Genomic DNA, 53,638 nt, shown 5'->3' with positions numbered 1-53,638 from the left:
ACGCCCGCCTGATTCCAGGCGTCACCACCAACCCGGGGCCGCGAGGCTGGGATCAGGCACCCCACAGCCGCTTGCCCATGGCCGGGCTGCTCTTCCCTTCTACGCCCAAGCACAACCAGTCGCCGTGCTGCGCTTTCCGCCGACCTCCCAGAGCGTCCCGCTGTCGCCGGCGGACAGACCACGCGCGGGACTGCCGAGGAGCCAGACGCCTCCATCCCCTGCCAGGGCTCTGGACTCTCCAGGAGGCCACCCTCTTGCTGACATTCCCTGCCTTCCCCGGCTGTCCAGCTCCCAGGCTTCCAACACCTGAGGCCCGCTCAGGACCGGGTGTGCTCCAAGGCGTCAGGGCAGGGCCCACGGTCCTAGGGTCCCCTCTGGTCCTCCACCTTGCCGCGGAAAAATTATTTTGGATTCCTCGCCGCCCCTCCTGCAAGGGCCCCTCTTGCCACACACACCGAGAGCCGCCAGGGCTGCCCAGGGGCGAAGAGCCGGCCCAGCCCCGAGGGCCCTTTCTCTCACAATGCCCGCACCATCGTCGCTTGTCCCAAGGAAGATCCGCCCCGTGGCCAACAGAGCGGGAAGGCCCTACTTTGCCCCGCGTTGGCACTAGAGTCTCAGCCTGATCCCGGGAAGGAGGGGCTGACGGACACCCAGACGCACCCCCCCACCACCACGAGCAAACCCATCCCCCCACACACATGGACTCAAGCACGCGGGCACACACGCACACGGACACACAGACAGACACAGACAGCTTGAAGGACAGCAACTGAGAGACGGATGGAGAGATAGAAACAAAGGGAGAGAGAGACAGAGATAGAGGGAGAGAGAGACAGAGAGAGTGGGGAGAGACGGAGAGAAGGTGACAGAAGAGCGGGAGGTGGAGGGGTTAGAAGAGAAAGGGAGAGGGTGAGGGAGCTGGAGAGCGAGAGCGATTGAGCCTTGGAGAGGGAGGCTCTGCTCAGGTAGACAGGGCACCTTTGAGCAGGCCGGGGTGGGGTGGAGGGTGCTTGGGCCGGGCTAGAACAGGGGGTCATGGCCCGCCACCCGGGAAAACCAACGGAGCCCTGAGACGTGTTTTTTATTCTTGGATTGGTTGGTTGCTTCGGGGGTGCGTTTCATAGGGTCCTTCCTTTGTTTGCTTGTCTCTTTGGTGCGGTGGGCCCCGAGATTTGCAAAGCGTGCTCGTTTGTCTGGAGGGAGCCGTGGCGCCGAGCGTGTCCACGGGGCGAGGCCTGGGTCTCTTTCCTGTCCTCGGGACTGGAGTTTACACGAAGTCGGTGGTAATGAGAAACCGGGTGCACAGGGACGGATTTCCTCGTGGCTGGCGAAGACAATGTCCTTCCCCCAGGAAAAGCAGCCCTCGGGTTCTGGAGCGAAGGTCTTGGCTGGAGTCTGTGGGACCCGCTGCCCCTGCCCGCCCCTTTCCCCGGCTTGGACGGTTGCGGCGTCGCTGGATGAATGAATAGAATTGCCTAGGAGTCCAGGCAGCGTGAAGACACCCGGGACCTCAGGGAACCCGCGCCTGCGCACTCGGGGTCGGTCCTGTCCCACCCGGGATGGAGCCGGGCTCCAGGTGGGGCTGCTGCGAGTTGGAAGAGGTGGGATGCTGCTGCCTGGCGGTGCTGCAGTGGCTGACCTTCAGGAGGAGGTCCTGGGCTTCCGCTGGGGCGCGGGGGCGGCCAAGGGGGAGCAGAGGCGCGGGGGCAGGGGGGCGGTTGGGAAGCACGGGGACAAAAGGGGGAAAGGGAGGGAGGGGGAAGCCAAAAGCTTGTGGTACCCGCTATTACCAGGGGAACCCCATCCAAGTACTAACCAGGCCCGACACTGCTTAGCTTCAACAGATCAGAGGCGAGCGAGTGCGTTCAGGGTGGTGTGGCCTAGACGTCAGCAACCGCGCCTGGCTGCCCCAAGAGCCCGGCCCAGCCAAGCCCGCACGACTCCAGGCGTCACCGCCACCCGGGGGCCGCGGGTCTCGGATCCGAGACCCCCTGAGCCGCTCGCCCGTGCCCCCGAGCAGCTGTCTCCCTCTACGCCCGAGCACCGCCGGCCTCCCAGAGAGTCCCGCCGTCACCGGCGGCCAGGCCTGGCGCAGGACCAATGTGGCGGTGCCCTGCTGTTGCTGGGGGGCGCCGGAGGCCTCCGTCTCCTGCCCAGGCTTCCGGCTCTCGGGGCTGCCTCCCTTCCGCCCACGCTCCAGTCCTTCCCCGGGCTCCCGAGCTCCGGAGCTTCCACCACATCTGCCGGCTCAAGACGGGTGGTGCTCTTCCCGTAACTTTTTAATTTTTTGTTGTTTCTATTTATATTTGATTGTGCTATGTCTTGAAATGTTATTGTAGTTATTACTTTTGTTTGGATATTATTTAGTATTCCTACTTTGAATAAGAGTAGTTTGCACACCACACACCTATAGTGTTATAATATTGTTTTGTTTTGTATCCTATTAGCAGTGAGTATTTTTTTTTACCTTTACGTGATCATTTATTGCTCATTAATGTCCTTTTCTTCCTGATTGAAGTACTCCCTTTAGCATTCCTTTAGGACAGGTATGATATTCATAAAATACTTCAGCTTTTGCTTGTCTGGGAAAGTCAGTATTTCTTCTTTTTATTTGAAGAACATTTTCAATGTAGATGCTATTCTAAGGTAAAAGTTTTTTTCCTTTAGTACTTTAATTATTTATTGCTTCTCTCTCCTGGCCAGTAGGGTTTCCACTGTAAAGTCTGCTGACAGACGTGTTGGAGCTACCCGGTATGTTATTTATTTCTTTTCTCTTTCTTCCTTTAGAACTTTTCTTTATCTTTGACTTTTGGAAGATCTATTGAATGCTTTGAAGTAGTCTTTTTTGGGTTAAATCTGCTTAATGTTCTATAACATTTTCGTAGTTGCATATGGATATCTTTCTCTAGGTTTGGAAAGTTCTCTGTTATTATCCCTTTGAATAAATTTTTCTACCCCTGCCTCTTTCTCTACATCTTCTTTAAAACCAATAACTCTTAGATATGTCTTTGTGAGGCTATTTTCTAGATCCTCCCCTGCCTCTTTCTCTGCATCTTCTTTAAAACCAATAACTCTTAGATCTGTCTTTGTGGGGCTATTTTCTAGATCCTGACGGCATGATTTGTTTTTATTCTTTTTCTTTTGTCTCTTCTATGTATTTTCAAAGAGCCTGTCTTCAAGTTCACTATTTCTTCTGCTTGATCCATTCTACTATTACATGGCTCTAATACATTCTTCAGCATGCCAATTGCATTTTTCAGCTCAGAATTTTTTCTTAATTTGCTCTAACTATTTCAATCTCTTTGTTGAGTTTAGCTGATAAAATCTGGAATTTCTTTACTTTGTTGTCTTAAATTTCTTTTTTAAAAAAAATACAGCTATTTTGAATTCTCTGTCTGAAACGTCGCATATCTCTTTTTCTCCAGGATTTGTCCCCAGTGCATTATTTAGTTCACTTGGTGAGGTCATGTTTTCCCGGATGGTGTTGATGCTAGTAGATGTTCTTCAGTGCCTGGACATTAAAATCTTGGGCATGCAGCACCATATAAGAGGTTTAAAAAATAAAATTTAAAGAGAGAAAAGGTGAGTGTTTATTGTAGTCTTCACTGTCTGGGCTTATTTGTAGCTGTCTTTCTTAGGAAGGCTTTCACATATTTGAAAAGAGTTGGGTGTTGTGATCTAAGCCATACCTGCTTTATGGGGCACCTTATACCCAATAATGCTGTAATTCTTCCAGACTCAGAGAAATACCACCTTGACAGCCTTCAACAAGATCCAGGAGAATTTTCTGGATTACTAGCCAGAGACTCTTCTTCCCTACCCTTATTTTCTCTCAAAGATACAGAGTCTTTCTCTCTGTTCTAAGCCACCTAAAGCTGGGAGAAGAAAGACACAAGCACCCCTGGCCACCACCACTATGACTGCCCTGGATCAGACCTGAAGCTAGCACAGCACCGGGTCTTGCTGAAGTCCTGCTGCATGCACTTTCTGATGACTCCCTGTGTTCACTCAAGGCCTTTGGTCTCTACAATTAGCAGGTGGCAAAGCCAGCCAGGCCTGTGTTCTTTCCTTTAGGGCAGTGAGATCCCTCAGTCCCTGGCTGGGTCCAGAAGTGCCATTCAGAAGTCAGGGCTGTGGCCACCTTTTAATAGGGTTTTTTGTTTTTCTCTTGTAAATTTAAGTTCCTTGTATTGAATATTAGATCTTTATCAGATACATAGTTTGTAAATATTTTTTCCTCATTCTATAGGTTGTCTGTTCACTCTATTGATAATTTCTTTTGCTGAGCAGAAGCTTTTAAGTTTAATTAGATCCTACTTGTCAATAGCTGTATTTGTTGTTTTTGGTGTCTTTATCATGACATCTTTGCCTCTTTCTATGTCCAGGATGGTATTGCCTACGTTGTCTTCCAGGGCTTTTATAGTTTTGGGTTTTACATTTAAGTATTTAATACATCTTGAGTTGATTTTTGTGTATGGTATAAAGAGGTCCAACTTCAATTTTCTGCATATGGCTAGCCAGTTATCCCAGCAACATTTATTGAACAGGGAATCTTTTCCCCATTGCTTGTTTTTGCTAGCTTTGTCAAAGATTAGATACTTGTAGGTATGTGGTCTTATTTCTAACCTCTCTATTCTGTTCCACTGGTGTATGTGTCTGTTTTTGTACTAGTACCATGCTGTTTTGGTTACTATAGTGCCATAGTGTAGTTTGAAGTTGGGTAATGTGATGCCTCAAGCTTTGTTTGTTTTGCTTAGGATTGCCTTGGCTACTTAGGTTCTTTCTTGGTTCTATATGAATTTTTAAATAGCCTTTTTCTACTTCCGTGAAGCATGTCATTGGTAGTTTATTAGGAATAGCTCTGGGCAGTATGACCATTTAAATGATATTAATTCTTTCTCTCCATTAACATGGAATGATTTTTCATTTATTTGTGTCTTCTCTGACTTCTTTCAGCAGTGTTTTGTAATTTTCATTGTAGAGATTTTTCACCTCTCTGCTTAGCTGTATTTGTATGTATTTTATTCTTTTTGTGGAAATTGTGAATAAAATTGCCTCTCTGATTTGGCTCTTAGTTTGGCTCTTCTTGGTGTATAGGAATGCTAGCAAATTTTGTACATTGATTTTGTGTCCTGAAACTTTGTGGCAGTTGTTTATCAGCTTAAGGAGCTTTTGGGTCACAACTATACGGTTTAGACAGAGGATTATGTTGTCTGCAAACAGAGGTAGTTGGACTTCTCTTTCTATTTAAATATGCTTTATTTCTTTCTCTTGTCTGATTGCTCCAGAAAGGACTTCTAATACTATGTTGAATAGGAGTGGTGAGAGAGGGCATCCTTGTCTTGTGTGGGTTTCAAGGAGAATGCTTACAGATTTTGCCCATTTAGTATAATGTTGGCTGTGAGTTTGTCATAGGTGGCCTTTATTATTTTGAGGTATGTTCCTTTGATACCTCATTTATTGAGAATTTTTAACATGAAGCTTTGAATTTTACTGAAAGCCTTTTCTGCATCTGTTGAGACAATCACGTGGTTCTTATCTTTAGTTTTATTTATGTTATGAATCACATTTTATTGATTTGCCCATGATGGACCAACGTTCCATTCCAGGGAAGAAGCTTACTTCACTATAGTGAATTAGCCTTTTGATGTGTTGCTAGATTCAGTTTGCAAGTATTTTGTTGTGGATTATTGAATGGCTGTTCATCAAGGATACTGGCCTGAAGTTTTCTTTTTTTGTTGTGTCACTGCCAGACTTTGGTATCAGGATGATTCTGGCCTCATAGAACAAGTTGGGGAAGAGTCCCTCCTCCTCTATTTCTTGAAATAGTTTTAGTAGGACTGGTACTGGCTCTTCTTTGTACATCTGTTAAAATTTGTTAACCTATTAGGTCCTGTGCTTTTTTGGGGGGTTGGTAGGCTATTTATTATGGATTCAATTTTTGGAGCTCATAATTGGTCTGCTCAGAGACTGAATTTCTTCCTGGTTCAGTCTTGAGAGAGTATATGTGTCCAGGAATTTATTCATCTCTTCTAGGGTTTCTAGTTTGTGTGTATAGAGGTGTTCGTACTAGTTGCTGGTTGTTATTTTTATTTCTCTGGGGTCAGTGGTAACATTCCCTTCATCATTTCTAATTTTGTTTATTTGAATCTTCTCTCTTTTCTTCTTTATTAATCTAGCTAGTGCCCTATCTTAATTTTTTCAAAAAACCTTGATTAAATGATCTTTTGAACAGTTTTTCATGTCTCAATTTCTTTCAGTTCAGCTCTGATTTTAGTTATTTGTTGTCTTCTATAAGCTTTGTGGTTAAGTTCTTCTTGCCTCGCTAATTCTTTCAGTTGTGATGTTAGGTTGTTAATTTGAGATCTTTCTAACTTTTTGATATGGGCATTACTTCTTATGCCCTACTCCAACTTTTCTCCTTCTAGAAAACTCAGAACTATGCTTTCTAAACCAATTCAAACTTTCTCAGTGAATCAACCTGGTCTCCCTGAGGCAAAGTTAGCAATTTTCCATTACACATGGTTCTCTTTCTCTGTAAGAATATCTAATGCAACAATGCAAGTGTTTCTTTCCCTCCTGGATATGCGGGGAACTCCTTTTGGCTGAGACCAAGACTTAAAACCTTGTTCTTTCAACATTAATGAAGATCTATTTAGAAAGCCTCCATTTTTACAGAAAAGATACATAAACACTCATGAAAGTAAATATAAAATTATATGACATACAATTATATTGTGGAAAGACTGGATAAATTAGTGAACTAAGCTCTTAAGAAAAAAAGATGATGATATAAAATGATATAGAAGTAAAAAACCTGGGCTGGTATACCATAATTAATGTATCAGTAAAGTATGTACATTGTAGAAGTGGCAGGAAGACCACATAGAGAGTGAGACCTGACCAAAAGCTTTAAGGAAAGTTCTATACCTTTAAACGAGATTAAAGAGGACTCAGGAAAACATGGGCCACATGAGGAGAAGGACACATGTTCCAGACATGCCAAAGCTCAGAGCATCTACTACCTTCTCCAGGAGGAAAGGGGAGGAAAAGCAGCAGGCAGAAGACAGCATAGCCAGATCAGTACAGGGCACCCACGCCAAGCCAGGTGGGCTCCATCATACAGGTAGTGAGGAGCCACTGCCAGGTGGGCTTTATTCCTTAGTTTGTTTTGTTTCCTTTAGTAACTAAGACACATGACCAAAGTTGACCTTTGTAAGTGTTGTTGCAGCTGAACAAAAAGATGGATAAAACCAGTGTTTTAAAAATTATGTTGTATAGAGCACTAGCCCCGGTGAGATATTAGTGGAACACACAGGCACACACACGCACACACACTCACACTGAGCCCAGATTATTCTGGCAAATGCTGGGTTAAGCAAACTAAAAGAAACATCTTTAGTGCTGGACTTCTCAGAACCTGGAATGTGGCTGTATGACTCATAAAACAGCAAGGTTAAGACAGAGCATGTCATTTTTTTCCCCAGAAATGTTGAAACACTTTCCTTCCCTTGGCTTCAGTGTCACCTTCTTTCTTCTGGTTCTCCATCAACCTCTTAGGCTGCTCCTTCTTGATGTCCTTCTTGACAATCTGCTGCTGCTCAGCCATTCTCTTTTCATTCCCCATGGATTTCTCAAGTGTGTTTCTATTCCTGCAGATTAAACTTTCCTTGTTTTTCCTGATACCTCTCCTTGTCTGACCCTCCCCTGTTCTAAGGCAGGTGTTCCATCTGTGTGTGCTTTTGGCATCCTGGGATGCTCCCAGCATGTTCCCTGACACACTCCATCAGGTCTTCTCCCCAGACTCTGCAAAGGCAGCAGCCTTTCTCCACCGTTCCTTCAATGCTCAGCACATAACACAGAAGCTGACTCCGTAACATTTAGTTGGCCAACTGAGACTAAATGCATGTTCCTCTAGATCTTAAAAAGTTACAGAAACATAGCACAATAGTCAAAAAATTTCTCTTTAGTCAGGAGTTCTCTATATATGTACAACAGTTTGAAGTCACTATTAAGCAAAGTGAAAGAGAAACTATCACAGAATTCCCTAAGATAAATTATTTTGCTTTAATCTTCAATTCATCATGTGAGATAATCAAGACCATGTGTTATTGTAAATATTTCTAGCTTACAACACAGTTACCTGATTTTTATTGTTTGAAATAACCACAATATAAATCAGTTAATTAAAAATTGCATAAATAATCCTTTCAAATAAAATTCTGCCTAAATTTTACATTACTCAGGTGTTCAAATGATAATGAGCTCATAGGCTTTTCCAATACCTCAGTCAAAACATTGTACTGATTCCAGCTGTGGGAATAGTATCTGAAAGTTATTTTACAGATGGGGAAAAGGTACTTACGTGACATTGGCCTTTGCACTACTGTGCCCTTTTGGGTCAGGGAAAAGCTGTTCCCTTAAAATCCTAAAATCTCTTCTGTCAGGTCTGAAGGGTGGCTGGGAAACATAGTTTTTAAAATTTTAGCCACAGATGTATTATTCCTTGCTTAAAGCAGTGACTAGATAAAGGCCACTAGAAGAGCCTCCAATCTTTCTTTAGAAGCATGTGCCTGAGAACATCTTCCCGAAACACTCCCTTGTCTCTGCCCAAAATCACCTTAGGTAGGAAAGTCCAAACTCAGCAGCCTGAGAAGATCCAAGGGGATCATTGAGCTCTGAGTCTTAGAAGAGAGAGAGGTCTAAGACTTTTTGTGTATAAATTTATGGGTTCCAAGTGCAATTTTGCTGTAAGCATGGATGGCACAGTGGTGAAGTCAGAGCTTTTAGGGTATCCATCATCTGAATAATACACATTGTGCCCATTAAGTAATTTCTCACTGTTCACCCCTTTCATCCCCTCACCCTCCTGAGTCTCCATTATCATTCCACTCTCTACGTCAATATCTACACATCTTTTAGCACCCGCTTATGAGTGATAAAATACGATGTTTACTCTGTGTCTGGCTTGCTTCACTTACAACAATGGCCTCCAGTTCCATCCATGTGTCTGCAAAAGTTATGATTCTATTGTTTTTTTATGCCTGAATAGTATTTCATTGTGTATATTTTCTACATTTTCTTTCTCCAATCATTTGTTGATGGACATTTAGGTTGATTTTATATCTGTGCTACTGTGAATAGTGTTGCAGCAAATATACAAGTATAGTTATCTTTCTGATAGATTGATTTCTTTTCCTTTGCATAAATACTCAGTGGTGGGATTGCTGAATCAGACAGAGCCAATAGATGATCAGTAATGGTGGCCAATCATCAGCTAGAAACAAAGAACTTAGCAGGGCTTGAAAACACCAAAACTCTGAGACCACTGACCTTCAAAAACTTCAAGAGCCCTGAGTGAAAAGTCCAAACAAATTTATCTACCATTCAGAGATGCTTTATTGTCTGTCCTCTGTGCATCTCAGTAGTCTCTTTTTACCACACTGTCTATATACTGCATGAGCCATTTATATGAAACTATCTGACACTCCAAGGCATCTTATACTATATATTCAACCATGTATCCCTAGTACCTAGCACAGTCCTGGCATATAGTTTGCTACTAACTTTTGCAGAATGAAGGAATTATCTAGTATCCAGGTTCCAAGTTTTAAGGTGATTCTTCACTAAAAAAAAGTATTACAGTTCACAAGTAATCTACTTCCTTTTTTACAAATGGGATCGATTTTAATCTTATCACCTAAATAACATTAGTTTCATTTACTCCCATCTAAATATACTGTCCTAAGAGAGCAATAAGAAAGAGAGTTGAAGCTGGAGTTTGAAGAATTGTACATGGTCCTGTGATACCCTATCTTGTTTTAACCTGAGTGACTCTCTCCTAGTGGAGAGAGAGCCAGACAGACTCCATTTTAGTTTCATCATGTGCAGCACCCTTTACCTCCCAACCTTAAGGGCATAACTAGTGTAAACTGACTCAAAGCACGTCCAGGAATGCACTTACTGATAAGATATTGAGGCAAGCTGCACCAGCAGCTCCTGGGGACGTGCTCAGTGAATGTCACGCAAAACCCCTGCATTTCTCTCTTTGTGATAGTTTAAGTCCCTGCACTTGGAACTGTTTTTTTTTTTTTTTTGTAACTGCTTTTGTAACCAATTAATTTTTTAACTATTTGCCAGCTCTGCTTCTGTAAAAATTGTTTTAGCTAAACTCCCCCCTCCCCTATTTAGACCATGGTACAAAAACAAAACCAGCCTCTTCCTCAGGGCCAAGAGAATTTTGAGCGTTAGCTGCCTCTCGGTTGCTGACTAATAAAGGACTCCTTAATTTGTCTCAAAGTGTGACATTCCTCTGTAACTCACTTCGTTACAACAGTGCACACTGTGGCCTGAGGTGCATCACCCACCTGAGCTTCATCTGTTAGGTATGTCAGGGAAGATAAGCAGGGTGAGAGTGGCCTCATCCGAGGACCCCAGATCTCTGGCTTCCCCATCTGGCAAGTGCACCTCTGTGAACAAAGACTTCAGAGCCAGACGACAAGAACCAGGGAAACCTGGGCCCAGTGTGCATCAATGCAGAGCATCAAGCACGGTGTAACAGGTGCACAGTTGCCTATTCCTGTTCAGAGATGACTGCATCCCACACACTGTAAAACGAGGAAATGCAGAGAAGCAGATGTAACTGAAGAAGACAGCAGGAGCAACAAGGAGGGACAATCACGACCTAGGACGGTACCATGCCAGAGACGCCTGGACCCCACGCTAGGCTCAGTGCCTGTTATACTCTTGGGAGCCAGCACTTTCCCTCACCATCACATGACATACTTGGCATTATGTGTTGTTTAAAATATTGTCCTTAGTTTTCACCTTTCCTAGGAGACACAGGCAGACCCTGTGACACTACAGCTTCTGGCACACAGTAGGTGCATCACAAACATCTGCTGAGTTCACACACTCTTGCCTTCCCAAACCTTCTTGTCAAGTCTTCAGTGAAAAGGAATTGCTCACTGAGCAAGAATTAAACTTCTAGAGACTCCTGGATCCACTGAAGTTTGAGAAAAGATGAGTTTTGTTTACTGCCATATTCCTAGCTCATAGCATATTGTAGTCACTTAAAAAAGTTTGTTGAATAAGTGAGTGAAATGATTCATATGTCATACTTAGCTATATATTTTCTGAGTAAAATTGATAAATTTAATAGTTTAATTCTAGTATAATTTTACTTTACTTATTCAACGAACCTGACAATTCAACTAGGTGCCAGGCACACCACTGCTGAAGAAAAAGAGGTATAAGATACAATTTCTGTCTACAAGAAAGCCACAGTCTAAAAAGTAGAAACATATGAACAAATTTATGACAATAAATAGGCTAAATTCAAAATCAGAGCGGTTTATTTCTATTTTAAACAGCTCTAGTCAGGAAGTGTTGGAAAGTTCTAAACAGGAAATGTTCCAACACACCATCTAAGCATGAAGCAGGAGACACCCATAATTTGAGTTTGCTGCCATCAACCCCAACGGCAAGAATTCCAGTCCTGCTGCTGCAAAGTACGTGTCACTCTGATTTTATTACTGCTGTTTAACCCAGTTTTAGACTCTCTGGTTCTCACTTAATGTTCTAAAAAATATTAAAGAGAAAATATTATTATGGTGATGAGCCCATCCACTGCAGCCATCTCAACATCATACCAATTATAAGCCCTATCATTTAAAAAGAAAACTGTTTAACTTACTTATCCAAATATCAGTATTACATAAACATATTTGTCATCAGACTTTGGACTTACGGGTTAAATAGCATATAAATATGATTAGAGCCTTAAAGTTTACACTTCTCTGGTTTACTCAAATTTTTTTCAAAATAGCATATGCCTTTCTAAACAATTGTTAATGTATTTTTTAAAATGAACATTAAAATGTATATTTTCCAAAAGCAAAATACAGCTCCCATTGGTAAATGATGATATTGAGATACAACAGACAACTTCTCTTGGGAACCATTTAATCAGTGCTCACTTTTGCACTCTTTCCAGAAATGTCAATGGCTTTAAAATATAGAAGTATATTATACAACTAAACTTACACTTATTCAGTATTGTGCAATATTTAGTACTTGTTCTAGCTGTTTCTTGATGAATAGTAAGCCATTCCAAAACTTAACGAATTATTTATTAATATTGTTTATTATTATTTATTTAGAAATTTTAAATAACATTATTTCTCATGGTTTTGTGGGTTGATGGGCACTACAAAAGTTCTCTTTCGGAGACTTTCTTGCAGTTGCGGTTGGTTGGCTGCTGCTGAACTCGCCTGAAAGCTCAACTAGGCTAAAGAGCCTAGACGGGTCACTCATATGGGAACTAATATCATAATCCATAATGCCTGGACCAGAAGTCCTTGTTCTAAGAGTATCTTGTGGCATGCTAAAAATGTATGACTAACTAGGAAATTTAAAACTTTTTTGTTAGTGGTTTTAAGAGAGCTGACTAGCTCATTACCACAATTCACACAGATTAAGAATGGAGGTTACTCTGCGGAGTGGATTCATAGTGATCAGAAAAAAAAATCACAAAAGAGGAAAGGAGACAAAGAAGGGGAAATATACTGTCAATCCCTACAATTAAAGTGATTTTTCGAATGGTTTGATTTTGTATTTGCAAAGGAAAGGCAGCTTAATGTGATAGAATGAGAATCCCACTTCTATATTTTTTTTTTGAGAGAGTCTGGCTTTGTCGCCCAGGCCGGAGTGCAGTGCTGTGATCCTGGCTCACTGCAAGCTCTGCCTCCTGGGTTCACACCATTCTCCTGCCTCAGCCTCCCGAGTAGCTGGGACTACAGGCGCCTGCCACCATGCCTGGCTAATTTTTTGTAGTTTTTGTAGACACAGGGTTTCACCGTGTTAGCCAGGATGGTCTCGATCTCCTGACCTTGTGATCTGCCCACCCCGGCCTCCCAAAGTGCTGGGATTACAGGCCTGAGCCACTGTGCCCAGCTCATCTTCTTTTGAGAAGTGTCTGCTTATGTCCCTTGTCAATGTTTTAATGGAGTTGTTTTCCTAATGTCCAACATCACTAATCATCAGAGAAATGCAAGTCAATGTGAGATACCATCTCATATTAGTCAGAATGGCTACTATTAAAAAGTAAAAAAATAACAAATTCTGTTTAGACTTCAGAGGAAATGAAATGCTCATACACTGTTGGTGAGAATGTAAATTAGTTCAGCCACTGTGAAAAGCAGTTTGGAGATTTTTCAAAGAATTTAAAACAGAAGTACCATTCAACCAGCAATTCCATTACTGAGTATATATCCAAAAGAAAATTAAAAATTCTACAAAAAGAAACCCCACATGCACTTGTATATGTGTCATATTGCTATTCACAATAGGGAAGGCATAGAATTAACTTATGTGTGAATCAATAAATTGTATAGAAATATGTGCCACATATACACCATAAAATACTATGCACACATTAAAAAGAATACAATCATGTCCTGTGCAGTAACATGCATACATCTGGAGGCCATTATCCTAAGGAAATTAATACAGGAGAACAGAAAACCAAATACCACATGTTCTTGCCTATAAGTAGGATCTAAACATGGGGTACTCATGAATATAAAGATGACAACAACAGACACTGAGAACTACCAAATGAAGGAGGGAAGGAGGAGGGCAGAGGTTGAGAAACTATGGGTGCTATGCTTACTGCCTCAGTGATGGGATCAATTATATCCCACAATATATGCTCACTACCTTGGTGATGGGATCAATAATATCCCACATTGCTCAGCATCACACAATATATCCATGTAATAAACCTGCAAATATACTCCTTGAATCTAAAAAATTTAAGGCAGAGAAAGAGTAAGAGGGCAGAATAGAAGCCTATATTCTCATCCACCACACAAAAACACCAAATTTTCACAACTCCCTACATTCAAGAAGCACTGTCAAAGGGACCAAAAATTGGGTGAACAATCACAGTACCTGGTATTAACTTCATATCACTGAAACAGACATTGGAGAAGACAAAAAAATTAAAAGACGGTCTAGAAGCATGATGCCACCTCTTTTTCAACCACCAGTAGTGGCTACATTGTGCAGAGATAGTATGTTTGGGAGAGGGACCGCATAGTTTGTGAGGCTTTGCAATAAACTCAGTACTACCCTGTCACAATGAAAAGCAGAAACAGACCATACTCAGCTGACATCTGCCAATGGAGGGAGCATTTGTATTGGCCCCAGAAAGAGGAAAACCTCCCATCCTAGTGTTGGGAGCTTGAGTTTTTACAAGTCTTGCCATCATGTGTTCACGTGCTATTGGACTCTAAGAGAACTTAAGGGGCAGTCTAGGCCACAAGGACTTCAATTGTTAGGCAAGTCATATTCTGAGCTGGGCTCAGAGCCAGTGGAATGTGGAGGGTGGGGAGTATGGGGTCTACTGAGACAGCAGCCAAAGCAGCTAAGGGAGTGCTCACAACACCACTCCTCCACTCCCACCTAGCAGCAGCCACACAACACAGAGAAACCTGTGAATTTGGGAGAGGGAGCGCACAGTGATTAGAGGACTTTACATTAAACTCAGTGATGCCGTGTCAGTAAAGACCTGGCAGAATTCATCACCTGCTGACTAAAGAACCCCTGTACTCAGAATAAAAAACAGTGACAACCAGGTAATACACCATGGGCATTGGGCTCTGAGAAGCGCCAACTTCAGGTGTGACCCAGTACATTTCCAGCTGTGGTAGCTATGGTGAAAGACTTCTGTTTGAGAAAAGTAGGGGGGAAAGTAAAGGGAACTCTGCATTGCCCCTGATATACCAGCTCAACCACAGTGGGGTAGATCACCAAGCAGATTCTTAGAGTCCCTGAGTCCAGGCCTAGGGTCTTCTTGGTCAGCATTTCTGCACTTGCCCTGGGCCAAAGGTCAAGTCCCAGGCATTGCAGAATTTATCACAAGCTAACTAAAGAGTCCTTGGGCTTTAAGTGAGAAAGTGATGATGATTTGGTGGAAACCCCCATGGGCCAGTAGTGTTGGCAGTCATAGAAGAGGCCCTTCTGCCTGCAGACAGGGGAAGGAAGAGTAGAAAATACTTTGTCTTATTCCCTAAGTGCCAGGTTAGCTACAGTAAAATAGAAGACCAGCTAAATTTTGAAGATCCTTGCTTTAATCTCTGGCTCCCAGGTAGCATCTGTGGACTCACTCATGGCTAGAGGAACTTGCCACCCTATAGGCAGAGACACAAACGTGGCTGGTATTGCCAACTATTAATCACAGAGTCCTAGGGCTTTGAATAAACTTATATGGTAGCCAAGTAGTGGTTGCAGTGGGCCTTGGTTGAGACCAAGTTCTGTGCCTACTTCAGGTGTGAACCAGCACAGTCTCAGTGGTGGTGGCCACAGGAGTTCCTCTGTTACCCCAACCCCAGCTTCACATGTCTCAGCACAGAAAGAGAGACTGCTGATTTGCGAGAAAGTAAGGGAAGAGAACAAGAGTCTCTACTTGATAAATCAAGAGAATTTTTCTTGATGTTAATCCAAGGCCACCAAGGCAGTACCTCTATGTGTTTGCATAAACTACTGTGCTATTGGGTTTGGGACCCAAGTGTCTTTGAATACCTGGAAAGTATTCCCAAAGATAATGGGCACAAACAAGCCCAGGCTGTGAAGACTACAATAAAGACTGAATTCTTCAATGCCCAGATACAGATGAACATCTACATGTATCAGGGCCATCCAGGAAAACAAGACCTCACCAATAAAGTACCAGGGACAAATCCTGGAAAAACAGAGATGTGTGACCTTTCATACAGCAAATCCAAAATAACTGGTTGAGGTAATTCAAAGAAATGTATAATATAACACAGAGAAGGAATTCAAAATTCTATCAGATACATTTAACAATGAGATTGAAATAAAAAGAATAAAGCAGAAATTCTAAAGTTAAAATGCTACTGTCATACTGAAGAATGGATCAGAATTACTTAAAAGAATTGACCAAGGAGAAGATAGATTTAGTGAACTTGAAACCAGACTATTTAAAAATACAAAGTCAGAGGAGACAAAAAAGAATAAAAAATAAAGCATGCCTATAGAATTTAAAAAATAGCCTCAAAATAGCAAATATAAGAGTTATTGGCCTTAAAGAGGAGGTAGAAAAAAAGATGAGTTGAACATTTATTTAAATAAATAATATTAAATAATATTAAACAATTCCTCAATATTTGATATCAACATTCGAGTAACAGAAAGTTACAGAACATAAAGCAGATTTAACCCAAAGAAGACCAATGCAAGGCACTTAACTGAACTCCCAAAAGTTAAGGATAAAGAAATGATTCTAAAAGCATTGAGAGAAGAGAAACAAATAACATTCAGTGGAACTCCAATACATCTGACAGCAGACTTTTCAGGGGAAAATTTACAGGCTGTGAGATTCGCATGACATATTAAAAAACCTGAAGGAAAAAAAGACTTTTACTTTAGAATAATGTATCTGGCAAAAACGTCCTTTGAACTTGACAGAAAAATAAGAACTTTTTCCGACAAACAAAAACTGAGGGATTTCATTAACACCAGACCTGTCCTACAAGAAATGCTGAAGGGATATCTTAACCTAAAATAAAAAAAAGTGAGCAATAAGAAATCATCTGAAGGTACAGAACTCACTAGCAATAGCACATGGAAAAATACTGAATATTATAATACAGTAATTATGGGGTGCAAAAATCTCAAATAGAAAGAGTAAACAATAAACCAATAAAAATAATAACTACAACATATTTCCAAGACATAGACTGTAAAATAGGGAAGAGAAACAACAAAAAGTTTAAAAGAATGGCAGTACAGAGTTATTAGTTGTTTTGATTTTTTATTATGCTTTAAGTTATAGGGTACATGTGCACAACATGCAGGTTTGTTACATATGTATACATGTGCCATGTTGGTGTGCTACACCCATTAACTCGTCATTTAGCATTCGGTATATCTCCTAATGCTATCCCTCCCCCATCTCCCCACCCCACGGCAGGCCCCGGTGTGTGATGTTCCCCTTCCTCTGTCCATGTGTTCTCATTGTTCAATTCCCACCTGTGAGTGAGGACAAGCAGTGTTTGGTTTTTTTGTCTTTGTGATAGTTTGCTGAGAATGATGGTTTCCAGCTTTCTCCATGTCCCTATAAAGGACACAAACTCATCATTTTTTATGGCTGCATAGAATTCCATGGTGTATATGTGCCACATTTTCTTAATCCAGTCTATCATTGCTGGACATTTGGGTTGGTTCCAAGTCTTTGATATTGTGAATAGCGCTGCGATAAACATACATGTGCATGTGTCTTTATAGCAGCATGTTTTGTAATCCTTTGGGTATATACCCAGTAATGGGATGGCTGGGTCAAATGGTATTTCTAGTTCTAGATCCCTGAGGAATCGCCACACTGACTTCCACAATGGTTGAACTAGTTTACAGTCCCACCAACAGTGTAGAAGTGTTCCTATTTCTCCACATCCTCTCCAGCACCTGTTGTTTCCTGACATTTTAATGATCACCATTCTAACTGGTGTGAGATGGTATCTCATTGTGGTTTTGATTTGCATTTCTCTGATGACCAGTGATGATGAGCATTTTTTCATGTGGCTTTTGGCTGCATAAATATCTTCTTTTGAGAAGTGTCTGTTCATATCCTTCACCCACTTGTTGATGGGGTTGTTTGGATTTTTCTTGTAAATTTGTTTGGGTTAATTGTAGATTCTGGATATTAGCCCTTTGTCAGATGAGTAGATTGGAAAATTTTTCCCCCATTCTGTAGGTTGCCTATTCACTCTGATGGTAGTTTCTTTTGCTGTGCAGAAGCTCTTTAGTTCAATTAGATCCCATTTGTCAACTTTGGCTTTTGTTGCCATTTGCTTTTGGTGTTTTAGACATGAAGTCCTTGCCGATGCCTATGTCCTGAATGGTATTGCCTAGGTTTTCTTCTAGGGTTTTTATGGTTTTAGATCTAACATTTAAGTCTTTAATCCATATTAAATTAATTTTTGTATAAGGTGTAAGGAAGGGATCCAGTTTCAGCTTTCTACATATGGCTAGCCAGTTTTCCCAGCATCATTTATTAAATAGGGAATCCTTTCCCCATTTCTTGTTTTTCTCAGGTTTGTCAAAGATCTGATAGTTGTAGGTATGCAGCATTACTTCTGAGGGCTCTGTCCTGTTCCATTGGTCTATATCTCTGTTTTAGTACAAGTACCATGCTGTTTTTGTTACCATAGCCTTGTAGTATAGTTTGAAGTCAGGTAGCGTGATGCCTCCAGCTTTGTTCTTTTGGCTTAGGATTGACTTGGTGATGTGGGCTCTTTTTTGGTTCCATATGAACTTTAAAGTAGTTTTTTCCAATTCTGTGAAGAAAGTCATTGGTAGCTTGATGGGGATGGCATTAAATCTATCAATTACCTTCGGCAGTATGGCCATTTTCATGATATTGATTCTTAAGGGCTCTGATTTCCAAAGCAAATTTGATGGGTGGGGTGCATGCAAGGCCTAGGAAGCTGGCTCCCTCCCTAATACTCTGTGCTCTGCCCAGTTTCTGTGACCTAGAACCAGTCTTTGGCTTTTCTTGGGCCTCAGTCTTCCTCTTGTAAAATGAGGAGTTGAACACAAAACTGTATAAGCACATGTTCAATGAGGACATGGTGTCATGCTCTACACCAGATGGAATATTGGGATGGGGTCAGTTTGGGCAGACTTAGGTGTCCATGGATGCTCAGGCCTCCAGACATGGCCAATGCAGGTAAGCATAGAGTACGGCACAGCCAGGTTTTTTTTGCAGGGCCAGTTCATGAAACAATGCACCACAGGCTGTGCTCTTGAGGCTGGTCCCACAAAATTTTCCCACTTTCAACCAGCAACTGTCTGGTGCATTTCACATCCTGTGAAGCCCAAGTCCACCCCCTTTACAGTGAGGGGCACAGGGCACTGGACCTGTAAAATGTCTTTTGTCTTTTTTTTTTTCAACCGCATGGATGTTTCTTTTTTCTCTTTTTCTGTTTTGTTTTTTAACTAATTTTTAAGAGGTCTTTACAGGTCAGCTGTGGTGCCTCACACCTGTAATTTCAGTACTTTGAGAGGCTGAAGAGGGTGGATCATTTGATGTCCGGAGTTCAAGACCAACCTGACCAGCATGGTGAAACCCCGTCTCTACTAAAAATACAAAAAAATTAGCCAGAGATGGTGGCACATGCCTGTACTCCCAGCTACTAAGGAGGCCTAGGCAGAAGAACTGCTGTAACTTGGGATGCAGAGGTTGCAGCGAGCTGAGATTGCACCACTGCACTCCAAACTGGGTGACAGAGCGAGACTCTGTATAAAAAAAAGATATACAGAGAGAGCTCTTTGTAAAGTGGATATGTGAGCCCCTTTGTAATTTCATAAGTTGCAAATATTTATTCCAATTTTGGAACTTCTTTTCTTATTGTGGGGTTCTCCTTAGTTTGGTTTGGATGTTATTAGTGTTTTGTTTTGCTTTGTTTCTATGTAACTTCTCCCCAAATTGACTTATAGATTTCTATTTTAACAATACAATATTTTGGCAGAAATACTGTGGAAACTGTTTAATCAGTTTTAAAAATTTAAATACATATAAGAAAATCAAAGAACTGTAAAAATTGTCCTGAAGAATAACAAACTTCGTGAGCTTACAATGGCATATATTCAGACTTAGATTAAAGCTATAGTAATAAAAGCTAGGTATGGTAGTAATGCAAAAATAGGCACAAAGAAAACCAGAAAAACTCGAGAGTCCAACTCAGACCCACACATTTGGACATTTTGTATATTACAAAAGAGGCACAGAAGAGCAGTGGAGAGAAGACAGTCATCTCAGCAAATAGCCTTGGGTCAACTGGTTATTTATGTGAGAAGCAAATACTCCTATCTTACATTATTAACAAATTCCAATGACAAGTGGATTTTAAATTTTAAGGTGAAAGTTGAAAACAATATTTCTAGTAGATAACATAGATAAATATGTTCATGACCTTGGCACAGGCCAAGATTTCTTAGGACACAAAGTGCATTAACCATCAAGATAAAACTATGACAAATTGGATCTTATTAGAATTAAAACCTTCTCTTCATAAAAATAAAACCTTCAGGAGAGTAGAAAGGCAAGAACAAAGTGCAAGTCAACATTTGCCATATATTTGCGTGGCAAAAGCCTTATATCTAGATTATTTAACTAAATCCCATCAATTAATACACAAAGATGCAATACATTGAACAAAATTGGCAAACGCGTGACTAGGGGTTCCACATACAGAATCAAAGGGCCAACAACTAGATAAACATATTCACATCCTTATGCATCAGAAAAATGCATATTACAAATATAATTTAATACCACTATGCAATAGTTAACATTTTTGAAAACTGATAAAATTAAGTACTAGTGATGATGTCAAGCAACTGGAACTTTCTTATACCGTTCTGTGTGTAAACTGTTATAACTGTATTCAAAACCGCTTGGGCAGTATCTCCTAACTTACACGGTGTAGGTAAGCACACTCTAGGACTCAGCAACTCCACTATTAGGTATATACACCCAATAGAAATGCCAGCATAGTTTGCAATGCAGGAAAGCACTCAAAACAGCATTATTTGGTACTTTTCCAAACTGAAAACAAATATGCATCAACAATAAAATAAATAAAACAGCTACATTTTCCTTTATAAGGGGACAATATACAGGCATAAAATTACAGGCATATTAAAATGTACAAAAATCTCTCAAATACAATTTAATTAGATTTAAAAGTCCTAGCCAGAGCAATCAGATAACAGAAAAGGCATCCAAATAGGAAAAAAAGAAGTTGAATTCTCTCCCTCTATTTGCAGTATGAGTCTCTACATAGCGAATGCTAAAGCCTCTGCAAAACTCCTTCTGGAGAAAACCTGAAAAGCCTCCAGGAAGGGATAAGCAATAAAGTTTTAGGACACAAAACCAATGTACAAAAATCGGTAGCATTTCTATGCAATACTAACATGGAATTCCTGAACATCTTCTATTTTTATTGCATTTTCAATTTATTCCCTCAGTTACCTATTTTTTTATTTTTTTCAGTTAAACTAATTTATTCTTCTGTATAATTTCACCTTGTTAATAAACCCCAGGGCCAAAGACTGAGAATAAAGTACTTGTCTGCATCCTGTTTCCTCATTTTGAAAACTAGTCTAGATGAAACCTATACTTGTCTTAGGGAGTATTTCCATTCTCAGCAGGGATGCCTGCCAGAAAGAGAGAGCTCCTGAGAAGGAGCCAGGTGCCCCATACATATGGGGAATTCTCAGCCATGTTAGGTGACCACCACAAGCATTTTCACTCTGGTTAGACAGCACTCTGGATGGTTGTATGGGAAAAGAGCCAAACTCTAAGGCAGTGAAATACGACATTGCAAAGATTTATGCATTTTCCCAGGGAGGATTTATTGTGTTAAATTATGTGCAAAACACTGCCCAAAGGGCAATTAAAGTGAAAATTATTAAGGCATTACCTTTACTTCGGGAAACTCAACACTAGTCAGATTCTCTGAACCCCAAAACTTAACAAGAACCTACTAAAAGCTTGTTCAGAGTGGAGAGAGGGTGGGGGCAGGAAGGTAAGTTTAAAAATCAGGATGGGTGGATGAGATAATTACCCCTGGTAATGCACTGGAAGTATGGATGGGTTTGGAATGGGTGAAGACAAAATAGTCTCAGCAGAGGGTGCAGATAAAAAAAGGGCAGATACCCAGGAGGCTTATGCAGGAAGAGGAATGAGTTTGCTGAACTGGGGAGAATGATAGTAAAAAGTAGAGGATAATAGGGCTCTGTGGTCATCAGGGACTATGGGGTGGATTAGTTGGAGGTTACAGAATCATTGAGGTACTTTTGAACAGTAGGGTGTGTAAATAAGAGCTATATTTTGGAATAATTATGTAGCAACGGTGGTTAAGAGCAATAGAAACTCAAAGTATTACATAAATATGCTTTGTTCTTATTATCCCACACAAGCCTTTAGCCTTTCCTCTTAAATTGAGAAAGGAGTGGTTTTGTAAGATGTTTTTAAATTCCCACAGGCAACCTTTACTCTGTGCTGCCTTTTAGTATAGGTTTGTTTTAACTAAATCAAAGAAGTTTGAATACATTTTCTTGCTCACAGTGGTTTAGTGCAACCTCTCATACCTTCTACTAGTTTTCAGAACATTTAATGTGATGCTCCTGACAGCCCAAAAGTATTCCCTTTGGCAGAAAGAAAACAGCATTGATGGAAATAATTCACTGAGTGTCAATACTCCATGGAGGGGTGCTCCGCTTGCTAAGGCTCCCTCCTCTGTGCTAGGCCTTCTACACCATGAATGTCCTGCTGCAGCTGGAGCTGGAGCTTGGAAGGAGTTCTGTGGGTCTTCTCAGCACACAATAGGTGCCCAATTAGCATGGCCAGAATCATGCTGCTCCCTCTCACCATTTCTTTCTCCATTTGTCCCTTGTTGGGAATGGAGAGCCTTACAACTGAGTTCAGCTCAGGGTTGAAGTTCAAATTTCAGCTGATACTTGGTGCATGTTGACTTTTTTGAGAAGAACTTGGGAGAATAAAACATTAAAAAGGGCCTGGCCAGGGATGGTGGCTCATACCTGTATTCCTGGCATATTGATAGGCTGAGGAGATAGAATTGCTTGAGAACAGGAATTTGATAACACCCCTGTCAACATAATGAGACCCCGTTTATACAAAAAACTTTAAACATTAAAAAAGTCTGGCCAGGTGTGATGGTTCCCAGCTGTAGTCCCAGCTATGTGGGAGTTCGAGGCAGAGGATCACTTGAGCCCAGGGGTTCTAGGATGCAAGTGAGCTATGATCATGCTACTGCACTCCAACCTGTACAACCATGCAAGATGTTTCAAAAATAAAATCTTTTATTATTCTTCACCACTATAATCTCTCCAGAACTTGTGCAGTATGTGGCAGAAAGAACCAAACTCCCCCAAGAGTTTGGTTCTTGCTTCAGATTTCGTTTACTGCTGCTTGGCTGCCCCCTTATGTCCTCATTTTGTATAAAATAAGAACCCCCACATCAAGTGGAGGTTCTCCCCTGCAGAGGGTCTCACCAAGGCCCCAGGACTGGCACTTTAGATGGAGGCTTGCCTTTCAACCTCTGAATAATAAAAGACACTAAAATTGAGAAAAGATTTCCAGACACCAGCTTCTTGAAAGGAGCATCCAGTCAGAAGACAAGATGTGGTCATTGGTGAAGGTGACCCAGGCTGAGTGGGGAAGTCCACCAACACATCTGAAGACTGAGCTAGGAGAGGGTTTCCCTGATGTCCACTCCTTCTGCCCTCCATACATTCCTCTACTTTTCCCACACTTCCCTCTACATCCTCCAAATTTTCTAACCTCCCAGGGTTTTTTGCCAGGGAATCTAATGAAGTAAAAGCTTTAATATTGGTTGGATTTTAAAAATAATTTTATTGATTCTTAAAATGTACTGACACGAAATTAGAATATCAATTCTTGAAATGTTTAAAAAGTAAATTGAGTTTAATTAACACTTAATTAACTCATTTGATTCCTAATTAAAATAATTTTTTTTGGAAATAAGGTCTTGCTCTGTCACCCAGGCTGGAGTGCAGTGGCGAGATCTTAGGTTATTGCAACCTCTAGCTCCTAGGGTCAAGCGATTCTCACGCGTCAGTCTCCCAAGTAGCTGGGACTACAAGTAGACACCACCAACTGGCTAATTTTTGTTGTTTTAGTGGATAGGGGGTTTTGCTATGGTGCCCATACTGCTCTCAAACTCCTGGTCTCAAATGATTTACCTGCTTCGGCCTCCCATAGTGCTGGGATTACAGGCATGAGTCGCCATACCTAGCCTTAAAATTTAAAAAATTATAGGTAAATTTAAAGTATTCAGAAATAGCCAGAATTAACAATTGAATACTCTGAATCTTTTTCTCATGCATAAGCCTTTCTAATCTTTCTATTTAAACTTAGGATTTGACTCGCTTCTAGTGTTTTAAAACCTGCTTTTTTCCTTCAAGGAAATGCAGACCATCTCACAGGCCAATAGACATCATGGACTTTCTGATGCTTAGTGGCTGCCTGGTTGCTTATCTATGACCGCCCATAATGTACTTAAGTAACACCCTCTTGATGATGGCGTTAAGTTGTTGAAATTGCCTTCTCCTTTCTGAAGCACTACGTGGAAAAAATTAGGTCTTAAAAGAAACACACAGACCTATAGCACACCCTTCCTTTGAACTTCTCAACTGCTTATTTAAAGAGATGCTTATTCCTAAGGTCCTACCTACATTGCACTCTCTGTAGAACTATTGGAAACTATAAAAGTACAAGAGAATCAATGAGGCAATTCAATTTCTCACAGGATCCTGATTCCTACAGGAAAACACCTCACTTTGATGAGCTGAGAGAAGAAGGCTTCAGACGATCAAATTACTCCGAGCTACAGGAGGACATTCAAACGAAAGGCAAAGAAGTTGAAAACTTTGAAAAAAATTTAGAAGAATGTATAACTAGAATAACCAATAGAGAGAAGTGCTTCAAGGAGCTGATGGAGCTGAAAACAAGGCTCAAGAACTACGTGAAGAATGTAGAAGCCTCAGGAGCCGATGCAATCAACTGGAAGAAAGGGTATCAGTGATGGAAGATGAAATGAATAAAATGAGGCGAGAAGGGAAGTTTAGAGAAAAAAGAAGAAAAAGAAACGAGCAAACCCTCCAAGAAATATGGGACTATGTGAAAACACCAAATCTATGTCTGATTGGTGTACCTGAAAGTGACGGGGAGAATGGAACCAAATTGGAAAACACTCTGCAGGATATTATCCAAGAGAACTTCCCCAATCTAGCAAGGCAGGCCAACATTCAGATTCAGGAAATACAGAGAACGCCACAAAGATACTCCTCGAGAAGAGCAACTCCAAGACACATAATTGTCAGATTCACCAAAGTTGAAATGAAGGAAAAAATGTTAAGGGCAGCCAGAGAGAAAGGTCCGGTTACCCACAAAGGGAAGCCCATCAGACTAACAGCGGATCTCTCTGCAGAAACTCTACAAGCCAGAAGAGAGTGGGGGCCAATATTCAACATTCTTAAAGAAAAGAATTTTCAACCCAGAATTTCATATCCAGCCAAACTAAGCTTCATAAGTGAAGGAGAAATAAAATACTTTACAGACAAGCAAATGCTGAGAGATTTTGTCACCACCAGGCCTGCCCTAAAAGAGCTCCTGAAGGAAGTGCTAAACGTGGAAAGGAACAACCGGTACCAGCCGCTGCAAAATCATGCCAAAATGTAAAGACCATTGAGACTAGGAAGAAACTGCATCAACTAATGAGCAAAATAACCAGCTAACATCAGAATGACAGGATCAAATTCACACATAATATTAACTTTAAATGTAAATGGACTAAATGCTCCAATTAAAAGACACAGACTGGCAAATTGGATAAAGAGTCAAGACCCATCAGCGTGCTGTATTCTGGAAACCCATCTCACATGCAGAGACACACATAGGCTCAAAATAAAAGGATGGAGGAAGATCTAGCAAGCAAATTGAAAACAAAAAAAGGCAGGGGTTGCAATCCTAGTCTCTGATAAAACAGACTTTAAACCAACAAAGATCAAAAGAGACAAAGAAGGCCATTACATAATGGTAAAGGGATCAATTCAACAAGAAGAGCTAACTATCTTAAATATATATGCACCCAATACAGGAGCATCCAGATTCATAAAGCAAGTCCTGAGTGACCTACAAAGAGACTTAGACTCCCACACATTAATAATGGGAGACTTTAACACCCCACTGTCAACATTACACAGATCAACGAGACAGAAAGTCAACAAGGATACCCAGGAATTGAACTCAGCTCTGCACCAAGCAGACCTAATAGACATCTAGAGAACTCTCCACCCCACATCAACAGAACATACATTTTTTTCAGCACCACACCACACCTATTCCAAAATTGACCACCTACTTGGCAGTAAAGCTCTCAGCAAATGTAAAAGAACAGAAATTATAACAAACTGTCTCTCAGACCACAGTGCAATCAAACTAGAACTCAGGATTAAGAATCTCACTCAAAACCACTCAACTATATGGAAACTGAACAACCTGCTCCTGAATGACTACTGGGTACATAACGAAATGAAGGCAGAAATAAAGATGTTCTTTGAAACCAACGAGAACAAAGACACAACATACCAGAATCTGTGGGACGCATTCAAAGCAGTGTGTAGAGGGAAATTCATAGCACTACATGCCCACAAGAGAAAGCAGGAAAGATCCAAAATTGACACCCTAACATCACAATTAAAAGAACTAGAAAAGCAAGAGCAAACACATTCAAAAGCTAACAGAAGGCAAGAAATAACTAAAATCAGAGCAGAACTGAAGGAAATAGAGACACAAAAAACCCTTCAAAAAATTAAGGAATCCAGGACCTGGTTTTTTGAAAGGATCAACAAAATTGATACACCGCTAGCAAGACTAATAAAGAAAAAAAGAGAGAAGAATCAAATAGATGCAATAAAAAATGATAAAGGGGATATCAGCACCAATCCCACAGAAATACAAACTACCATCAGAGAATACTACAAACACCTGTACGCAAATAAACTAGAAAATCTAGAAGAAATGGATAAATTCCTTGACACATACACTCTCCCAAGACTAAACCAGGAAGAAGTTGAATCTCTGAATAGACCAATAACAGGATCTGAAATTGTGGCAATAATCAATAGCTTACCAACCAAAAAGAGTCCAAGACCAGATGGATTCACAGCTGAATTCTATAAGAGGTACAAGGAGGAAGTGGTACCATTCCTTCTGAAACTATTCCAATCAACAGAAAAAGAGGGAATCCTCTCTAACTCATTTTATGAGGCCAGCATCATCCTGACACCAAAGCCGGGCAGAGACACAACCAAAAAGAGAATTTTAGACCAATATCCTTGATGAACATTGATGCAAAAATCTTCAAAAAATACTGGCAAACTGAATCCAGCAGCACATCAAAAAGCTTATCCACCATGATCAAGTGGGCTTCATCCCTGGGATGCAAGGCTGGTTCAACATATGCAAATCAATGAATGTAATCTAGCATATAAACAGAACCAATGACAAAAAAACCACATGATTATCTCAAAAGATGCAGAAAAGGCATTTGACAAAATTCAACAACTCTTCATGCTAAAAACTTTAGGTATTGATGGGACTTATTTCAAAATAATAAGAGCTATCTATGACAAGCCCACAACCGATATCATAATGGGCAAAAACTGGAAGCACTCCCTTTGAAAACTGGCACAAGACAGGGATGCCCTCTCTCACCACTCCTATTCAACATAGTGTTGGAAGTTCTGGCCAGGGCAATTAGGCAGGAGAAGGAAATAAAGGGTATTCAATTAGGAAAAGAAGAAGTCAAATTGTCCTGGTTTGCAGACGACATGATTGTATATCTAGAAAACCCCATTGTCTCAGCCCAAAATCTCCTTAAGCTGATAAACAACTTCAGCAAAATCTCAGGATACAAAATCAATGTACAAAAATCACAAGCATTCTTATACACCAACAACAAACAGAGAGCCAAGTCATGAGTGAACTCCCATTCACAATTGCTTCAAAGAGAATAAAATACCTAGGAAACCAACTTATGAGGGATGTGAAGGACCTCTTCAAGGAGAACTACAAACCACTGCTCAAGGAAATAAAAGAGGATACAAACAAATGGAAGAACATTCCATGCTCATGGGTAGGAAGAATCAATATCGTGAAAATGGCCATACTGCCCAAGGTAATTTACAGATTCAATGCCATCCCCATCAAGCTACCAATGACTTTCTTCACAGAATTGGAAAAAACTACTTTAAAGTTCATATGGAACCAAAAAAGAGCCCGCATTGCCAAGTCAATCCCAAGCCAAAAGAACAAAGCTGGAGGCATCACACTACCTGACTTCAAACTATACTACAAGGCTACAGTAACCAAAACAGCATGGTGCTGGTACCAAAAGAGAAATATAAATCAATGGAACAGAACAGAGCCCTCCGAAATGATGCCACATATCTACAACTATCTGATCTTTGACAAACCTGAGAAAAACAAGCAATGGGGAAAGGATTCCCTATTTAATAAACGGTGCAGGGAAAACTGGCTAGCCATATGCAGAAAGCTGAAACTGGATCCCTTCCTTACACCTTATACAAAAATGAATTCAAGATGGATTAACGACTTAAACATTAGGCCTAAAACCATAAAAACCCTAGAAGAAAACCTAGGCATTACCATTTAGGACACAGGCATGGGCAAGGATTTCATGTCTAAAACACCAAAAGCGATGGCAACATAAGCCAAAATTGACAAATGGGATCTGACTGAACTAAAGAGCTTCTGCACAGCAAAAGAAACTTCCATCAGAGTGAACAGGCAACCTATAAAATGGGAGAAAATTTTTGCAACCTACTCATCTGACAAAGGGCTAATATCCAGAATCTACAATGAACCCAAATAAATTTACAAGAAAAAAACAACCCCATCAAAAAGTGGGCAAAGGACATGAACAGACACTTCTCAAAAGAAGACATTTATGCAGCCAAAAAACACATGAAAAAATGCTCACCATCACTGGCCATCAGAAAAATGCAAATCAAAACCACAATGAGATAACATCTCATACCAGTTAGAATGGCAATCGTTAAAAAGTCAGGAAAAAACAGGTGCTGGAGAGGATGTGGAGAAATAGGAACACTTCTACACTGTTGGTGGGACTGTAAACTAGTTCAACCATTGTGGAAGTCGGTGTGGCGATTCCTCAGGGATCTAGAACTAGAAATACCATTTGACCCAGCCATCCCATTACTGGGTATATACCCAAATGACTATAAATCATGCTGCTATAAAGACATATGCACACGTATGTTTATTGCTGCATTATTCACAATAGCAAAGACTTGGAACCAACCCAAATGTCCAACAATGATAAACTGGATTAAGAAAATGTGTCACATATACACCATGGAATACTATGCAGCCGTAAAAAATGATGAGTTCATATCCTTTGTAGGGACATGGATGAAATTGGAAATCATCATTCTCAGTAAACTATCGCAAGGACAAAAAACCAAACACCGCATATTCTCACTCATAGGTGGGAATTGAACAATGAGAACCCATGGACACAGGAAGGGGAACATCACACTCTGGGGACTGTTGTGGGGTGGGGGGAGGGGGGAGGGATAGCACTGGGAGATATACCTAATGCTAGATGACGAGTTAGTGGGTGCTGCGCACCAGCATGGCACATGTATACATATGTAACTAACCTGCACATTGTGCACATGTACCCTAAAACTTAAAGTACATAAAAAAAAGAAACACCTCAATTCTTATAATTTGGCATATTTCCTCTGAGTCATTTTTCTGCACATTTTAAATTTTGAGTTCTAATGTATAGGTTTGGTTATACCTTTTAATGTATGCCTTTAATTAGTATGTTTAATGGTATATCTTCTCATAAGCACTTCTCCATGTCATAAAAAAATTATTTGTACATTCCATTTTTAATACATATCTGTAGCTCCAAAGAAGACGCATACCTTGTTTACTCTTCTAATCCCCTATTGTTGGAAAAATTTGTTTTTCCAATTCTTTGAGATAATAAACTGGTTAGGGTTAGTATTTTGGTCCTCATTTAAATTTTCTAAGTGTTGCCTTTCTGTAAGTGGCTAAGTGACTGTTACAAGGAGAAGAGCCCTCCTGCAGGGGTGTGCCCTAGGGTTGGGGCCTCCCTGCAAAGTGCCTCCCTTGTGGCAGGTCCCCATGTCTTTCTAACATCAGCATAGTCAGACTGAGGGTGCTTGGAATTCTGCAGCTGTGACCCCTCTCGAATCTTCCTTGAATTCAGGTGCAACTAATCTCCACCATTGTGGATACCAGGAAGTAGGCTGTAGAGCATTCTGTGACCCTGAAGAATGACACCATGTCCTTGATAAGGAAGGTGGAAATTCCTGAAGAATAAATAATGTTTTCTCAACAGCAGAAGTAGATGAAGAGTCTATTCAACGTCTGGGTCATGGAAAACCCTGTTTTCTACAGGTAGATGCTGGCTTCCAGGCAAACCCACACGCTAGGTGTATGACAGAGGCCTCAGAAACACAGAGGAGCTCATGCAAGATGCGTGCCAGGTAGCAATGAAGCCTCAAGAACTCCCACTGGAACAGAAGATAGTAACTTACACTGCAGAATTGTTTGCATCTCTCTGCCCATCCCGTAGCTACTGAGTGCAACTATGCAACTCAATTGCATGCAAATATAAATACAGCTACAACTATGAAAAGAGCTGAGATTGTAAATCACAGATATGGACAACTATGAATATAGATGAGATGAAAAACCACAAGCCTTCTAAAGGGTGTGCAACATGTAACAACAGCTTTCATTAACTCATGTCTAGGTACCAATTAAATAGTAGCAGAAATGTTTTATGTCCACATTCCAAACAAAACCTGTTATCATTCATCATCAGTTCATCTAGTCCTATTTTACTAATATTTGTTTTACTCTATCTTGTAAGCACATATGCTTCTCTGCTAGAATTAGAGAAATAACTTAGTCCACTGATAGTGCCTCAAAGTTATGTAAGTCATTCTATCAGAAGCCTGTTTACAAGAGTACTTGGTGCAGTTATTTCTGTGGGTCTCTGAGACAGTATTATTTTGTTGAAGACAAAGCCCTGTCACCTGGAGCTGATTTGCAAGCACTTTTAGAAAAATAGCAGAGTACTAACAAAATAATATACTAATGAAAAAGCCATGCCTACAAGGATATAGTTGGTTGATATCACTATAATGTTATTTTACATAATGCAAACAACACTAACACTTTGACAAACAGAATTATATTATGCACAGTGAAGGCAATGGAAAGTTTTTTAAAAACTTTAAATAATTTCTGGATTGTTTATGTTAATAACAATTATGTAAAAAATTTAACCTAGGGGAAACTAAGCATGTCTGATTATTTAATATAAAAAAATGCAAAATAGGCAAATTTCCATTTACGACAATAGGACATAAACACTTCATTCTGATACACATATCAAACAGAAAATGTAAGTAAGCAATAGAAAAAAAAAGACTTGTGTATGTTGATTATTTATGTGTATATTACTATGCAAAATTATATTATTTTTAGTAACTTAGATTATGTAAATCTGCATTATATTTTATGCAGCTGCAAGTATTAACACATTTTTTAATGTACAGCTTAGATAATAGTTGATGATTACAATTTATTAATATTAGCTACTTACAACAAATGGTTATTCAAAAAGAAATTCTAAAAATAATTTTGTATTACCTTTGAAAATTTTAAACTCTTTTCTATGGAAGTTTTTAAATTACAGATAATAAAATAGAAAGTTTATAAGAAAAGAAACGCTATTGAGAAATAGTTGGAGTTTGATTCTTTAATTTTTCTGAATATTAGTACTTGGAGCTTCACTGTTAATAATTCCAATAGGCTACACAAATTTTCTCTTCAGTAAAATGGCAAAACAGAAGGCATTCAATTTTTAAATATATGATGCAACTTTATTACCATTTTTTCTGTATAAATGACACAAAATTTAGACAAATATAAACAGAATTTCTTCCTTGAAATTTCAAGAGCTAAGCTGGGAAGAGCTAAACTGCTTGATATCAGAGTTTTAAATTAAAGCAAGAGACCCACATCAAAGTAATAGTTGAGCCTTTTTGTATTCCTTTCTGTGATTGTGGTAAGCAACAGGCAACATCAGATCAAGCACCGACTCCTCATTGTTCCATTTTTCCCTCGTGGAAAAGCACCAGGAAAGGGTCAGATGGATCAGCAGAAACATGGGGCACTGTCTCACTGGATATCAGAATTTCTGGCAAAAATTTAGATAATCTTATCTTTTCAACCTCAAAAAACCATATATGCTGAGAAACTTCAAAGGCATGTACCTTCACAAATAATTTTTCAGGAAAGAACTAAAAAAGCACAGCTGTAGAATAAAAATTACACTGGAAGTTGATGCTACCTGTAGGAATTGCTGATAATGGAAGTACAGGTTGTTAGAATTGAACATGTCTGATTGGTGAATATAATGTCACAGCAGCATAGATGCAGGAGTATTTGGATCTGATGATGCTATCTAAAGCTAGAATCCTTACATTTTCAAAAGTTTAGAAAAAATAGGTTAGAGTAGTTAGTGGAGGTGATATTTCTCCTTTTTGGTTGATTTGGGAATTAACAACAATCCTCATATTAGTTTCTGGTTCATATGTACGCCCTGTGTTTTAATCAGGACAATTTAGGTAAATACATTGACTTAATCATTTTCAGGTGTCTGTAAAGGGAGCATTGTTCACATTACAGATAACTTTTCACAGAAAAAAATACCTCAACCCAGAATCTTCAATGACCCCATCATTTGAGGTCAGTCATTTACAATAAAATGAAATCTACTATTCTATTTAAAATATACAAAGTAAAAGTCGTCAAGACCAAAGTTATTCAGAAACAAAACAATAATCAAAACAAGGCTGAACCATTAGATCTTAATAAATCCCCAAATTGTATATATAGTGTAGAAATAATATAAGTAGTTATAATGTTTAAATATATTAGAGGAAAAATTTAAAGGTAAGATCAAAATATATTATCAAAGTAATTACATAAAAATTTTAAATGTACAGCATAGAATAAATAGAAAAATTACATAAATGAAAGAAATTATGAATTAGATGGTAGGATGAAGTGAATATTTAGAAGTCCCAATAGGGATAAAACAAATACACAATATGAAAAATTAAAATACATAAAAATCCAGAACAAGGGAAGTTGTTTAAGTACAAGTTTAAATAAATAAAATGGAGTGAATGTCAAATAGGGAATAAAAATATATGATTATTAAAATAATTAATTATAACAGCTTAAAGGCATTCTTATCAAAAGAAAAACAATAGTTAAAAGCATAATACCAAAATAGAGAAAATCACATAAAGCCAACTAAGATAAAATTCAAATTAATTATAAAGCAATGAAAACAAACCTATTTCTCAATATGTGAATAAGATCAATAATCCAATTGACTATGGTCTTCAAAGTTCTGAGGGAAAATCCTGTAAATTTAAAATTACATATATTTCAAAGTTATTTTCAGGATGGAGAACAAAATGTAACTTAATACACAAATACAATGTAAACTGAGTAAATTTACCTCACTAAAATGCATTTAAAATTTTCTGAAAATTTAGTTTATGAAGGAAAATACTCTTCCTGAGAACAAAAATTGAGATAAAATAAATGTGAAAACATCCAAATACATCTAAACTATATTAACACTGTGTCAAATTACACACAATGTGTGATAGATCCATATGAAGCGCATTTATGGAAGAATAAAAGAAAATGTTATCCCAAGGGTATATTAAATAGAAGAGTAAATTTGGTAATAGATGATTAACTTATTTTATATCAGTATAATGTGTATTTAAGAGATTTCTGTCACTAAGTTCTTAAATATTGAGTAAAAATCCTATATACTGTTTGAACAATACTGACTATTATTTTCTCAGCAAAGATCAGCACTGAAAGACTGACTCCTGCATAGCCACTGACCACAGCTTCTGGAACAACAAGAGCATTGAATCATTAACCCTGAATATGGCCAATGAGCATGAGATGAGGAAATCTACCCAGTTCATCACCACAAAGCAACTCACCAGCAGCTGGATGGTCTGGGAAGCTTATTTCTCTGGAGAGACTCTTAGAGAGTGGCTCCTGCTATAGAGATGCTGAGACTGCCTTTTGTGCCTGGAGGAGAGAATTACCATGTGTGATTTGAAAGCCTCAGTGTTCCTGCAGAAGAGACATTTCTAAATGCTGCTAGTGTGAAAAACAAGCTTATGTTCACATAGCCCCTGGGAAAAGTTAAACAGTAATAAACATGAAAAATAATTCTTGCCCAGATTACATTTGATTTAGCTTTAGTGGGGTAGAGCCAGTCACTACTAATACAGAAGTTGAGAATCCATGAGAGGAAGACAAAACATCGTGTATAACGGAAATGGGTGAGTTTGAAATTCAACAACCAGTAGGTTCTGGGATTAATGGCAATGGCTTGTAGTATGCTCAAAGAGCAGGTGGTGCATGTGAAGAACCTGATCAATATCATGTTAAGGCAGAGAGGAGGCTTTTATCTGAGGCCACTCTAGAGAACATCTTCCCAATCTATGTCTGTAGAGAACAAGTTTGTCATGGTAGGAGCATCCCTATTTAGATGAAGGCCAAGTTACTGATGCTCTGGTCACAGGACCTGGGCCTGCAACCCAAAAAGCAGGCAAAAATCCAGAAGACAGGAAGGAAGATGACAAGAGATTCCAATGCTATGGAAAAAAAGCACTTTTATGGCACTATTATTTGAAGATGTGCTCTTTGTCAGAAAAGTAAATGCATATCTGGAAAAATGAACAGGAGAACAAAGTCTCTTCTTAGAAAATCTCTGTGATTATGTCAACCAAGACCACCATTCTCCCCAGTACCGACCATCACGGTTAACTCAATCAAAAGGCCCTGAGTCATCCCTAGCAACTCCATGGGCACCAACCCCCACAGCCTGCTCCTTCTCTTCACTTCTCATAAACATCAAATCTGCAATGATGCCACTGAAGCCCCCTCTTTTGTGCTTTTATTGTCTTCACATTTCCTGAATAATTGTAAGTGCCATGTGTCCTGGAAGTTTTTAGTTTACTTGTATATCTTCTCTTAAACTCCACAAGATCATGAACACTGACTTATGAACATTTGTATCTGCACACTTGGTACAGTGTTAGGTTAATGTTTTTCAAAAAGCTGAATGACTGGAGATAAGTAGACAATCCATTGGTCAGGTTTTTTCACTCTATGAATTAATATGAGGTGGATGGAAGTTATAACGTGTAATTGACCAAACTTTCTTCATCAAACGTTTTAATAAGAGCAGTAATCTATTTATGAGGATAGAGCACTCCTGACCTAAACACATCCCGAAAGACCACATCTCCCAATACTGCTGCTTTGGGGATTAATTTTCAACATAAATTATTAAGGGAAAAAAAACATGAAAACCATGCCTCATGTCTATTTCTTCCACACAAAATAGAATCATTCCATCTACTAGCTTCTATAATTATTAGCTCACTCCAGAATCAACTTTAAAATCTAACTTCAAAGTACTGCTCAAACTTCATATGGGTGAAACTCAAGGTATAATTCATTCTAATGCAAGTTTTTCTTTAGCTGTGAATCCATGAAATCTAACATGTTATGTGGTTTTCAAATACAACGGTGGGAAAGGCAAAGGACAGACATTGCTATTTCAAAAGGGAGAAATAGGAAAGAAGAAATAAATATCAAGTCCTAAGTGTGTTATTTAAAAAAAAAAAAAGAAAGGCAGGCCATGTGCGGTGTCTCATACCTGTAATCCCAGCAGTTTGGGAGGCCAAGGCAGGTGGATCACTTGAGGTCAAGAGTTCAAGATCCACCTGGCAATATAGTGAAACACCATCTCTACTAAAAAAAAAAAAAAAAGTCCAAAATTAGCCAAGCCTGGTGGCATTCACCTTTGGTCCCAGCTACTTGGGAGGCTGAGGGAAGAGAATCACTCTAGCCCAGGAGGCAGAGTTTGCAATGAGCTGAGATCGCAACACTGCACTCTAGTCTGGGCAACAGAGTGAGAATCCATCTCAAAATAAATAAATAAATCAGTGTAATATACTGTAACAGTAAAATGAATAAGCACGTGATTATTTCAATTGATGCAGAAAAAACATTGATGAAATACAACACCCTTCTATAATAAAAATACTCAATAAACTAGGCATAGAAGGGAACTTCTGCAACATGACAATGGGATTTACAAAAAACCAACAGTTAATATCATGATCAGTGATGAAACACTGAAAGCTGTTTTCCTAACATCTAGAACAAGACAAGGATGGTGCATTTGCCACTTGTATTCAATGTAGCACTGGCAGTTCTAGCCAGAGCAATTAGGCAAGACAAAGAAATAAAAGGCATCTAAATTAGAAATAAAAAATGGAAGTAAAATTGTATCTACACATGATCTTATGTGTATAAAGCTCCAAACAAGACACAAAACCGATTATAACTAATAAAAGAGGCAGGATGCAAAACAAACATAAGCAAATGAGCTATATTTCTATATAGTCGTAAAGAACTATGAAAACTTTTTAAAAGTTCCATTTATAATAGCATCAAAGAATAAGTTATTCAGGCATAAATCTAACCATGGTGGTATACACAAAACTTTGCTGAAAAAACTAAAGAGAGGGGAAATAACTGGAAAGACATTGTGTGTTCACGGGTTGTAAGACAATATTGTTAAGATGACAATACCATATAAAGTAATCTACAGATTCAATGCAATGCCATCAAAATCCCAAGGCATTTTTGCAGAAACAAAGAAACTCATTCTAAAATTCATACAAAAATTCAAATCTTCTGACAGACAAAATGGTCTTGAAAAAGAATATTGGAAAACTCACATTTTTCAGTTTCACAGCCTACTACAAATCTACAGTAATCAAGAGAGTGTGGTACTGGCATAAGACCAATAGAGTTTTAGACCAATAGAATAGAACAGATTTGAGATCCTACAAATTAGTCCTTACGTATATGGTCAATGACTGTTCAACAAAGTGGCCAAGTCTAGTCAAAGAGGAAGGAACAGTCTCTTCAACAGCCGGATGTCAGTGCACAAGAGAGAAGTTAGACCCCTACCTTGCAGTATATACAAAAATTAATTCTAAATTAATAAAAGACTTAAATGTAAGGACTAAAAATATGTAACTCTTAAAAGAAAACACAAGGTAAACCTTTATGAGCTTTGAGTTTTAAGTGCATTTTGAAATATGACAGAAAAGCACAGATAAAAGAAAATACACAAAAATTAGATTTAATCAAAATAAAAACCCTTTATGCATCAAAGGATACTATCAACGGAGTGAAAAGACAACCCATGGTATGTGAGAAAATATGTATCTGATAAAATCAAAGTATGTATCTGATAAAAGCTTAATATCCCACAACTCAACAACAGAATTTCTAACATCCCAATTAAAAGATAGGCAAAGGAGTTGAATAGACATTTCTCCAAAGAAGATACACAAATGTCTAAGAAGGACAAGAGAAGATGCTAAACAACGTTATTCATTAATAAAATGCAAGACAAAACCCAAATGAGATGCCACTTTGCATCCACCAGTAAGGCTTTCATAACAACGACACAGAAAATAAATGTGGCTAAGGAGGTGGAGAAATTGGAGCCCTCATGAACTGGCTGCTAGAAAGAGAAAATGATGCACTTGCTGCAGAAAACAATTTGGTGGTTCCTCACAGAATGAGCCTTGGGTGAAAAACGAAATCAAGAAGGAAATGTAAAATGTAAAAAGTTTCTTCGAATTGGATGACACAACCTATCAAGACCTCTGGGATACAGCAAAGGCAGTGCTAAAAGGAAAGTTTGTGGCCCTAAACACCTATGTCAAAAAGTCTGAAAGAGTACAAACAGACAATCTAAGTTCACATCTCAGGGAACTAGAGAAGCAGAAACAAGCCAAACCCAATCCCAGCAAACAAAGGAAATAACCAAGATCAGAGCAGAACTAAATGAAATTGATACAACAACAACAACAACAACAACAAAATACAAAACATAAATAAAACAAAATGTGGTTATTTGAAAAGATAAATGAAATTGATAGACATTAGCAAGATTAACCAAGAAAAGAAGAGAGAAAATCCAAATAACCTCACTAAGAAATGAAACAGGGGATATTACAACTGTCACCACTGAAATATTAAAGATTATTCAAGGGTACTATGAACAACTTTTGGCACATAAACTAGAAAACCTAGAAGAGTTGGATAAATTCCTGGAAAAATACAACCCTCCTAGCTTAAATCAGGAAGAATTAGATACCCCAAGCAGACCAATAAAGCAAGCAGCAAGATTGAAATGGTAATTTTAAAATTACCAACAAAAGAAGCCGAGGACCAGACAGATTCACAGCAGAATTCTACCAGACATTCAAAGAAGAAATGATACCAATCCTTTCACACTATTCCACAGGACAGAGCAAGAAGAAACCCTCCCTGATTCACTCTATGAAGCCAGCATCACCCAAATACCAAAACGATGAAAGGACATAACCAAAAAAGAAAACTACAGACCAACATCCTTGATGAACGCAGATGCCAAAATCTTTAACAAAATACTATCTAACTGAATCTGACAATATATCAAAAAGATAATCCACCATGATCAACTGGGTTTCATACCAGTGACACAGGAATGGTTTAACATATGCAAGTCAGTAAATGTGATACACCAAATAAACAGAATTTAAAAAAAACTCACATCATATCAACAGATGCAGAAAAAGCATTCGACAAAATCTAGCATTGCTTTATGATTAAAGCTCTCAGCAAAATAGGCATACAAGGGACATAACTTAATGTAATAAAAGCCATCTATGACAAACCCACAGCCACCATAATACTGAATGGGGAAAAGGCATTCCCTTTGAGAACTGAAACAAGACGAGGAGCCTACTCTCACCACTCCTCTTCAACATAGTACTGGAAGTCCTAGCCAGAGCAATCAGACAAAAGAAGGAAATAGAGGAAATCCAAATCGGTAAAGAGGAAGTCAAACTGTCACTGGTTGCTGACGATATGATCTTTCGCCTTGAAAACCCTACAGACTCCTCTAGAAAGCTCCTAGAACTGATAAAAGAATTCAGCAAAGTTTCCAGATACAAGATTAATGGACACAAATCAGTAGCTCTTCTATACATCAACAGCTACCAAGCAGAGAATCACATCAAGAACTCAATCCCCTTTACAATAGCTGCAAAAAACAAAACAAAACGAAACAAAAGCTTAGGAATATACCTAGCAAAGGAATCAAAAGACCTCTACAATGAAAATTACAAAACACTGCTGAAAGAAATCACAGATGGAGCCAAGCATGTTGGTGCATGCCTACAATCCCAGCTACTCGGGAAGCTGAGGCAGGAGAATCGCTTGAACCCAGAAGGCAGAAGTTGTAGTGAGCCAAGATAACACTGTTGCACTCCCACCTCAGCGACAAGAGCGAAACTCCCTCTGAAAAAAAAAAAAAAAAAAAAAACAGGAAAGAAAAGAAATCATAGATGACACAAACAAAAGGAAATGCATCCCCATACTCATGGATGGGTAGAACCAATATTGTGAAATTTACCATTCTGTTAAAGCAATCTACAAATTCAATGCAATCCCCATCTGAATACCACCGTCATTCTTCACAGAATCACAAAAACAATTCTAAAATTAATATGGAACCAAAAGAGAGCCATGTAGCCAAACCAAGGCTAAGCAAAAACAACAAACCTGGAGGCATCACACTGCTTGATTTCAAACTGTACAATAAGGCCATAGTTACCAAAACAGCATGGTACTGGTTTAAAAATAGGCACATAGACCAATGGAACAGAGGAGAGAACCCAGAAATTAACCCAAATACTTACAGCCAACAGATCTTCGACAAAGTAAACAAAAACATAAAGTGGGGAAAGGACTCCCTTTTCAACACATGATGTTGGGATAATTGGTGAGCCACATGTAGGGGAATAAAACTAGATTCTCATCTCTCACCTTATACAAAAATCTACTCAAGATGCATTAAGAACTTAAACCTAATTCCTGAAGTATAAAAGTTCTAGAAGATAACACTGGATAAACCCTTCTAGACATTGGCATAGGCAAGGATTTAATGACCAAGAACTCTAATGCAAATTCAATAAAAACAAAGATAAATAGCTGGGACTTAATTAAACTAAAGAGCTTTTGCATGGCAAAGGGAACAGTCAGCAGAGTAAACAGACAACCCACAGAGTGGGACCCGACCCTGACCGCTAACCACGCCCCTGACCCCTAACCCCTGACCCAAACCCTAACCCCTAACCCCAACCCTAACCCTAACCCAACCCTAACCCCTAATCCCTAACTTCTCTTAACCCCTAACTCTAAACGTTGACTCCTAACCCCTAACTCTGACCCCAAGCCCTATCTCCAACCCCTAACCCTAAACTTAACCCCAACCCATAACCCTAACACCAGCCTTAACCCTAGGTTTGTTACTACATTTGTATTGACTATGTCAATGTTGATTGTTATGATCGCTGTCTTAGGACTGCACGGCAGTGAGGGGATTGCGGATCTTATATTAATGTTTTTGTATTGAGGCAGTGCATTACAGGTGCTTGTTACATGAGCAATGGGGGTGTCATATTTTGGGTGTCATGTCTGCATTAGGAATGCTACATTTGTCTTCCGAGGCTGCGGTGTGGATCTCACACTGTGGCCACCTTGCCTTGGCTGGGGAGAACCTCGGTAGGCAGGATTCAGAGGGGCTTTTGGTTTCCCGTTTTCCACACTGAACCCTTCTAACTTGTCTCTGACCCTCATTATTCAGGGCTGCAAACAGGAAGGATTTTATTCACCGTCGATGCGGCCCCGAGTTGTCCCAAAGCGAGGCAGTGACCCCAAGGTCTGTGCTGAGGAGAACGCAGCTCCGCCCTCGCAAGAGGGTGACTGGGTAGCTGATGAATGACAGCCCCTCCTGCCTGAATGCCCTCTATTGCTGGGCATTGCTGCACAGCACCTTTTTTCCTGGCCTTAATACTTACTGAACAATCTTTTAGAGAGCTCCACGCCTAACACTGAATCTTAAAATGTGACATTCTTCCTATAAAATCAATACTTAAACCACATTTTGTAAATTCATACCAAAATAAAAACCCAGAGGAAAAAAACACCCCCTTTGTCCTCTATTTTAATAATAAGAGGGTAAGGGGGCCGGGCTAAAGGGAACGGCTGCCCTTTCTGTGTGTGGAAAGCTATAATTTAAATATGCACACCAGATTTTCAAGCAGAACACTCTAAAGCATCAGCCCCATTATTCGGATGATGGAGTTTGCAGACTTTCTGTTTGCCCTCCTCTTGCTTTTCCCACCTTTGGGGCTTTTCATTGTCCCCAGAAACCCAACCTCAGAATCGAGAAAGAAGGCAAAGATTATATCTAGTAGACTCATAAGCTCCTTATTAATAATAGTGCAGTAAAGTGTAAATGGGTTAAGTGCCTTTTTTTGCAAAACAAAGTTTCTAGATTCTCTCTGTTGCATTTAGCCAGGCCCTCATTTCTAACCACAGGGTAGATAATCAAGTTAACAAACACTGTGTTTTGTCCTTCTACGTCCATATGGACATCATGTTTCACACCTGCACTCCTGTCTGCTCAGTTCCACAAAGGGAGAGTATCCATTGAGTGCATTTTAAATGTTCTTTGACTGCTTGCATTTTCAAAAGCACAGCACACGAGCATCTCGGTCAAGATGAGCTGGTAGGACCTCTCCTGACACCCTGTTCCCTCACAGTGGACTTCTCACTGGAAACCTCCACTTTTGCTGCTTAGCTCAGTGTGTCTCTGCAAATAAGCATGTTTAAGGAAAGAATAAATGCCTAAGGCAATGCAGGTGGGGAGCAGGGGAGAGTTAGGAAGACAAAAAGAACAGTAGCACTTACATGGAGCTCTGCCAGCTTTGGGGCTAACAGGGTCATGAACAGATCAGGAACCTGAGACAATCAAAGGACTTCACCCCACAAAGCCAGGGCACTCTCAGGAGCTGGAAAACCCAGGAGAATTTCCACATATTCCTGAGACTTCCTCGTGCATTGCCTTTAGTGCCTCATTAGCAGGAATAGGTCCTTCTGTGGTTTCACCAGACTGTTTCGCAGTAGAAAGAGGACAGACCAATGAGCCCCAGTCCCATCTGTGACCTCAGGCAGTCACCTGACACCTCTGAGCCTCAGTTTTCTCATCTGTTCAGTGGGGATGGTATATTTCTCCTTACAAGGCTGTAGAAAGGACAACATAATCTTACACAGAAAAAGTACTACTAAGCTAACATTGGTTGAGTGCCTATTACATTCTAAACAACGTGCTAAGTACTTTGCATATTTTGTCTCATTGAATCTTGATGACAATCCTGTGAAGTAGGAACTCTTACTATCTCCCATGCTATAGATGCAGAAAGTGGGCCTCAGAGCAGTTAAGTATCTGGCCAAAGGCCAGAAAGCCAACTAGAATTGATGTGTCCATTTTCATTCATTCATCATTTATTGAGTACCCATTCCATGCCAGGCAATAAGAAGCAAATCACAAATAGTCCCTGCCCTCATGGCACGGACAGTCTTGTTACTGCAAAGTACAAGGTGCAGAGTAAATGGAAGTCAAATCAGATTCCAACTTCTACTCAACTCCCAGCAGGCCCCAGACTAAACTCTCCAGAACAATGGTACTGCTCCTGTGGTTCTGCCTGGTGCTCACAATTGAGACATACTCAAAGAAGAGACTGCTGGCTCTGCAGGTCCTCCATGGACAGAAACCAGGGATGTTGGCCAATACAGAAACATCATAAACATTTTCCTTGTATTTGATGCATTCCTGGACCCACAGATCTGAAAGCAACCTTGAGAATGAATTGAATTTATTTCTCTGCCTCTAAGGAAGATTACATTTCAACTTTGCATGACAGAGATCCAGATAGGGAAACTTCACCTTAAAAAACCTGGCTAAACAATGCTCATATTCATAAACAGGTGAACTTAAGGGCATCCCCATGTCTTTAAATAGTGAACACTGGGATGCATTTTAAGCAGGACTGATGCAGTGTATTCTCTTAGCACAGTTTTCAAGAATGCAAAATATACCTGTGCCCAGCATCTTAAGGCTTTTAAAAAGTAGATGATGCCTTTCTCTCTGTTGACTTGCAAGCTCACTCCTTTAAAAACATTTGTTTGGAAGTCCTTCCTTAAATCTAACCTGAATCCAACCTGCTGTGCTTAAGGTTACCTCAGTAATCTTTCTAATACAACCCAAGAGAGAAGGACTGGAGGAAAGAATTTAAGACCCCCATGAGATCAGGAGCAGACTCCTAAGTTGTATCACTTGTGCCTAAATGTTGGCATCATTTCCCTAATTTTTTCTAGCCACTCCCAGGCACTCCAACTGTCTCTGAGAATTTTCTTCTTGGACACACTTAAAGAAGCATCTGAAATTTGTGCCATGCAGCTTAGCACTTACTCAACAAGGATGAATCTTAGAGACCATCAAGTTTTGCCCTTGCAGGAGAGAAGAGGAAATTGAGATTCAGAGAACTATGACTTAATCAAGGACACACAGCAAATCTGTGGCAAAGCTGGGAAGGTGACCCAAACTCCCGACCCCAAGCCCGGTGCTTTTTTTTTTCCAGATCTAAGTCTGCCCCACATCTGACTCTGTTTCCCTGAGGTCCAGAGCCATGCCCTGTTCCTTTTTAGGACTCTCAGGACCCAGGCTTAGGCACATTAGTTGTCCAAAGCGCACTTGGCTTGCTCTGACTTGAGCAGTACAATGAGCTATGTCTAAGTTTCAGGCAAGACCACCTTGACCATGGGACATGAAAAGGCACTCTATGGGGCCTCTACAATGATGTAGCAGGGACTGTGTTAGCACATTGCTATAGCCCTGGGAAGCAAGAATTCTTAGCGCCCATTGCCCAGATGAAGAAACTCACTTTCAGAGAGGGTAAAGAATGTCTCTATGGTACCACAGCTATATAGTGGCTAGGCTGGAATTCAAAACCAGGTTTGCCTGCCTCCTTCTCCTGTATGACACTGCTTCATACACAGTCCCCAGAACCTTAGTGACCAGGTGTAACGAACCAAGGTCATACTGAAATTGTGCACCAGTGCCCTAATGACCAAGAGAAAATACATTTCATCCAATTCAAAGGTATAAAGATGTAAGGTAGAAGCCACCAACTGTGGACATGGAGGAGCCTCAGAGCGACAGCACCTGCTGTCCAGGGGCTCCTCCTACTCTCTTCCCGTGCAGTTTCTCTCTCCCTTCCTTTAACACTTATTGACTATGCCAGCCACACAGTAAGTGCTCAATAAGTGTTTGGGCCCATAACCTTCCTATGGGAAAGCCCCTTCACTTTCTGAACATGGCCTGGCACTGTCCAGATGCCGTTCTGTCCTGTGTGGTCCTGGGCAGGGGCATCTCCTTCTCTTCCAGGACCGCTCTGAACCCTAACTTGATGGCAGCTGCCTGGTGATCTCATCATCCTCCTGACATGGCCGTGTAGCTCCTCAGCTTCCATCATTCCTGAATCTCTGCAAGGTTATGGAGTTGCCTTGCTCCAAAGGACACAAAAGCGCTTAGCTCTGCTCGGATTTGCTCTTCGCTGGTGGAGACCTGTGACGGCTCTTCCGCTCCCTTGAGCCTTCCTCATGGAGGTTTGCTGAGGCACAGTCTGTGACTGATTCTTCATGCCCCTGCTAGGTTTTAGCAGCTGGTGAAAACATCTGCTCATATTTCACCCACACTCCCCTGGCTGCAGGTTCAAGTCACTGTTGATTTGGTCATTGGGTTACACACACGTGCAGCCTGGGTGGACCTGTATGAGTCTTCCCAGCATCAGCAGCCTTGACCTCTCATGAGGTCACTCCCCTAGGCTTTGAGAACCACTCCTTGAATATCATCTTGAACGTGTAAAACAAACAAGAAGTTTGAAAGGGCTCAGGACTCTACATTTGAAGAATCAAACTATTCTATCTTCTGGGCAATTCACTCCCCTCCTTGGACATGAGTTATTCCATTCATAAAAGGGAAGAACAGGGCTAGATAAGCTTATAGGTCCATTCTGCACCCAGGCTCTGCCTGATATTGCTGAACCACAACTTCGGGAGGGTGGCCAAGAGGTCCTTCTGGTCCCTGGCTAACCACTTTCATCTATTCCCTTAACCTGAGGTCTGAAAACACTTTATTGGCTTCAAAATACAAAAAGAAAAAACTGAAAAATTGAAATAGAAGTTTAATTAAATGTCTACATAATGGAATGTTATGTAAACATCATTAATTGTTAAGGTTGATGTTCATACAAATTGTATTACACTTAAAAATAATTTGTTCCTTAGAATTACTCACTTTGAAAGTGTTTTCAAATATGTCCAGCGATTGCTAAGGCCTCATAGCCATGAGTTAGTCACAGCCAACCACAAGCAAAATCATTAAAACCTCTTTTAAACATACTACAGCAAATAATAATAATAATTAATGTGAAACGTGGGTGACTTTCAGTGTGTTTGATAAAATGTGGGGTGAAATCTCCAAAAGGAAGAGCGTTCAGGGTCTTCGAAAGTCTTAGGATTACTCTAGAACCAGAGTATAGAATATGCACTCATATTTATAAATCACTTACTCTGTGCCAGGCTCTTCTGAAGCCTTTCCCATGCATTAACTCACTTAATTGGTGAGATGATTCTTGAGGTAGGTACAATCACCATTCCCAATCTACAAGTGAGGAAACTGACCAAGTAAGTGGCACAGCTAGAATGGAAATCAATGGCACCAGGGCTCATGTTCTCAGCCACCTTACCACATACAAAGCTTGCCATGCTGGGTGTTTCCCTAGGAGAAAACAAGCGCTGGCAGGTTGAGAAAGGAGGGAGGTGCATCTCCCTAACGAGGAGTGCATTTGACACCGCGTTAAATGGAACCCATTCCTCGCTCGGCTCTACTGCTACTTGCTAACTCCTCCATGGTTCTCTTCTGCCCACAGAGGTCTCCTCTGTAGCTAGCTTTGCCTAATGCTATTAATAATAAAGAGCTGATGTTGTTGAGAGCTCCATCAGCATTTTATACAGGATTTAATCTCATTCAATCCCCATGACCTCCATTTCATAAACAAGGGAATTGGGGGTTTAGAGAACTGAAACAATTTGCCCACAGTCACATAGCTCTCAGAAATAGTAGAAGCCAGGATTCACACTCCAATCTTATTCTAAAGCCCAAATTCTCTTTTTTTTTTTTTTTTTTTTTTGAGAAGGAGTCTTGCTCTGTCACCCAGGCTGGAATGCAATGGTGCCTTCTCAGCTCACTGCAACCTCTGCCTCCCAGGTTCAAGTGATTCTCCTGCCTCAGCCTCCTGAGTAGCTGTGATTACAGGCGCCTGCCACCAGGCCCAGCTAATTTTTTGTATTTTTAGTAGAGATGGGGTTTCACCATGTTGGCCAGGCTGGTCTCAAAATTCTGACCTCGTGATCCACCCACCTCAGCCTCCCCAAGTGCTGGGATTACAGATATGAGCCACCATGCCCAGCCCCAAATTCTCTTTTAATTATAAAGATATACATATTGTTTAAACAATTCAATACATAAGTATACTGGATAACAAAGTGAAGCCTTCCCTTTACCACAATCAACCTACTGTTCTCTCTCTATCTGAGGGCTCTCTTCCTACGTTCCATGGTCCCAGACTTCTGCAAAGTATTTATGTATCTATTTAGGTATCTGTCCATCTTTCCATTCTTTTCTCAATTATATATTCTGGTAGTTTCACTCTCCATGTGGCAACTCTACATCCAGGATCAAAACAGCATCAAAGGAAGCTTGGAACAGTGACAACCCCTACCTGAGATGTCTCCATTCCAGGGGCAAGGCTGCATGGTGCCTGATATCCATGAGATTAGGAAAAGTAGGTGGGGTCCTGTACACCCCTTCTATTCCCGAACGCTTGGCAGGGATTCTGTGGCTAACATGCCAGTTGTATCGACTCCTGCACAGTCTCATGTGAAGTGCCACACTACGTTCTCAGCCTGGAAGGTTTCAGGGCTCAGCTGGCTCAGATCCCATGTGTGGGGAGCATTAAGAAAAATAGGTCACCTGTATAAGACTAGCGGCAAAAATCTGACTCAGTGCTACTTCTCTGTTTGTCCTTTACTTAAAAGGAGAACCATAATTAAAATTATCCAGAAAAGAGAACCAAGCAGGAGACTGAGTTGCTTGGGGAAAGGACCATGCTGCATTGATTTTTACATAACCTATGCCAGCAGTGCATCGGGTACACAACAGGTTCTCAATAAATTGTTAAATGGATAAGTTGATAGAATAAAAAACAAGGTCTCTTCCCAGTGCTGCATGCAAAAAAGCTCAGAGTGAATTCTTATTTGCAAAGATGAGAGATTTTTTAGTCTTCTGATGGCTGTTTCCTCCTCTCTGTTTTCTTTGCCACAGTTTAGGGGCAAAGAAAAGTTTCTACCTCTCCGAAATGATAGGAGAAACCCTTGGGGTTTAGGTAACAAATCAGGCTCTCTCTTTCGCATGTTGTGAGAATAGAAATATTTAACCATCAGCACCAACAATGTCATTTGCATAAGGGAGTGACTTCCTGGCTGAGAGATGGTCAGAATAACATACAGCCTAGAGTGAAGGCAGTGAAGTTTGTGAGCCTAGGGCTCTGGTTCTGGTGTCTGCTTCGTGGCTGTGTGATCTTGGGCAAGTTTCCTACATTTTCTGCTTCTCAGTTTTGTCATCCATAAAATAATAACAACAGTACCTGCCTCAAATAGTGTGTGGAAGAGGCTTAAACAAGCTAATGTAAGTCAAATCTTGAGCACAATCCCTGGTGTAGCTATACATGTTTGTGTATATATCAGAAGCTCAAAATTATATCATTAGTATTACTAACATACTCTGGATGCTCATTATAATGCTATTCTCAATATCCCAACACTTGATTTGTATTGACAACTCCTAGGCTCAACTGTTCCTCCCACCTCAGCCTCCTGAGTAGCTGGAAATACAGCCACCATGGCTAGCTAATTTTTAATTTTTTTATTTGTAGAGACAGGGTCTTGCTATGTTGCCCAGGCTGGTCTCAAACTCCTGGCCTGAAGAAATCCTCCCACCTGGGCCTCCCCAAGTGCTAGGATTTACAGGCATGAGCCACCATGCCCAGCTCCCTTCCTCCCCTTTTTTCTCCTAACCCCATCTCAGCATCTGCCCCTGAGGACCAATGCAACAGGGCAATCAGTACATCTGTGAACTTCCCAACAGTCCTGTGGTGGACTAACCCAGGGACAATAGTCACTGTCCCCTCTGGTGCATTCTTTGTCCCCTTCAGCCTAGTAAGCTCCAGGGGCTGGCAGCTGGCACAGAGTATGAGGCTGCACTCCTTAACCTTTCTATGCTGCACACAGTCCTGTGCCCATCCTGTCCTCAGATCTGCCAGGGCCATGACCAACCTGCCAAGAGTGTGGGAATTGGTATGTGACCCAGCTCTAGGAGGAGGTGGAGCAAGTGAATGTAGGGGAAGCTGCTCCCCCAGTAGATTTAGAGGGAGGGTGGGGTGGGGGCGCAGCAGGACCAGGCGGGTGAGGGTGTGCGGGTGAGGGTGTGCGGGTGTGGGTGGGGGTGTGTGGGTGGGGGTGTGTGGGTGAACGGGTGTGTGGTTGAACGGGTGTGTGGGTGGGGGTGGGCGGGTGAGGGTGTGGGTGTGTGGGTTAGTGTGTGAGTGCCTGTCTGGCTCTCCTGGGTGTGGCTGGATGAATGAATGGGCACAGTCAGCGGCTGTCACATGGCCTGGCTGCAGGTTTGGGACAGAAGCCAGGCAGGTGGGCTGTGTCAGGCACAGCTACAAACTGTGCCAAGGAAGCAGACCAGAGCAGGGGCCCAGGGAAACCTCTGCCTTAGCAGAAGATACTGGGGAGACGGGATCTACTGGGGAGGTCTTCCAAGGCACATGGTGCTTCATGAAGCCAGGGCCCAGGACAGGGAGGGCTGTAACCCTGGCTTGCCTGATTGGCTGAGCACAGACAGACAGAAGAGGGTGTGGGCAGCCCGCTAGGTGGATGCCTAAGTGAGGAAGGAATGGGTGGCCAGGTGACTGAGACCCCCAAGACCAGGACCCCACTGTCAGGTCTGTGGCTTCCAAACGCCTATGGGAAGTGTTCCCCTTTAGACACTGAGGCCATAAGCTTCAGCTTCACACCCTTTTCCAGACAAAGTCCCTTGGGTAACCCCTTCTGGCCTTCCCCAGAGGGGAAAGGAGAGGGGTGCCTGTGGGCACGTGACCCTCAGTGCTGGTGGAGGGCACAGCAGAGAGACTGCCTGCATGTGGGAGGCCCCCAGCAGACCTTGCCCAGACGTCAGCCCTCATTTGAGGCAAACTGTAAAATTATTACAATTTAGGTCAGGCGCAGTGGCCCATGCCTGTAATCCCAGCACTTTGGGAGGCCATGGCAGAAGGACTGTCTGAGCCTGCAGTGAGCTATGACTACACCCCTGCAATTCAACCTGGTCAACAGAGGAAGACACTGTATCTAAAATAAATAGGCTTGGTGTGGTGGCTCACACCTGTAATCCCAACATTTTGGGAGGCCAAGGCAGGTGGATCACCTGAGGTGAGGAGCTGGAGACCGGCATGATCAATATGGTGAAACCTCATCTCTACTAAAAACACAAAAATTAGCCAGTCATGGTGGCCCAAGCCTGTAATCCCAGCTACTCAGGAGGCTGAGGCAGGAGAAATCGCTTGAACCCAGGAGGCAGAGGTTGCGGTGAGCCAAGGTCGCACCACTGCACTCCAGCCTGGGCGACAAGAGTGAGACTCCATCTCAAGAAAATAAATAAGATGGGAAAGCTATGTTCCTAACATTTTTCCAATGATAATTCATACTAAAGAATGCTACTAATACTAATGCTCAAAGCATTTTATAACTTTTAGACTATTAATAAAAAGTAAGACACAAAAACTGAAGTGTTTGTAATCATGCTTAATATTGGAAGTTCCTATACCTGCAATGTAGCAGCTCATTATACAAAAATTTAATAAATGACAAAATAAAATTTTGCAAACAGATTTGTAAAAACCAGAAAGAAATTTGTATTGGCAATTAATGTAACATAATTAAAAATAATTTGTTATGGTCATCTGCTAAATGCTAATTAATGTAAAAGTTAAAAGATTATTTTAATTATGACATCTTAATTTTTAATGGCTTTAAATATTATAAATATAAAAATGGGTTTCTAAATTTAAAAGAAGAATGACTAAATTTTTCAGAATTGTTTCATATTTCTTGTCATACAACATAAGAACACCATCCATGTTTCCTTTTAGATTAGGAACCCTGCCTTATTATCTCACTGAAAGGAGAATGCTGGAAGGTGCTAGTAAGATGACTGTGTAAGGACTCCAGAACTGAAGGAATTGTTTTGTGGCAATGCATGTCACTTCCCTAACTCAACTGGAAAAGGAGACAAAAACCTAGTGTTTTCAACCCTCAAGCTAGCAAGAAAACACAGCCCAGGTAAGCTCATCTCTTCTCCAATGGAGCTGTAGTCTACTCAACGAGAGGCGACCACTTAGAATAGAATTGTTCAGAAGTTTGCTAACAATAAGCAGCCAACATAGACACATTCTCCATTAAATCTAAAATTCCCTTTTCCCCCACTAGGGTGCCTGAGGGGCATGTAGCAAAAGTGATCCCAACCACACCAGGCAAACTAGCCAGGAAACCTTTTTTCCTTCACACATCTGAGAGTCCCTGAGAAGCCGGAAACAACACGGAGGCAGCAGAACACCAACAGGAGAGTCCCAGCATCACTTCCTGGCCATAGAAGCCCTACTGAGCAGCAGGCAGAACAGAATCCGCTACAGCAATCAGCCTGCCAGAGAAGCCTCTGCCCCTGTGGCCTGAGGTTCCACTTTCCCCAGGTGACACCATGGGCAGGTGGGCTGAAGTGGGGAGGTCAAATCAACTGGCCCAGCCAGGATGCCTCTTTGATGATACAAGTGATACCGGTCTAAGCCTCCCCTCTTCCACAGGGGAAACTAGGTGGCCCAAAGGCTACCCAGAGGCAGGGGACCTGCCACAGCAGCCACCCTCCTGAGAGGTTCCCTTTCTTCCCCTTGGTGAACTCCCTCCAACACACAGCTTGCCAGGAAAGCACCCTTTGTCTTACATGGGGAAATCCCATGACACCAAAACCCAGCCGAAGGAGCCTTTTGTCCCTTAAGGGTTATCACAACCAAAAATAAAAAGATACACAAATAGTAAGCCCCTAAATTCTGTTAAGAATGAAACAATGCTGCCACTCGCACCTGGCTCAGATGCCAGCAGAAGGAGGGCACCCTCCAGAGACCAGAGACCACAGGAGAAGGGGGAAGACTCCTCCTTGCCCTGGCTGCACCTCCATCACTGTCACTGAGGCCTGCAGTACAGAACCAGCAGCTTCTTACCCACCCCAGGCTGGGCCGGGCCCCAAAGCTCTCCTACTCCCCCTTCCTGGCCCCTAGACTTGCTGCTGCTGCCACCATTAGCACCGATGCCAAAGGAACGGGCGCTACTGTCACCCTCCATGCACCTGCCCACCCTCCAAGGCTCCTACCACTTGGCCTCCACGGGTACCCTCCTACCGCTCCTGATGAGCTGCTCTCTCCATCACCATGGCTGCCACAACCACAGGAGATGAATTACAGAGCTGTGCCATCTTCAGGCTACAACCTCCAGCTCACCACAGGGGACTCCTCCTTCATCAGCCTGGCTTGGAGCAGCTGGGCAGACAATGCCAGAAAAACCTACAACAGGATGCAGAAAGTGGCAGTGTTAGAGCCTCACCTTGTCATGCTAGCCACTGGGTGGCTGGGGCCAGTTTCAGTGAAGGCGCTCACACCCACCCTCCCAAGTCCAGCCTCTCCTCCTAGACCAAGCTGGCCTCCTGACCTGGGGTGGGGACTGGAGACACCACAGTGCCCGGGGCTCCCTGGGGAGCAAGAACAGCAGAAACTCAGACCCAGCCAGTCCTCCCCACCCAAGTACCAGTTCCCATTCCTGACTCCTCCACCCACAGGACCCTGAGCCCCCGTGGTGCCCACTACTCCATGCCTGGGGCTCCCAGATGGTCCCCACAACACAGAGCAAGAGGGCAAGGGCCGGGTAACCATGGTGGGTGTGAGGACCCTGCGGTGGTCAGAGGATTGCCGCAAAAACTCTGTGCAGCCTCCGCGCTCCAGAACGAGCAGAAGTTGTTCACCCTCTAGAGCCTTGAGTCCGGGAAGTGGAGAAGGGCCCCTTCCTCAGAGGCCACCACTGTCGTGGCCACCTCCACAACCTGCCGCTGGCAGCAGCAGTGCAGCCTCCCCCCATAGCGCCCCTAACCTGCCCCCCCCACCACAAGCTTAGCCCCCAGATTGTGCCCACAACACACCCAGAGACTGCTGCAGGCAGTGTAACCCTGATAGCGCCCCCAAACCACCCCTCTGCTCCTGGCAGTGTAACACTCGATAGTGTCCACAACCCATCCCCGCCACGGGTGTTGCAGCACCAAATAGTGCCCCATCAAACCCGCCCCCCACCCGGACCACAAGCAGCACAGCCCCAGATAGCGCCCCCAATCTGCTCCTGTCCCAGGCAGTGAACGCCCAGGGTAGTGCACCCAACCAATCCCCCGACCCCACCTCCCCCTTTCCCCCACGGACAATGCAACATTTGACAGCTCCCCTAAAGCACCCCCAACTGCCTGCCAGTTGGCATTGTTGCTGACATTGCAGCTCACGATAGCTCACCCAACCCGCCCCCTGCATCGACCAGTGCAGCAGCTAATAATGCCCCTAACCCACCACCACCCGCCGCTGGCAGTGCACGACAGCACACACAACCTGCCTCCAACCCCCCACCACCTTAGGCAGTGTAGACCTTGATAGCGCAGAGAGCCTGCCCCACTGCCAGCAATTCAACGCCCGACAGCGCCACCCACCAGCCCCCGCGGCAGGCAGTGCAGCCCCCAAAGCACACCAAACCCGCTCCCCAACCACCCCGCAAGCGGGCAGTGCAGCCGCAGAGAGCGCACCTACCCTGACACCTTTCTACCACTCTAACAGAGATGCAGTCTCCGTCGCCACCACCAACCGCAGCCAGGCGAGCCGCAGTGGCCAAGGCTCCAGCTACCAGCGTTGGGCACAGTCCCCACCTCCTCCTAGACCTCTAGCCGATAAAGAGCAGCTCCAGCTGCCAGCCACCCTCCTACCGCTCAGGCTGCACTTCTACCTCTCCAGCTGCCATCATACCGCTTCAACCCCCTGCCTACTGCTCCGGCCGCCATCTTACTGCTTCAGCCCCCCTCCTACCATTCAGGCCGCCCTCCTACCGCTCAGGCTGCACTCCTAACACTCCAGCTCCACTGCATTGTTGCCACCACCACCCAGAGCGAGACGAGCCACGGTGTTACAGGCTGTAGCCTCCAGCTCCCCCTTCTCCTGGTCCTCTAAGCCGGAAACAGAGTAGCTCGGTGGGAGATACTGGTGAGCCTAAAGTGGCGTGAGGCCTCCTCAACATGCACATGGGGTTACGGCATGGTTTCTGGACTACATGTTCTGATTGGGTGAGAGAAAACCTCTAGGCCTTCTCTGATTGGACTTTATTTTCACACTCTGATTGGTTGTCCTAAGACTTTCTCTCATCCAATCAGAACATGATAACAAAGTCCAATCAGAGTAGGCCTCCGGGCTTTCTCTTATCCAATCCTGGAATGTGTAATCCAGGAACCGCATATGCATAACCTCAGTACATAAATGGTGCTGAAGAAGAGTCAGGCTATTCCAGGTTCTTCTGTGTCTGCTCAGGGAGCTGCTCTGAGCCCGGCTTAGAGGACCAGGACAGACTGGA

At 41.6% G+C, this 53,638-nt stretch overlaps 1 long non-coding RNA gene across 1 annotated transcript; it reads right to left on the bottom strand.

Annotated features, from left to right (window-relative positions):
- Window positions 1-30,844: 30,844 nt before the first annotated feature.
- Window positions 30,845-53,356, bottom strand: LOC129530314 (uncharacterized). The gene is made up of 4 exons (XR_008675790.1): window positions 53,121-53,356; window positions 51,391-51,552; window positions 33,766-33,856; window positions 30,845-33,162 (listed from the first exon to the last, which is right to left on the bottom strand). It is a non-coding gene; the product is annotated as an uncharacterized lncRNA (long non-coding RNA).
- Between the last annotated feature and the right edge of the window lie 282 nt (window positions 53,357-53,638).

Source organism: Gorilla gorilla, chromosome Y (genome assembly GCF_029281585.2).
Source record: "Gorilla gorilla gorilla isolate KB3781 chromosome Y, NHGRI_mGorGor1-v2.1_pri, whole genome shotgun sequence".
Lineage (NCBI taxonomy): Eukaryota > Metazoa > Chordata > Mammalia > Primates > Hominidae > Gorilla > Gorilla gorilla.
The sequence above is the reverse complement of the archived record's forward strand: the minus strand, read 5'-3'. Positions and strand labels throughout refer to the sequence as shown.